The 72,089-nt window shown below is 42.5% G+C and overlaps 1 protein-coding gene and 3 non-coding genes across 4 annotated transcripts; all 4 read left to right on the forward strand.

The window, feature by feature from the left end:
* Positions 1-18,503: 18,503 nt before the first annotated feature.
* On the forward strand, positions 18,504-29,972 carry LOC123408067 (ABC transporter G family member 51). The gene is made up of 24 exons (XM_045101271.1): positions 18,504-18,802; positions 18,891-19,011; positions 20,075-20,163; positions 20,667-20,751; positions 20,896-21,058; positions 21,576-21,652; positions 21,730-21,874; positions 22,060-22,361; positions 22,443-22,721; positions 23,426-23,742; positions 23,829-23,989; positions 24,101-24,204; positions 24,306-24,462; positions 24,546-24,611; positions 25,003-25,097; positions 25,171-25,503; positions 25,588-25,878; positions 25,956-26,039; positions 27,594-27,727; positions 27,865-28,092; positions 28,594-28,765; positions 28,841-28,928; positions 29,066-29,232; positions 29,465-29,972. The coding sequence occupies exons 1-24, from the start codon at positions 18,504-18,506 to the stop codon at positions 29,729-29,731; spliced, it is 4,224 nt and encodes a 1,407-aa protein (XP_044957206.1). The 3' UTR covers positions 29,732-29,972.
* A 9,053-nt stretch (positions 29,973-39,025) lies between these two features.
* TRNAG-UCC lies at positions 39,026-39,097 on the forward strand. The gene has a single exon. It is a non-coding gene; the product is annotated as a tRNA-Gly (tRNA).
* Positions 39,098-46,719: 7,622 nt separating this feature from the next.
* Positions 46,720-46,791, forward strand: TRNAG-UCC. The gene has a single exon. It is a non-coding gene; the product is annotated as a tRNA-Gly (tRNA).
* A 616-nt stretch (positions 46,792-47,407) lies between these two features.
* Positions 47,408-47,479, forward strand: TRNAG-UCC. The gene has a single exon. It is a non-coding gene; the product is annotated as a tRNA-Gly (tRNA).
* The last annotated feature ends 24,610 nt before the right edge of the window (positions 47,480-72,089 follow it).

Below are 72,089 nucleotides of genomic sequence, written 5' to 3' on the forward strand. Positions count from 1 at the left end.
CTCATCCGGGACTCCGAACAACTTTCGGTAATCTCGTATAACAATTCCCTATAACTCTAGCGTCATCGAACCTTAAGTGTGTAGACCCTACGGGTTCGGGAGACAGGCAGACATGACCGAGAAACCTCTCTGGCCAATAACCATCAGCGGGGTCTGGATACCCATGGTGGCTCCCACTAGCGCCACGATGATCTCATCGGATGAACCACGATGTCAAGGATTCAATCAATCCCGTATATGATTCCCTTTGTCTGTCGGTATAAAACTTGCCCGAGATTCGATCGTCGGTATACCTATACCTTGTTCAATCTCGTTACCGGTCAGTCTCTTTACTCGTTCCGTAGCACGTCATCGTGTGACTAACTCCTTAGTCACATTGAGCTCATGATGATGTTCTACCGAGTGGGCCCAGAGATACCTCTCCGTCACACGGAGTGACAAATCCCGATCTCGATTCGTGCCAACCCAACAGACACTTTCGAAGGTACCCGTAGTGCACCTTTATAGTCACCCAGTTACGTTGTGACGTTTGATACACCCAAAGCACTCCTACGGTATCCGGGAGTTGCACAATCTCACGGTCGAAGGAAAAGATACTTGACATTAGAAAAGCATTAGCATACGAACAATACGATCTAGTGCTAGGCTTAGGATTGGGTCTTGTCCACCACATCATTCTCCCAATGATGTGATCCCGTTATCAATGACATCCAATGTCCATGATCAGGAAACCATGATCATCTATTGACTAACGAGCTAGCCAACTAGAGGCTTGTTAGGGACACATTGTGATCTATTCATTCACACATGTATTACTGTTTCCTGTTAATACAATTATAGCATGAACGATAGACGATTATCTTGAACAAGGAAATATGATAATAACCATTTTATTATTGCCTCTAGGGCATATTTCCAACACTTGCAAGGCTTGTGTGTGATGTTGTATTACCGAGTGGGCCCCGTGATACCTCTCCGTCACATTGAGTGACAAATCCCAGTCTTGATCCATACTAACTCAACTAACACCTTCGGAGATACCTGTAGAGCATCTTTATAGTCACCCAGTTATGTTGCGACGTTTGATACACACAAAGCATTCCTCCGGTGTCAGTGAGTTATATGATCTCATGGTCATAGGAATAAATACTTGACACGCAGAAAACAGTAGCAACAAAATGACACGATCAACATGCTACGTCTTTTAGTTTGGGTCTAGTCCATCACGTGATTCTCCTAATGACGTGATCCAGTTATCAAGCAACAACACCTTGTTCATAATCAGAAGACACTGACTATCTTTGATCAACTGGCTAGCCAACTAGAGGCTTGCTAGGGACGGTGTTTTGTCTATGTATCCACACATGTAAATGAGTCTTCATTCAATACAATTATAGCATGGATAATAAACGATTATCTCGATACAGGAATTATAATAATAACTATATTTATTATTGCCTCTAGGGCATAATTCCAACAGTCTCCCACTTGCACTAGAGTCAATAATCTAGCCCTCACATCATCATGCAAATTACATTGTAATAAATCTAACACCCATACAGTTCTGGTGTTGATCATGGTTTGGCCGTGGAAGAGGTTTAGTCAGCGGGTCTGCTACATTCAGATCCGTGTGCACTTTGCATATATTTACGTCCTCTCCCTCGACGTAGTCGCGGATGAGGTTGAAGCGTCGTTTGATGTGTCTGGTCTTCTTGTGAAACCATGGTTCCTTTGCTAAGGCAATGGCACCCGTGTTGTCACAGAACAAGGTTATTGGATTCAGTGCGCTTGGCACCACTCCAAGATCCGTCATGAACTGCTTCATCCAGACACCCTCCTTAGCCGCCTCCGAGGCAGCCATGTACTCCGCTTCACATGTAGAATCTGCTACGACGCTTTGCTTGGAACTGCACCAGCTTACCGCACCCCCATTTAGAATAAATACGTATCCGGTTTGCGACTTAGAGTCGTCTGGATGTGTGTCAAAGCTTGCATCGACGTAACCTTTTACGGCGAGCTCTTCGTCACCTCCATACACGAGAAACATCTCCTTAGTCCTTTTCAGGTACTTCAGGATATTCTTGACCGCTGTCCAGTGATCCACTCCTGGATTACTCTGGAATCTACCTGCCATACTTATGGCCAGGCTAACATCCGGTCTAGTGCACAGCATTGCATACATGATAGAACCTATGGCTGAAGCATAGGGGACGGAGCGCATATGCTCTCTATCTTCATCAGTTGCTGGGCACTGAGTCTTACTCAATCTCGTACCTTGTAAAACTGGCAAGAACCCTTTCTTGGACTGTTCCATTTTGAACCTCTTCAAAACTTTATCAAGGTATGTGCTTTGTGAAAGTCCTATCAGGCGTTTTGATCTATCCCTGTAGATCTTAATGCCTAGAATGTAAGCAGCTTCTCCTAGGTCCTTCATAGAGAAACTTTTATTCAAATAATCCTTTATGCTCTCCAAAAACTCTATGTTGTTTCCAATCAGCAATATATCATCCACATATAATATTAGAAACGCCACAGAGCTCCCACTCACTTTCTTGTAAATACAAGATTCTCCAACCACTTGTATAAACCCAAATGCTTTGATCACCTCATCAAAGCGCTTGTTCCAACTCCGAGATGCTTGCACCAGTCCATAAATGGATCGCTGGAGCTTGCACACCTTGTTAGCATTCTTAGGATCGACAAAACCTTCGGGTTGCATCATATACAATTCTTCCTTAAGGAAACCGTTAAGGAACGCCGTTTTGACATCCATCTGCCAGATTTCATAATCGAAAAATGCAGCTATTGCTAACATGATTCTGACGGACTTAAGCATCGCTACGGGTGAGAATGTCTCATCGTAGTCAACTCCTTGAACTTGCGAAAAACCCTTTGCCACAAGTCGAGCTTTATAAACGGTCACATTGCCTTCAACGTCCGTCTTCCTCTTAAAGATCCATTTGTTCTGAATAGCCTTGCGGCCCTCAGGTAGTACCTCCAAAGTCCACACTTTGTTCTCATACATGGATCCTATCTCGGACTTCATGGCTTCTAGCCATTTGTTGGAATCCGGGCCCACAATTGCTTCTTCATAATTTGCAGGTTCATTGTTGTCCAACAACATGATTGACAAGACGGGATTACCGTACCACTCTGGAGCAGCACGTGGTCTCGTCGACCTGCGTGGTTCGACAGAAACTTGAACTGGAGTTTCATGATCATCATCATTAACTTCCTCCTCAACCGGCGTTGCAACGACAGAGGTTTCCCCTTGTCCTGCGCCACCATCCAGAGGGATGAGAGGTTCGACAACCTCGTCAAGTTCTATCTTCCTCCCACTCAATTCTCTCGAGAGAAACTCCTTCTCGAGAAAAGCTCCGTTTTTAGCAACAAACACTTTGCCCTCGGTTTTGAGATAGAAGGTGTACCCAACTGTCTCTTTTGGGTAACCTATGAAGACGCACTTTTCCGCTTTGGGTTCCAGCTTTTCAGGCTGAAGCTTTTTGACATAAGCATCACATCCCCAAACTTTAAGAAACGACAACTTTGGCCTTTTGCCATACCACAGTTCGTATGGTGTCGTCTCAACGGATTTTGATGGTGCCCTATTTAAAGTGAATGCAGCTGTTTCTAATGCATAACCCCAAAACGATAACGACAAATCGGTAAGAGACATCATAGATCGCACCATCTCTAATAAAGTACGATTACGACGTTCGGACACACCATTACGCTGTGGTGTTCCAGGCGGTGTTAACTGTGAAACAATTCCACATTGTCTTAAGTGAGCACCAAACTCGAAACTCAGATATTCACCCCCACGATCCGACCGTAGGAATTTGATCTTCTTGTTACGATGATTTTCAACTTCACTCTGAAATTGCTTGAACTTTTCAAATGTTTCAGACTTGTGCTTCATCAAGTAGACATAACCATATCTACTCAAATTGTCAGTGAAGGTGAGAAAATAATGATATCCGCCGCGTGCCTCCATGCTCATCGGACCACACACATCGGTATGTATGATTTCCAACAAGTCACTTGCACGCTCCAATGTTCCGGAGAACGGAGTCTTAGTCATCTTGTCCATGAGGCATGGTTCACACGTGTCAAGTGAATCAAAGTCAAGTGACTCCAAAAGTCCATCAGCATGGAGTTTCTTCATGCGCTTTACACCAATATGACCTAAGCAGCAGTGCCACAAAAATATGGCGCTATCATTGTTATCAAGATTCATTGGTCTCAATGTTATGTATGTGTGTATTGCTATCAAGATTCAATATGAACAATCCTCTCACATTGGGTGCATGACCATAAAAGATGTTACTCATAGAAATAGAACAACCATTATTCTCTGACTTAAAAGAGTAACCGTCTCGCAATAAACAAGATCCAGATATAATGTTCATGCTCAACGCAGGCACTAAATAACAATGTTTTAAGTTCATCACTAATCCTGATGGTAACTGAAGTGAAACTGTGCCGACAGCGATTGCATCAACCTTGGAACCATTTCCTACGCGCATCGTCACTTCATCTTTCGCCAGCCTTCATCTATTCTGCAGTTCCTGTTTCGAGTTGCAAATATGAGCAACAGAACCGGTATCGAATACCCAGGCACTACTACGAGAGCCGGTTAAGTACACATCAGTAACTTGTATATCAAATATACCTGATTTTTCTTTGGCCGCCTTCTTATCTGCCAGATACTTGGGGCAATTGCGCTTCCAGTGACCCATACCCTTGCAATAGTAACACTCTGTTTCAGGCTTAGGTCCAGCTTTGGGTTTCTTCATCGGATTGGCAACAGGCTTGCCGCTCTTCTTTGAATTACCCTTCTTGCCTTTGCCGTTTCTCTTGAAACTAGTGGTCTTATTCACCATCAACACTTGATGCTCTTTACGGAGTTCAGACTCTGCGACTTTCAGCATCGCAAACAACTCGCCGGGAGACTTGTTCATCCCTTGCATGTTGTAGTTCAACACAAAGCCTTTATAGCTTGGCGGTAGTGATTGAAGGATTCTGTCAGTGATAGCCTCTTGCGGGAGTTCAATCCCCAGCTCAGCTAGACGGTTTGAGTACCCAGACATTTTGAGCACATGTTCACTGACAGACGAGTTTTCCTCCATCTTGCAAGCATAGAATTTATCGAAGGTCTCATACCTCTCGATCCGGGCGTTCTTCTGAAAGATAAACTTCAACTCCTGGAACATCTCAAATGCTCCATGACGCTCAAAGCGACGTTGAAGTCCTGGTTCTAAGCCATACAAGACTGCACATTGAACTACTGAGTAGTCCTCCTTACGTGCTAACCAAGCGTTCTTAACATCCTGATCAGCCGTAGCGGGTGGTTCATCTCCTAGCGCAGCATTAAGGACATAATCCTTCTTCCCAGCTTGTAAGATTAGCTTAAGATTACGAGCCCAGTCTACAAAGTTGCTTCCATCATCTTTCAACTTAGCTTTCTCTAGGAACGTATTAAAATTCACGGTGACTGTCGCGTGAGCCATGATCTACAACACAAATATATTCAAAGTGGACTTAGACTATGTTCAAGATAATTAGAGTTTAACTTTAATTAAAATTATACGCTAAACTCCCACTCAAAAAGTACATCTCTCTTAGTCATTTGAGTGGTTCATGATCCACTTACACTAGCTCAAGTCCGATCATCACGTGAGTTGAGTATAGTTTCAGTGGTAAGCATCCCTATGCTAATCATATCATCTATATGATTCATGATCGACCTTTCGGTCTCATGTGTTCTGAGGCCATGTCTGCACATACTAGGCTCGTCAAGCTTAACCCGAATGTTCCGCGTGCACAACTGTTTTGCACCCGTTGTATGTGAACGTTGAGTCTATCACACCCGATCATCACGTGGTGTCTCGAAACGACGAACTGTAGCAACGGTGCACAGTCGGGGAGAACACAATTTCGTCTTGAAATTTTAGTGAGAGATCACCTCATAATGCTACCGTCGTTCTAAGCAAAATAAGGTGCATAAAAGGATTAACATCACATGCAATTCATAAGTGACATGATATGGCCATCATCACGTGCTTCTTGATCTCCATCACCAAAGCACCGGCACGATCTTCTTGTCACCGGCGCCACGCCATGATCTCCATCAACGTGTTGCCATCGAGGTTGTCGTGCTACTCATGCTATTACTACTAAAGCTACATCCTAGCAAAATAGTAAACGCATCTGCAAGCACAAACATTAGTATAAAGACAACCCTATGGCTCCTGCCGGTTGCCGTACCATCGACGTGCAAGTCGATATTATCTATTACAACATGATCATCTCATACATCCAATATATCACATCACATCGTTGGCCATATCACATCACAAGCATACCCTGCAAAAACAAGTTAGACGTCCTCTAATTTTGTTGTTGCATGTTTTACGTGGTGACCACGGGTATCTAGTAGGATCGCATCTTACTTATGCAAACACCACAACGGAGATATATGAGTTGCTATTTAACCTCATCCAAGGACCTCCTCGGTCAAATCCGATTCAACTAAAGTTGGAGAAACTGAAACTTGCCAGTCATCTTTGAACAACGGGGTTACTCGTAGCGATGAAACCAGTCTCTCGTAAGCGTACGAGTAATGTCGGTCCAAGCCGCTTCAATCCAACAATACTGCGAAATCAAGAAAAGACTAAGGAGGGCAGCAAAACGAACATCACCGCCCACAAAAACTTTTTTGTTCTACTCGAGAAGACATCTACGCATGAACCTAGCTCATGATGCCACTGTAGGGGAACGTCGCATGGGAAACAAAAATTTTCCTACGCGCACGAAGACCTATCATGGTGATGTCCATCTACGAGAGGGGATGAGTGATCTACGTACCCTTGTAGATCGTACATCAGAAGTGTTAGTGAACGCGGTTGATGTAGTGGAACGTCCTCACGTCCCTCGATCCGCCCCGCGAACAATCCCGCGATCAGTCCCACGATCTAGTACCGAACGGACGGCACCTCCGCGTTCAGCACACGTACAACTCGACAATGATCTCGGCCTTCTTGATCCAGCAAGAGAGACGGAGAGGTAGAAGAGTTCTCCGGCAGCGTGACGGCGCTCCGGAGGTTGGTGATGACCTTGTCTCAGCAGGGCTCCGCCCGAGTTCCGCAGAAACGCGATCTAGAGGAAAAACCATGGAGGTATGTGGTCGGGCTGCCGTGGAAAAGTCGTCTCAAATTAGCCCTAAAACATCCGTATATATAGGTGGGAGGGAGGGGACCTTGCCTTGGGGCTCAAGGAGCCCCAAGGGGGTCGGCCGAGCCAAGGGGGGAAGGCTCCCCACCCCAAACCGAGTTGGACTTGGTTTGGTGGGTGGGAGTCCTTCCTTCCCTTCCCACCTCCTCTTTTTTTTCCTTTTCTCTTTGATTTTCTTTCCTAGGCGCATAGGGCCCTTTTGGGCTGTCCCACCAGCCCACTAAGGGCTGGTGCGCCACCCTCAAGGCCTATGGGCTTCCCCGGGGTGGGTTGCCCCCCGGTGAACTCCCGGAACCCATTCGTCATTCCCCGTACATTCCCGGTAACTCCGAAAACCTTCCGGTAATCAAATGAGATCATCCTATATATCAATCTTCGTTTACGGACCATTCCGGAAACCCTCGTGACGTCCATGATCTCATCCGGGACCCCGAACAACATTCGGTAACCAACCATATAACTCAAATATGCATAAAACAACGTCGAACCTTAAGTGTGCAGACCCTGCGGGTTCGAGAACTATGTAGACATGACCCGAGAGACTCCTCGGTCAATATCCAATAGCGGGACCTGGATGCCCATATTGGATCCTACATATTCTACGAAGATCTTATCGTTTGAACCTCAGTGCCAAGGATTCATATAATCTCGTATGTCATTCCCTTTGTCCTTCGGTATGTTACTTGCCCGAGATTCGATCGTTAGTATCCGCATACCTATTTCAATCTCGTTTACCGGCAAGTCTCTTTACTCGTTCCGTAATACAAGATCCCGTAACTTACACTAAGCTACATTGCTTGCAAGGCTTGTGTGTGATGTTGTATTACCGAGTGGGCCCCGAGATACCTCTCCGTCACATGGAGTGACAAATCCCAGTCTTGATCCATACTAACTCAACTAACACCTTCGGAGATACCTGTAGAGCATCTTTATAGTCACCCAGTTACGTTGCGACGTTTGATACACACAAAGCATTCCTCCGGTGTCAGTGAGTTATATGATCTCATGGTCACAGGAATAAATACTTGACACGCAGAAAACAGTAGCAACAAAATGACACGATCAACATGCTACGTCTTTTAGTTTGGGTCTAGTCCATCACGTGATTCTCCTAATGACGTGATTCAGTTATCAAGCAACAACACCTTGTTCATAATCAGAAGACACTGACTATCTTTGATCAACCGGCTAGCCAACTAGAGGCTTGCTAGGGACGGTGTTTTGTCTATGTATCCACACATGTAAATGAGTCTTCATTCAATACAATTATAGCATGGATAATAAACGAGTATCTCGATACAGGAATTATAATAATAACTATATTTATTATTGCCTCTAGGGCATAATTCCAACAGGAGAACCATCACTATCTCATCTGGAAGATTAACTCCCACTTGATTCAAGCGATTGTCGTACTCAGACAATCTGAGCACACGCTCAACAATTGAGCTTTTCTCCTTTACTTTGTGGACAAAGAATCTTGTCGGAGGTCTCGTACCTCTTAATAAGGGCATGAGCATGAAATCACAATTTCATCTCTTCAGAACATCACTTATGTTCCGTGACGTTTCAAAACGTCTTCGGCGCCTTGCTTCTAAGCCATTAAGTATTTTGCACTGAACTATCGTGTAGTCATCAGAAACGTGTATGTCGGATGTTCACAGCATCCACAGACGACGCTCGAGGTGCAGCACACCGAGTGGTGCATTAAGGACATAAGCCTTCTGCGCAGCAACGAGGACAATCCTCGGCAAAGTTTGCTACTATCAACTTTCAACTAAATTTTCTCTAGGAACATATAAAAACAGTAGAGCTATAGCGCAAGCTACATCGTAATTCGCAAAGACCATTAGACTATGTTTATGACAATTAGTTCAATTAATCATATTACTTAAGAACTCCCACTCAAAAAGTACATCTCTCTAGTCATTTGAGTGGTACATGTTCCAAATCCACTATCTCAAGTCCGATCATCACGTGAGTCGAGAATAGTTTCAGTGGTAAGCATCTCTATGCTAATCATATCAACTATACGATTCATGCTCGACCTTTCAGTCTCATGTGTTCCGAGGCCATGTCTGCACATGCTAGGATCGTCAAGCTTAACCCGAGTGTTCCGCGTGTGCAACTGTTTTGCACCCGTTGTATGTGAACGTTGAGTCTATCACACCCGATCATCATGTGGTGTCTCGAAACGAAGAACTGTCGCAACGGTGCACAGTTGGGGAGAACACAATTTCGTCTTGAAATTTTAGTGAGATATCACCTCATAATGCTACCGTCGCTCTAAGCAAGATAAGGTGCATAAAGGATTAACATCACATGCAATTCATAAGTGACATGATATGGCCATCATCACGTGCTTCTTGATCTCCATCACCAAAGCACCGGCACGATCTTCTTGTCACCGGCGTCACACCATGATCTCCATCAACGTGTCGCCATCGGGGTTGTCATGCTACTCATGCTATTACTACTAAAGCTACGTCCTAGCAATATAGTAAACGCATCTGCAAGCACAAACGTTAGTTTAAAGACAACCCTATGGCTCCTGCCGGTTGCCGTACCATCAACGTGCAAGTCGATATTATCTATTACAACATGATCATCTCATACATCCAATATGTCACATCACATCGTTGGCCATATCACATCACAAGCATACCCTGCAAAAACAAGTTAGACGTCCTCTAATTTTGTTGTTGCATGTTTTACGTGGTGACCATGGGTATCTAGTAGGATCGCATCTTACTTACGCAAACACCACAACAGAGATATATGAATTGCTATTTCACCTCATCCAAGGACCTCCTCGGTCAATTCCGATTCAACTAAAGTTGGAGAAACTGACACTCGCCAGTCATCTTTGAGCAACGGAGTTAGTCGTAGCGATGAAACCAGTCTCTCGTAAGCGTACGAGTAATGTCGGCCCGAGCCGCTTCGATCCAACAATATCGCGGAATCAAGAAAAGACTAAGGAGGGCAGCAAAACGCACATCACCGCCCACAAAAACTTTTGTGTTCTACTCGAGAAGACATCTACGCATGAACCTAGCTCATGATGCCACTGTTGGGGAACGTCGCATGGGAAACAAAAAATTTCCTACGCGCACGAAGACCTATCATGGTGATGTCCATCTACGAGAGGGGATGTGTGATCTACGTACCCTTGTAGACCGTACAGCAGAAGCGTTAATGAACGCGGTTGATGTAGTGGAACATCCTCACGTCCCTCGATCCGCCCCGCGAACCGTCCTGCGATCAGTCCCATGATCTAGTGCCGAACGGACGGCACCTCCGCGTTCAGCACACGTACAGCTCAACGATGATCTCGGCCTTCTTGATCCAGCAAGAGAGACGGAGAGGTAGAAGAGTTCTCCGGCAGCGTGATGGCGCTCTGGAGGTTGGTGATGATCTCATCTCAGCAGGGCTCCGCCCGAGCTCCGCAGAAACGCGATCTAGAGGTAAAACCGTGGAGATATGTGGTCGGGCTGCCGTGGCAAAGTTGTGTCAATCAGCCCAAAAACCTCCGTATATATAGGGGGAAGAGGGGGAGCCTTGCCTTGGGGTCCAAGGACCCCTAAGGTCTTCGGCCGAGCCAAGGGGGGGAGTTCTCCCCTTCCAAACCGAGTCCAACTAGGTTTGGAAGGAGGAGTCCTTCCCCCTTTTCCCACCTCCTCTTTTTTTTGTCTTTGATTTTTCTTCCTATGGCGCATAGGGCTCTTTTGGGCTGTCCCACCAGCCCACTAAGGGCTGGTGCGCCACCCCCAATGCCTATGGGCTTTCCCGGGGTGGGTTGCCCCCCCCCCCCCCCCGGTGAACTCCCGGAACCCATTCGTCATTCCCCGTACATTCCCGGTAACTCCGAAAACCTTCCGGTAATCAAATAAGGTCATCCTATATATCAATCTTCGTTTCCGGACCATTCCGGAAACCCTCATGACGTCTGTGATCTCATCCGGGACTCCGAACAACATTCGTTAACCAACCATATAACTCAAATACGCATAAAACAACGTCGAACCTTAAGTGTGCAGACCCTGTGGGTCCGAGAACTATGTAGACATGACCCGAGAGACTCCTCGGTCAATATCCAATAGCGGGACCTGGATGCCCATATTGGATCCTACATATTCTACGAAGATCTTATCGTTTGAACCTCAGTGCCAAGGATTCATATAATCCCGTATGTCATTCCCTTTGTCCTTCGGTATGTTACTTGCCCGAGATTCGATCGTTAGTATCCGCATACCTATTTCAATCTCGTTTACCGGCAAGTCTCTTTACTCGTTCCGTAATACAAGATCCCGTAACTTACACTAAGTCACATTGCTTGCAAGGCTTGTGTGTGATGTTGTATTACCGAGTGGGCCCCGAGATACCTCTCCGTCACACGGAGTGACAAATCCCAGTCTCGATCCATACTAACTCAACGAACACCTTCGGAGATACCTGTAGATCATCTTTATAGTCACCCAGTTACGTTGCGACGTTTGATACACAGAAAGCATTCCTCCAGTGTCCGTGAGTTATATGATCTCATGGTCATAGGAACAAATACTTGACACGCAGAAAACAGTAGCAACAAAATGACACGATCAACATGCTACGTCTATTAGTTTTGGTCTAGTCCATCACATGATTCTCCTAATGATGTGATCCCGTTATCAAGTGACAACACTTGCCTATGGCCAGGAAACCTTGACCATCTTTGATCAACGAGCTAGTCAACTAGAGGCTTACTAGGGACAGTGTTTTGTCTATGTATCCACACAAGTATTGTGTTTCCAATCAATACAATTATAGCATGGATAATAAACGATTATCATGAACAAAGAAATATAATAATAACTAATTATTATTGCCTCTAGGGCATATGTCCAACACCGCCGCCAACCGGAGCGTCCGAAGCTGCGCCATCGAGCCCCGCTCCGTGAGCAACTCTGCAACTGAATCTCATTATCGTAGACACGTCGGTGCTCACTCGTCGGAATTTATACCATCGTTCACAATCGAGACCAATACATGTTCCACAAGCATGGGCCTTATGTTGATACAGTGAGATCACAAACCGGCCTATCTTAAACAACCGTCGGAACGCACAACAGTATGCAGAAACGTACGTATCTTTCTTTAAACATTGTACACACGCAAGCGCTCATATACATGCGCATACACACACCCTCGGTGCGTTAGAGACTGCCATGGCAGAATTCGGGTGCAACTCGTCATTTTCATTTTTTTTTAAATACGGCCCAAAGGCAATTTATTTAATCAAAGACCGTACATAATCTGAATGCACAGCCCCATTCAGAAAGTGAGGGATAACATCAAAAGTTACAAAATGCATTCCACTGGAGAGACCTTTTCGTGCAAGCACATGAGCTACTTCATTTGCTTCTCTTCCACTAAACTTTAATTCGAATCCGTGGAAAAACGAGAGATATGAGGACATCTCTCTAAAGATTGGACCACAACTTGATCGGTCCCTGCCTCCATTCCAGTCATCTACCACTGTTTTGCAATCTGAGAAGACCTCAATAATCGGCCATCCTCTCTCCTTTGCTAGCAACATAGCATCTCTATATCCCAAGGCTTCACTTACATATGGGTCAGTAAGACCAACATATGGGCTATACCTTCCCCCAATGAACTCTCCTCTATGATCCCTGGCAACAACATCCGTACCTGATCGTCCACTCACTGCATCAATTGCTACATCAGAATTAAGCTTTATAACACCCACTAATGGGGTCATCCAAGTATCTCTCCTCTTTTGGATAGCTTGCTGCTTGGCAGGAATGGATAGTGATCTTATATGCTCCTGGATGATCTCCATCGATCTGAGAGGCTGAAAAATTGTCTCTCCATGTGTATATTTGTTGCGGTTACCCCAAATAGTCCACATAACAAAGATGATAATCATTGCCTCCTCCTTAGCAATGAACTTTGGGTCCAACAGGTCCCTTGTCCATGTCGATTGGTATAGCCTTGGGAGTTTTACCCCAAAAAACCTGAGTGTTTCCACCCAGAATTGTGTTGCCTGATTGCATGTAACCAGTGTATGGAACAAGGTTTCATCAGCATTGCCACACATTGCGCATGTAGCGACGTCTCCTACATGTCTCCTGACGAGTTCCTCCCTCGCAGGTAGAAAACCCTTGATGACCCTCCACCAGAAAACTCGTATTTTTGGTTGAACATTCAGCTTCCACAACCGCTTCCATGTTTCCTCATCCCCTGACAAACTACTCGGCCCATCTTGGGCCTCACTTTGTTGCTCTTTTAGCTCCCTATATGCCGACCTGACCGAGAAGGAACCCGATCGATCCCATGCCCATGCCTAGTAATCAGCTTAGACAGTCCTTGGCCTTGGCATATTTAGAATTGCATTGACATCCGACCGAAGGAACATTTGTTGGAGTATATCTATGTTCCACTCACCACTGTCTACATGCAGCAGGTCCGAAACAAGCTGCACTGGTTCTTCAGACAAACCTGCAGATTGGCCTCATTGACGGTGATCCATCGATCCATTGATCGTGCCAAATCTCAGTAGTTCGACCATCTCCTATTCTGCGGATCAGCCCTTTCTTAAGCACCTCACGCCCCTGTATGATTGCGCGCCAAGTACGAGATGAATTGGCTGGGCATCCGGCCTGCAAGAAGTTACCTTCCGCATAATATCTCCCTCTCAAAACCCTTGAACACAATGTCTCTGGGTAATCCAACAGTCTCCATGCTTGCTTTGCCAACATGGCATCATTGAACAGCTCAAGATCGCGAAAACCGATTCCTCCTTTCGACTTTGGAATGGCCATGTTCGACCATGCTTGCCAGTGCATTCCTTTCTTATCTAGAGATCCCGCCCACCAATATTTGGACATTACTGTCATCAGTTTATGGCACAAGCCTTTAGTGAGTTTAAAGCAACTCATAGAGAAGGCCGGCAAAGCTTGGATCACTGATTTGAGATGCACTTCTGTCCCTGCACATGACGCTTTCCTAAAGCTCCATTCCTGGACACTTGATCTTCCTGACTCGACTATATGTTCGAAATTCTGCTCTGTAATCTTCCCTGCTGCAGTCGGCAAGCCAAGATACTTCTCTGTTAGGGCTTCCTTGTGTATTTGCAACACGTTATGTACCCCGCGCTTTGTTGAAGCCCCACACTTTGGGCTAAAGAAAACGGAGCTCTTATGCTTATTAGCACTTTGGCCTGAACCAATACTGTATGCCCTTAGGATTTCATTCAGGCGTGTTGCACTACTACTATCTGCTTTCATAAACACCAAACAATCATCTGCGAAGAGCAGATGTGATACCCATGGAGATCTATGGCCTGCCCAGATTCCTCTATCAATCCATCCTCCATCATAGTTCTTCAGCATGCATGACAGGCCTTCTCCACACAGTAAAAACAAATAAGGAGAGATTGGGTCCCCTTGCCGCAACCCTCGCGTTGGATGGAAGCTTGGTAATAGCTCTCCATTCACTTTCACCTGAAAGGAGACTGAATTGACACATTTCATCACTATAGATATCCATTCTTCACAGAAACCCAACTGGCACATAATCCCTTGTAGATAGTTCCACTCCACACGGTCATATGCTTTCATCATATCTATTTTAACAGCACACCACCCCTGCTTTCCTTTCTTCCTCTTCATCGCATGGACACACTCATATGCTGTAAGAATATTATCCGTAATGAGCTATCCTGGTACAAAGGCACTCTGTTCTTCGGAGATGATCTCATCTAGAATCTCACGAAGACGATTAGCCAAAACCTTTGAGCAAAGTTTATAAATAACATTACACAAGGATATAGGTCTGTATTGAGTTATGTTTTGAGGATTTTTAACCTTTGGAATAAGGACAATCACTGTCCTATTCACCGCCTCAGGCATGTGGCCCCCATTTAAAAAATTGAGCACATCATTTGTAACATCATCATCGATCAACCCCCAATGCATTTGATAGAAACCAGCATTAAAACCATCCTCACCCGATGCTTTCGATGGAGCCATGCCAAACAAAGCAGTGCAGACCTCCTCGGCTTGAAACACCCTAGTAAGCCTCTCATTCATCTGTGGTGTTACCTTAGCCGGAACGTGGTGCAACACCTCCTCCGTCACCAGCTCTTCATGTGCAGTATAGAGGTTAGTATAGAACTATTGTATCTCCTCGTGTATTGCCTCCTTACTTTCACATAGTTGGCCCTGCGAATCCACCAAGGCTGTGATCCTGTTCCACACCCATCTTGTTGTAGACTGTGCATAGAAAAACTCGGTATTCCGATCGCCAGCACGCAACCAATTCACTCTTGATCTTTGGCGTGCCATGATTTCCTCCCTCAACAGTAGCTCATTTAGCTACTTAGCCAGCTCCTTCTCATGCTGTGAGGATCCACGTTATAAGGAGTTACTCTTTTCCTGTTCAAAGTCCTTCCTCACCTTCTTCAGTTTTCTTCTCACATCACCAAACTTCTTTTCTTTCCAGTCGGTTAGATGGCTTTGCATATGATTTAATCTGGTTCGGAGGCCCATGAGGGAGACAGTCCCTTCCCCATGCACCCAGCCACTCTCCACAACGGATATATACGACTCTTCCCGATGCCATGCATCTTCATAGACAAAACTGCGCAATCCCCTTCTCTCATCAGCATGCCCATGTTTGATTTTGGCCGACACTATACAGTGATCGGACCTTGGGGAAGGGATATGGCGCACTCTAGTTACTTCATACATTGTCAAAAAAGCTGGATTGGCAGGATACCTGTCCAGTCTAACTTTCACATTAGCTGCTCCATCTCTCCGATTGTCCCACGTGAATGGGGTCCCATTAAACCCTAGATCATGGAGATCACAATCATCGATTGCTTCACGAAAGCCTGCCATTTGACACTCAGTTCTGTCATGTGTACCAAAGTAGTCGGAGTTGTTGACTATCTCATTAAAATCTCCACCACAAAGCCACGACAAGGATCTTTGTGTGTTTAATAGCCTGAGATGATCCCAACTCTGGGATCTCTCGCTTCGGCGAGCTTTAGCATAGAAGCAAGTAAACCTCCATGTGTTTCGGTCAGAGCCCACATTCTGCACATCTACGTCGATATGTTGATCAGAGTAGCTATTAAGTTTCACGTCCACCTCATGTGACCAGAACAAGGCCAATCCGCCACTTAAGCCGACACTGCTTACAGGCACACATCCAGCAAAACCCAACCACTTTGTTAAGTCTGCGACTTTCGAGCCCTCGATCTTAGTTTCAGCAACAAAGACCAAGGTGGGCACTTCCACTCGCACCAAGTGGTGGAGTTCTCGAACTATCTCCGGGTTCCCAAGCCCGCAACAGTTCCAGACGAAGCAATTCATTGGTCCTGGCGGGGCTGATCAGTAGCCTCCGCCAAAACCGTCGAGTCATTTTCCCCTTCCGCTCTCTTCTTCTTCGAATCTCTGCTATCTGTTCGTGACTCACTCGATGGCTCTTCTTCGTTTGCTCTTTTTTTGTTCAACGTCTCCTGATCAACTAGCATGAGCTGTGACTGTTCCCCCCCCCCCAACCGCATCTTCCTGTTGGACGTCCATATTCACCTTTATGTAGACTTGGTTCTTCCCATTAGTGTGGTTTCGCCCTCTCTGATAAGGAGCAACTCTCCCTGAACCACCACCTCTAGCATTAAACTGATATACCGCTGCTTGCACTCGGCCATTGGTAGCCTTGTTTGGAGAGGTCACTTCTTCTCCTTTCTCCACTTCTTCTTCTTCTTCTCCCTTTTCTTCCTCCCGGCCAGCTGTCGGGTTCCTTCCGCCCCTCATGGGCATATTGCCCCAGCTCTTCTTACGAGTAGGCATTCTCAAATTTTCTCCATATGGGAGCCGGCCATTAGCATCTCTCCCTGTCGGAGTAGGGCAGTAAAGATCTGCATGCCCAAGACGACCACACGAGAAGCAGAAATAGGGCAAAGCTTCATATTGGATATCATAGAACACAACTTATTTTGTCTTTGCCGATTCTAGCTGAACCCACCTCATCAGGGGTTCATTCACATTAATCCAAACCCTTGCTCTCAGAGCTTCCCCAAAAGCAAATCCTTTCGCATCCACATCCACCCTTATAACCTTCCCCACTAGTTTAGCAATTCTCTCCGGCCATGGGGGACATCTTAGGTTGAAGGGTAGATTGATTACCCTAGCCCATATTTGCATCATCTCAAACTTCAGATCAGAAGGCCTTGCCCTGGCATCAAAGATTTCCAGCACCACTGCATGTTTTTCAACCATCCACGGCTCCCCCTCGAAGATCATGTCTCTCTCCCTCTTGCCTTCAAAGCTCGCAAGGAAGAGGTTATTCCCTGCAGGGCTAAAAGATAGTCCACGCACATTACCCCAGGCCGGCCGTAGCGCCTCCTCAATGGTGTTCACATGAAGAACCCTCCTGTTCAGCACCTTCCCAACCACTCCCATGATCGGTCCTCCTTGCATCTCCTCCTCATCGTCAATCACAAGTTTTACACTTTCCCTATCCGTCAGATTCATCTTCTCCATCATCTTCTCCATCCCCTCCTTCTCTTTCACAGTATTCGTTGACGAGCTAGCCATCACCGTTGATCCCCTCCGCGAAATCACAAGGCCTGGCGAAGGAGGTCGCGGTCGAGATCTTCAGATCGCGCCTCGGAGGAGAAAACCGCCCGAGCGCCGCTGTTCCACTCGAAACCCTAGGAAAACGTTTCGGGGAAAAAGGTATAACGAATCAGACCTACTCGTCCTTTTCATTCACCTCCGTAGAAGCAACAACCGCAAAAGAGTGCTAGAGCGCGGGAGGCGCGGGCCCACCTGACAGGGGCAAGGTACGTATGGACCCGGACTACGGCAGGGCGCGCGCGGCAGCCCGGTTGCGCCATGAACCTAGGCGTTTGTGTTGCGTTGCGTGCGTGAGGCGTAGGCGTATGCGCGCGTGGGTTTTAAGAGGCCTCACGCTGCATGCATGCATGGACGCATGATGCATGATGGGCACGAAACCTCGAACTCTCGCCGGGCTTCCCCTCCCGATCTGGACAATGGGTTTTAAGATTCATCTCCCCACACCACACGCCGCGTTCGTTCAACTGTGAGATCCCAACTCCCTGGCGATATCGGGGGGGCCTCATCACGCCCGCGTGACCCGCCTGTACCGTGTATAAACTCCACTCCCCCGCGCCAGACGTCCATCGCCTCCCCGCACGACTTCCTCCGCTCCAAAACCCCGATCGACCCAAGCGCGCGGCCATGGCGAGCGGCGTCGGCCACCTGGCCCTGGACGTGGAGGACGCGGGGGAGACGGCGCCGAGCACGGCGGCGCGGGACGAGGAGGACCTGCTCTGGGCCGCCATCGAGCGCCTCCCCTCCGCCAAGCGGCGCAACCACGCCATCGTCCTCCCCGACCCCGACGGCGGCGCCCAAGGCGAGGTGGTGGACGTGCGCAGGCTCGACCGCCCCGGGCTCCAGCGCGTGCTCCGCCGCGCGCTCGCCACCGCCGACCTCGACAACGCCAACCTCCTCCGCGGCATCAAGGCCCGCTTCGACGCGTACGTAATATATACTCCTCCTCCAGCTCCTCCATGGAAATCCTACGTGCCTGCCTGCTGGGTCGTTGTTGATCCGCTGTCTCTGCAGGGTGGGGCTGGAGGTGCCGCGGGTGGAGGTAAGGTTCCGCGACCTGAGGGTCTCGACGGAGGTCAACGTCGGCCGGAGGGCGCTGCCGACACTCCCCAACTACGTCCGCGACATCGCCGAGGTACGTACGTGTACATGTTCACAGATCGGTTTGTTCAACTTGTTACACCCTAAAAACGCTCTTATATTATCGGACGGAGAGGGTAGGATCTTGACCAGTTTAATCGAATGGTTGTGAGACGGTAACACCCCAAGAGATCCTGCGCTTGCGTGTCTAGTAGTACTACAAAAAGTAAAGTAAAACAGAGGTGACAATATTTTTGAGTCCGTGCAGTTCGTGACACTTTTGATGTGATCGATCATGGGACGAAAGTGAAAACCTAACGTTAACGTAATTAGCGTCAAGAGAGGCCGGGCGGAAAGGAGATCCATGCGACAAAAGTTCACGTGAATATATAGATGTTTCTTCCCTGTCACGCGAGCTTTCCTGCCCGCCTCACATGATGCGTCCTACTTAAGCTGTTTCACGTGTAGGAACCGCTGTGAGTCACAACTGCATGTGTGAAAGTGTCTGGTTTGCTCGTGCGGATCTACTCTTTGTTTCACTTTCACGCGGAGATGGGTAGCCCGCCCTCCATTAGTCCCCTCGTTCCTCACCACCTTGTATCGATCGACCATGTACTAGGTTGTTGCTTTGTATGTAAAGCGGACGAAAGCCAGTTTTGAGATAGGGATTCTCTCAATGACATTGTGGCCTATGTCAACTTAGAGTGATGGTGTCGCGAAAACCATGCCACGTCAAGTCAAAACCCGGGTTTGGCCTCAAGGCTAAATCTACTTGGTGTTAAGGTTGCATAAAAAACAGTGAAGGGAGCCACACTTCGCCATAAACTGATAGACTAAACTGCACTTTACTCTGTGGAAAGCAGGTGCCCAATGAATAAGATACAATCATAGACTGGTAAATTATCATCATGTTGTTATACGTTACCATACTTGGTTGTATTCTGTAAACTTTGGGAAGAAATGTATCTATATTTCTTTCGACAACAGACATTGAGATGTACCAAATTGTGTGGATGCTTATTTACCTTATATTTGGTTGAATATTCATTAATTTGTTACTCTTCCTATTAAATGATTCAATATGATGTATTATTTTTGTGCCATGTATTTGCAATCAGAGAATTCTTATTGCATTCCGGCTCCTACGCCCTAATAAGCATAAGCTCACTATTCTGGATGATGTCAGTGGCATTGTGAAACCTGGGAGGTGAGCGGCAAATCTTCTTACTGCATAATTCTCTGTATTAGGTGGAAACATGCTATATTGAAACTCTAACATGAAGTTTAATGCACATACATAAGTTTACATAAAAAAACAACAACTCATAATCATATGCCAATATGCTGACACATTTTCCCTTGTAATGTACTCCCTCTACTCCAGAATATAAGGTGTATCGATTTTCATGCAAGTCCAACATTTGTATGTTCGATCAAGATTATAGAATAAAATACCAACATGTGCAATACCTAGTAGATAAAATATGAAAATACTTTTCAAGATGGATCAAATGATATAAATTTTGTATTGTAGATATCCACATATTTTTGTAGAAATTTGGTCAAACATGCACATATTTATATTTTGAAAAAACTAATAAACCATATATTTTGGAATGGAGGGACTATACACTATCATTCATGTAAACATGCTGCTTGTATTAGGAGGGTGTATATTTTTTGACACTGCTCCATTTGTTGTCATGTAAGAATGACGTTATTGTTGGGACCTCCTGCATCTGGGAAATCAACGCTATTGCTGGCCCTAGCTGGCAAACTGGATCCTAAGCTAAAGGTGAGGTCATGCATCTTCCCGTGTGCTCCTACGCTTGTTTTTCTTTCCTTCATGTAACCACCATAAATTGTTTTTTTTTCGGTTGTGAGAGCAGGTTAGTTTTCCTTTTTGTTGCTAAAAACATTTCTCCTGATCCTTGAACAGAAAACTGGAGGAATTAGCTACAATGGAATTGCTTTGGATGAATTTTGTGTGCAAAGAACTTCTGCATATATTAGTCAAACAGATAACCATCTTGGGGAGCTGACAGTAAGGGAAACTTTAGATTTTGCTGCAAAATGCCAAGGTGCAAGCGAAAATTGGGGAGGTTCGGCTTTGCCTTTTTACATTCCCTACCGTAGCTTAGTTTTGTAGACTATATGTATAGCTTTTGTAGAAAAAATTATGTTAATGCACTACACGGTTCAAATTTACAATTATAGTTTTTTACTTGCTAAAACTAGGGTGTTTGGTTGGGCTTCCAGTCAGCTTCCGCCTTCCGTCTTCGAAGCCAAAAGCTCCCATTTAGGGGCTTCCGGCTGCAGCTGTGGCTTTAGGCTGCGGCTGTGACAAGGCGGGAAGCTACAAGTGCAGCCGGAAGCCCCTAAATAGGAGCTTTTGGCTACAAAGCCGGAAGCCGGAAAGTATGCCAATATATAATGGAAGGCTAAATTCTTAGTAAAGCCTTACTAATAATCAATTTGTACTAGTTGAACTTCAATCTTTAGATACGAAAGGTGTAATCCATTTGTTTCCAGATTGGTGACTTACATGTATTAGTTGCATCATTATATTGCCTTTCCTTCTATAGTACTTGTGTTTCTTAAAATTTATTACTTGTGTAGAATGCTTGAAAGAATTGGTCAATCTTGAAAAGGAAAGAGGCATGCGTCCTAGTCCCGAGATAGATGCTTTTATGAAGGTTCTTACTTAACTACTTGACTAAACTTCTAATATGATTTATCTTGTTCCGCAAAGTGATCTATTTTGTGTGGCCAGACAGCATCAGTCGGAGGAGATAAGCACAATCTTGTTACGGACTATGTACTGAGAGTACTTGGGCTGGATATATGTGATGATACCCTTGTAGGTAGCGACATGGAAAGAGGTGTCTCTGGTGGCCAGAGGAAGAGAGTGACAACAGGTTCATAGCATTGTTACAACTTAAATATTCTCTGATGCCTTCCATCATCTTCGTTTTTCCATGTGGCTTTTTCTCTTTGTACTTATTGCCTTATGGAATAATCTGATCAACACACCATGCATTTTCCTAGATGTGAGTCTTGTGTTGTACAAGACGGTTCTTGTGACACTGATCTGTTTTTGCAGGTGAAATGATTGTTGGACCTAGAAAAACACTTCTCATGGATGAAATATCAACAGGTCTTGACAGTTCAACAACTTTTCAAATAGTGAATTGCCTGAGGAACTTCGTCCATGAGATGGAGGCAACTGTGCTCATGTCACTTCTTCAGCCTGCACCAGAGACGTTTGAACTATTTGATGATCTAATTCTATTGTCAGAAGGGAAGATCATCTACCAAGGCCAGATTGACCATGTTGTGGAGTACTTTAAATCATTAGGATTTTCATTGCCACCACGCAAGGGTATTGCTGATTTTCTCCAGGAGGTAAGTATTGATTTAAAGCTGATAACTCCATATGATTTTTAATGGTTGATAAGATTAACTTGGAAGTAATTTCCGTCCCAGGTAACTTCAAAGAAAGATCAAGCTCAGTACTGGTCTGACCTGTCGAAACCATATTCGTTTATTCCTGTGTCGGCAATGGCTGTTGCATTTACAGAATCCCAGTATGGTAGAAATCTTGAGTCCCATCTACATAATTCGGACGGTCATACAGATTCTGCTCAGGCTCTTGCCCGGTCCAAGTTTGCCATATCAAAATATAGCCTCGTTAAAGCATGTTTTGCCAGGGAGCTTATCCTAATAAGCCGTCACCGTTTCCTCTACACCTTTAGGACATGCCAAGTACGTTTATGTAATTACATTACATATTCCTTTTATTATTTCTCATAAATGAAATGGTAGTGGATTTCTGTAACTTCCAAATCATCACTACAGTATATGAGCTTTGTAGCAATGTATGCATCACCTACAAGCTGGATAAAAATTATGCAATGTGCAAGATGGATCAAAATTATTGACAGCGTATTAAACACTACAGATTCTTTTGAACTCGTGAACATTGATAGCTGTAAAAAGAGTTTTCTTCAAAACAATGGCGGCTATGTTTGGTGATGTAACTATTTTTATTGAACAGAGGGTACATACATAGAATTTTGGTGCAGATGCGCTATGATTTTAACATCTGTACTTGCGATGTAACTTGAGATTCACATGCTTGTTTGTTCTAATTTTTAGGAACATGAATGTGTTTTAGTTTGAATTGGTGTTCATTATAAATGACCATCGACGACCAGAAGTACACAAACATGAACAATTTTATTTCAGAAAATTTCAAAGGTTGACTTATGTTACCAACCTTGATAATATTTGTGCAAAAAGTCTCTGATATTGGCTTAAATCCCTGCAGCTTTATGTTGATCCATCTTTTTTCATATACAGCATATTTCGTTGCATTATAATTAGAATATGTAAACTGCGAGGTTTTTCAGTTTGTCTCTTTATTTATCAAATATGACTATGTGTAACGATGGCATAATTTCATGCAGGTCGCTTTTATTGGGCTCATTACATGCACACTTTTTTTACGGACAAGATTACAAACAACCGATGAGCAAAATGCAGAGCTCTATCTCTCTTGTCTTTTTTTCGGGATTGTGCATATAATGTTTAATGGCTTTTCGGAACTTTCTATAACTATTTTTCGACTTCCGGTGTTCTATAAGCAAAGAGATAATTTCTTTCATCCTGCATGGGCTTTCTCACTTCCCAATTGGATACTAAGAATTCCGTACTCTATTATTGAAGCGACAGTGTGGACTTGTGTTGTCTATTACACAGTAGGCTTTGCACCGACAGTTGATAGGTACCTAAATTTGTACCCTTATCATCTATAATCCTATCTATAATTACATTTCTATTTGAGCATCATAATTATCAAATCATCTGCAGATTTTTTCGCTTTATGTTGCTATTGTTCTCTATACATCAAATGGCTTTGGGCCTTTTCCGCATGATGGGAGCTGTTGCACGGGACATGACCATTGCTAACACTTTTGGATCAGCTGCATTGATGGTTATTTTTCTTTTGGGGGGATTTATTATTCCTAAAGGTTAGTGTCCTTCGATTATTGCTTGTTATCTTTTAATCGTGACAGAAAAGCATTTCTTTCAATCTTTGATAGGTTCAACTAATTATATGTTGTTAAATCTACCTATTTTAGAGGCCATAAAACCATGGTGGCAGTGGGCGTATTGGGTTTCCCCATTAATGTATGGCCAACGTGCAATTTCAGTTAATGAATTCTCAGATTCTAGGTGGTCAAAGGTCTGTTTACTAGCATGGCTCTTTTGTCGTAAATCCACCCCCCCCCCCCCCACCCGCGTTGCTTGATATATTAACTTCCCCTTAATCATATTTGTATACAGGTTTCAGGTTCTATGAACAATACAATTGGAAACAATGTACTTCTGGCACACAATCTGGGTACACAGAATTACTGGTACTGGATTGGGGTTGGTGCTTTATTGGCATACTCCCTCTTGTTCAATGTTTTGTTTACTCTTGCAATGACATACCTTCACCGTAAGTACTGAAATGAAGTAATTCATAAAATCACATTTTGAGGCAGTTATTTTATTTTTCTAATGTAAGAATAAAACTTATAGCCCTTCAAAAGGCACAGGCAATAATCCTGGAGAATCCCAAGGAATCCAAAGATGTGAAATTGTTTGGTGCCACCTCAGACAGAAACACAACTACAGGTATTTTCATGATTTATTAGCTCGATTTGATTTTTATTGTTCAAGATATTCCTAGTGATTGTTCTGGAGTCAATTTAGATCGTTTTTTTGTTTATATTCTTTCGTGAGAGTATGTGTTCTATTTTCATTTTATCTCACTGAACAAACTAATCACTCATATATATGATATCATATCTAATTTGGTTAACTATTAATATTCTAGCCTTGTGCGACTTGAGATGGTTTACACTAGTACATCATCATAATCATCATCATTATGATTATTATTATTATTTGAACTTCAAAACTTAAATAGTAACAACTAAAATCTTTCTTTGGAACGAATTTGCAGAAAAATGTGACAGGACAAATGTGCTTGAAGTGAGCGCTGAAGGCACCAGAAGGAAGGGGATGTTGCCATTTCAACCCCTAACCATGACATTCCACAATGTTAACTATTACGTTGACATGCCAAAGGTTGCATTCAAAATCTCTATATTGTGAATACATTTACTGTTTTGCTTCAGCTAAACCATCATTTCATACGTAGGAAATGCAAGCAAGAGGGATACCTGAAAAAAGACTGCAGTTGTTGTTTGAAGTAAGCGGAGTATTTAGGCCACGTGTCCTGACTGCACTTGTTGGCTCAAGTGGTGCTGGAAAGACAACACTTATGGATGTTTTAGCTGGCAGAAAAACTAGTGGGTGTATAGAAGGTGATATCAAGATTTCCGGCCATCCAAAAGAACAACAAACCTTTGCTAGGATAGCGGGATATGTTGAACAAAATGACATACATTCACCACAAGTGACAGTTGAAGAGTCATTGTGGTTTTCATCAGCCTTACGGCTTCCGAATGACATAAGTAGAGAAACAAAAAAGGTGTGTTTTTTTGTTTTGACATAATCATAATGCACTGGAATGTTTAGTTATCTTTGTTGATACATACTTGTAATTACCCTGCAGGCATTTGTTGAAGAAATCATGTCATTGGTGGAGCTTGATGAATTGCGTCATGCATTAGTAGGGAAACAAGGTTCTAGTGGACTTTCAACGGAGCAAAGGAAACGTCTTACAATAGCTGTTGAACTAGTTGCAAATCCTTCCATTATTTTTATGGATGAACCTACATCTGGTTTGGATGCACGAGCAGCTGCCATTGTGATGCGTACTGTTCGAAATGCTGTTGATACCGGACGAACTGTTGTCTGCACGATACACCAGCCAAGCATCGATATTTTTGAATCCTTTGATGAGGTTGCCACACTTTCCATTTTTCTACCGACCAATGATTATTGTTTTTGTGTGCTGACGTTCTCAGTCTTTTCTTGCAGCTGCTTCTTTTGAAACGAGGAGGTCGAGTAATATATGGAGGTTCACTTGGTGTTAACTCAGTTGATATGATTCATTATTTTCAGGTACCCACAACAATTGTATTGTTTCTTTATTAACAGCGGGTCGAAGATTAAGTCTTGGTATTGTGTGTGTGTGTGGGGGGGGGGGGGGGGTACATACTTTTAAATTACAGAATTTAACTGGCAAATTTTAACCTTCTATTTCTAGTCACCTAGAACAACCAAACAAGCAAGTGAAGTTCAGAGTGCAGAAGCAAAAAATTTGCAAGAAAGTAGGCTGTGCGAAAAAGCAATAGAAAACACGATTATGTTCTCTCAAGGTTTCGAATGTTGGCTGCAACCCTACCCCTTGGTGAAGATTTAGATACATAGTCCAAAAAGCCAAAAATACAAGACTTCAGCTGGCTTGGCCGCAAAGGCCTAGACTACCTAGCTCTTGTCTACAGGAAACTTACTATCCCACCATTGCAACAACTAAGGAGGCCTTACTTGGGGTCATTCTTCATGTAGGAGTTCACCAGGTCATGTACAAACTCTTAACTCCATCACTCCTTTAAGGCTCTCAAGTGACTCATAACCATCTAGGAGAATGTGCATGCACACCCTTCCAGTAGTAATAAGCAAAATAGTGTGTGGTCTTCACAACTAGTTCTAACTCACACACTTAGCTCTTCGACGAAAAGTGGTACGTGGTCCATTTATTTAAAAATTGGAAACCTAACCATTGAAATAAGAGTGATGGACTAGCTCTTGGAAGTTCTGGATGGAAAATCCCGCTGGTACAAGACACGTTCAATATTTTGAATTGGGCAGGTGGGAAGCAGATCCCTAATAAGTGTAAGTACACAGAGGTACCAGGCTATCCAGTAGCACTATCCGATATCCAAATTTTCAGAGATACCAGATTCAAGAAGCTCGGAGCTACCACACTAGGGTATTGCCAATCTTGGTGGCAAAGGAATAACTTGTTCTTAAGTACATGAGAAAATAAAACTCGGAGGCACCAAGTCTAGAACAAGTATTGGAGTGGAGTTCTTGCAGCAATGGCAAAGTTCCAGCTTAGAGGTGTCAGATATAGTTGAACTCAGCAGTACTGGAGCTAACAGAGATTGTATGAAATGGCTCAAAATCTCGGAGTTACCAGGGTAAATAACTCAGCAGTAATGGGATACACTAAGGAAAATTGGTCCGCTCAGCTGGGTCAGTCAATTCGGTAGTAGAGGAAAGAAAATGTTTGAAGGCGCTGGGAAAAAAAATGGAAGCATGGTGTGATATAATGGAAACTTTGAGAAATGGCATATCCTCTCGGAATGAATTTCATCCGTAGATAATTTTCACATGCCTACCTTGTTCAACACTTGTTTTCACAAAAAAAATTCTTGATCAGTAATATTTTAAGTAGAAGCATGCAAGTTTTGTTTATGAATAAAAATGGCCACGTGCCAGATTAGTGTCCATGTACATAGGAGAAACTTCTTTTCTTCTCAAGAACCAGCTATCTTATCTTACTAAAGAAACCAAGTTTCTATTTATGTTTGATACACAAGATTGTCTTAATTTGTTGGTAATTTTTATCTTCGACTTGCAATATTTCATATATTTTTCTGGGCAACACAGGGAATTCCAGGAGTCCCACCCATAAGGGAAGGCTACAATCCAGCAACATGGATGCTCGAAGTGAGCACACAAGCGTGTGAAGAAAGGCTCGGTTTAGATTTTGCAACGGTGTACAAGAACTCAGATCAGTTCAGGTGACTCCTGCTATATTTAATAAGTTCCACCAGCTGCAAATCTTATGTTCCACATAATGTTGTGCAATCGTTCAGAAGAGGATTTATTCGCAAAAAGAAAAAGAACAGGACTTACAGATCTATCTGTTATACTGTAGGAATGTGGAAGATTTAATAGAAGAACTAAGTGTTCCGGATTCAGGCACAAAACCTTTAAAGTTCACAACCGAGTTTTCACACGGTTCTCTTACTCAATTTGGAATATGCCTGCGTAAGCAAGGCCTTATTTACTGGAGGAGCCCTGAGTACAATGCCGTGAGATTGTTTTACACAGCAATAGCTTCTCTTATATTTGGATCAATATTTTGGAACGTTGGGATGAAGAGGTAAATATATAGCAGATAGTTTTCTATTAGGTTTGCTTATCTATGTTTCCTCCAGATAAATGTGATCCACATGAATACTTATAGATTCCATGTCATTCGTTTGTGTCTCCAACAATTCTGTGTTTTCCCCTTTAAACTGTGTATAATAAAATTAGTAACAGAAATAATTTGAAAATTGTTAATTCTGCATTTCGAAGTAAAATAGGTAATATTTTTTTGTTTGAAACAACTGTATATTATAAAATTATTAACATGAGTTAAGGTGGGTGGAGCTCTTCCAAATACCTCCTATATTGTTCAGGTGAACATGTTATCATTAGATTTTCCATGACAAACATGTTTTTGTAATATGTCTTTTTATTTTTACGAGAAGAGTAACATCAAAGTTGCTTGTTGGAACACTAGTGTCCAAAACCTTATCTGGTCCTGTATTCCAAATATCTGATACAAGCTTGAAAATGCATATTTAGTTAGTGCCACTAACATAAAATAATTTTGCAGAGAAACAACAGGGGATTTGTATCTTGTCATGGGAGCTTTATATGCGGCATGCCTATTTCTTGGAATAAATAATGCCTCATCGGTACAGCCTATAATTTCCGTTGAGAGAACAGTCTACTACAGAGAACGGGCTGCTAAGATGTACTCATCATTCCCATATGCAGCAGCTCAGGTTTGCTAACCTTTTGCTAGCATACATTTTGGTTGCTGGAAAATCTTGTGTCTAACAATTGCATGAAATCTACAGGGCCTTATAGAGATACCTTATATTGCGACACAGACAGTAATATTCGGTCTCATCACTTACTTCATGATTAACTACGAGAGGAACCTAGGCAAGTTGTTTGTCACCCTGGGAAAACCATTGTCCATTTAAGTGCAGGGCAAAATGCATGCTTGCTGGGTTATTGATATTGTACTGTAATTTTCCTCATTTGTATCCTGATAAAAGAAACGTGTCTTTTAACTGCAGGGAAATTGCTCCTTTACCTCCTTTACATGTTCCTTACTTTTACCTACTTCACATTCTATGGGATGGTGGCGGTAGGCTTGACGCCAACACAATCAGTGGCAGCAGTGGTAGCTTCAGCATTTTACTCCTCGTGGAATCTTTTCTCCGGATTCCTAATTCCCCAATCTGTAAGTTGCTACAAGCATCACAACATTGTTCCTTCAGTTATTCTTCTGAGATAGTTTGTAACCATCTCTAGCTAGTTAAAAAATGCTCCTCATTTTCCACGAAATGGTGAAATGGCGAGAAAATCTTCATGTTAGGCAATTTGTTTCGATAAGCATAAGACTTGCAGAAGATACATTAGCTTTTGAGCTATGAGATATTTCTCTTCTGATGATTATTTTCTCCTCCCTCCAGAGAATCCCAGGTTGGTGGATCTGGTTCTACTACATCTGCCCAGTGGCCTGGACCCTGAAAGGCATCATTACATCGCAATTGGGAGATGTCGACACGAGGATCGTGGGTCCTGGTTTTGACGGGACAGTCCAAGAGTTCCTCCAGCAAAACCTGGGATTTGAACAGGGGATGACGGGTGTCACTATTGCAGTGCTCATTGCCTTCTGCGTCTTGTTCTTTTCAGTTTACGCGCTTTCGATCAAGATGCTTAATTTCCAGAGAAGATAACTGCCCTCTATGTAGGAGAGATTATAGAACGAAGGCTGGTGTGGACGCCATAGTTTCTTTCTTGGTGGTTTGAAAATACTATAGGTGGATGAAGCACCAATGAAGTTGGTACTACGTGCTGTCTCAAGAAAGGAAAGGAGAAAAACAGTGGGTAAACGTGAGAATATATAGGTTACTACAAGTATACAGCGAGTTGCAAATTAGAAATTGCATGGATTGTACGTATATGCTGTGTGTTTTGGAAGGATGGTAACTTTTGATTTTTCTCATCATCTAATCCCCGAACATATTATGTAAAAATGCATGGCCATGGTACGGAGGGAGTATATGTTGGACATGTTTAGTTCCTTTTTTTTTGTATTAAAGTTAGTGAATGTCTGTTAGTGAATGTGTGTTCGTGCTGTATGTAGGAGTATGTGTCTACTCCCTCCGTCACGGTTTAGAAAGCACAGTTAAACTTACGTGTGTTTTTAAAATAGACAAGGTTTAAGGCGCGAAAGCAATTACTCTTATTAATTAGTACTAGTATTAGTCATGCATGCGCCCTTCCAATTTACTGCTCAGACATTAGTACTAGTATTTTCTCACTTGATTAGGCGTATTAGTACATCTGCTACATCTCACAACCAATCGATGACTACCTTGGTCCCACAGATTTTCAAACGTGCCTTTTAAACCATGACGGAGGAAGTACTTTCTACCAATATCGTGCCATTGCCTCCATTTGGGATGCGGGTCGCATGTGGTATTCCCGGCGTACAGGATCTTAAATCCTCAGTGTTTCGATTAAATGTGAGACGTTTGGCGCCTTGGTTCCGTACCCATCTGTGCCACAGGTACACCATGTAGGGGGTAAATGGATCGTAAGCCCCCGAGCCCCCCACACGCACGGTAAAACTGATCCACCTGACGACACCCAACTTTCACATGAGTATGCTCCCTCCGACCGGAAATAAGTGTAGATCTAGCTTTTGTTGTAAGTTAAAAATTTAAAATTTTGGAAAAAATAGCAGCATTTATGGCACTAAATTAGTATCACTAGATTCGTTTTGAAATGTAGTTGCATAATGTACCAATTTGATAATTTAGTGTAATAATTGCAAAAATATTGAAATACACTGATATCTAGCAGAACAAAAATGTTGCCTCAACTGAACAACTGAAATTGGGAGTCACACACGATGTATTTATCCCATTCTGTTTGATGGTGGGTCCCACTATAGAGAAACTGGTAACCACACACGTTGTGGAGACGATGCCAAATTTGACGTCGATTCCAAATTCCGGGCAAATTTGGCAGCAACACACTATGGATGCTCTAATACGACAATACAGACATAGCAACTTCATCGGCTGGATTGCAAGTCATGAAGCATTTCTACACAGCCTCAACCGCTCAAATGGGAAGCACCATGTGGCGGCAGTGGTGTCTTCTTTCATCCTTAGCTCATCTGAATTAGTAAAGTTGTTATGAATTAATAAGGTTGGCAAAACGAAAAAGGAAACGCAGCACTGAAGAAGAGAATTCAGACAATTTGATAATTCAGTGACAGACTAGCAATATGTAAACAACAAGGATAAATTGCCAAGATTAAACTGGAAAGAAGCATGAGCTTCTTCATGACTTCTTCAGGTTCAAGAATATGTAGAGCTAATAATGAGTAGATCAGGTTGTCATAATTATGTTGAGCTAAGAATATGTTGGCTCAGTGAGCCTGAATGTTCAGTCAACGTTCAGTCTCCTGCATACAGACTATCTCCTTTAAATCTAGGATAATTGGATGATCAACACAGAAGTGCAGCTCGTCGTAATCGAACCCTTACCTTTAAATCCTTGAAATCTATACCCTGTGCTCAAGAATCCCGGGCTATCTCAACCCTTCACCCGTTTGGCCCACAGGGAAAAAGATGCTCCCGATCAGGATCAAGCTCTACAACTGATATGCTCCCGATCAGGATCAAGCTCTACAACTGATATGTGCAGTCTCCCATCACGCTAGAGCCAGACAACTCGCCATACGTGAACGGCGGCAACATGTTGATGGTGGAACACACGTTGCAGTTGCCGATCGTGGTGGAGAGCCTGACTACGATTGCATCGGAGGTAGCCACGCGCGTTTTGTCGATGGCGACGCCGTTGCTGGCGGTCCGGTCAAAAAGTAGCCGGGGTTCCCAACGAAGGGCTGCCAGAGCGGGACGCCGAGCATCGTGATGGATAGTCGGTCCGCCAGGGGCACGAGGAAGAACGCGCAGCCGACGAAAATGGTCGCGCCCACGCCGTTGATGTTGAACCCGGTCCTGCCGTTGCTCGGGAGGCAGAGCATGATCAAATTCGCCACATTTTGTGTCTGGCCACCGGGATCGAGAACGAGGCCCTGGAGCGCGTGACCCCGGCGAAGCCGTGCCGCTTGCCGTTGATGGTCGGGCACAGCGTTGCGATGGCCGGACGTCCTCCCTCAGGCGGCTCTCAGTGTCCGGCCGTGCTCTAGGCTAGCCGCAGCCGCGAGCCGCTAGAGCAGTCGCCGCCTACCTCCAGATGTGTGCGTTCAGCGGCCACCTCCCTCCGACCGCCGGCCGGGCGTGTGCATGCTGGTTGCTTTGCTGCCGCTGCTTCGCTGCGGTTGCTTGCTTGCGCCGTTGGTAGTCGGGCTGCAAATGATCCACACCATGAGAGAGGATGCCTCGTGCATAGGCGCGGCCCATGGCGGCGGCTGGCAGGCTTTGATGGTTGGAATCGGTGATGTGAAGGAAGGCACGTACGAGATTGATCATGCAAGCGTGCTTTGATGGTTAGCTATACATTGCATGCGTGTATGCATTCTATTGTTTCTGTGTTTGCACATTCGTACTCAGATGTAGCATTGCGAACAAGCCGCTTTGCATATAGTAATATTCAAGAGCTAGATCGATGCGGAGAACTGGAGATCAGATGGACATCACCTCCTCTCGAGCACTCCTGCATGTGACCGATATACTCGCCCAGTCCGCGCACAAGAACCAACTATGCTGCATTGCTGCCCGGTTTGCATGGGCGCACGCCAAGGGAGAAAGAGAAGAGGAGAGATAGATGAAGAAGATGGAGATGACACATAGGCCCATGTTGGCATTCAGAGAAATGGTCGATCCGGATTGTGCTTACAAACATGTCTAGGATTAGATGAGGGTTGAAAACAACCGGGATTAAAGAGAACAGGGTACAAACTTCAGGGATTTAGAGGTGAGGGTTCATTTTTGACAAGCTCTACAATCTAAAGGTTTAAAATAGACTTCACTCCTATCGGTATGCACCATCAGATGCGTCCTGTAGCAATGAACGTATGCAATGTGTACCGACAATAAAAAAGCTGCGTCCTGTACCAATGAAACGTACCGACGATAAAAAAGCTATAACTAGCGACAAAAAAAGCTTCAACCGGCTACGAAAAAAGCTTCAACCAGTATACGATGAAGCTATGGGTGACCAACAAAAGTTACAACCGGTGACAAAAAAAGCTTCATCTAGCGATGAAAAAAGCTTCATCTGACTATGAAAAAGTTTCAACCGTGAAATCAACGGAAAATAAAAAGTTGCAACTCGCAGTTACAAAATTACAACCGCACTGAAAAAAGTTTTAAACTTCTTATCTCAGCTGCGACCCGTGATGACGATGATGCCTTTTTGCTGCAACCGTACGCAGTAAATATTTGCTACCACCGGTGATTGAATTTGCTACAACCAATATTCCACAGCTTATACTGCTGCTCCACCAAGCTCCTAGGCCATTGTTGTAGAAAAACATGACGCTTGTTGTAACAGAGCACGATGTTGGTTGCAGGTTTAGCTTGGTCTCGCGGAAAACCCTACAGCATGCCGGAGCTCCGGCACCCCGACGGCACTACGCGAGAGGAGTAGGACCTGTGCGAACAGCCATGAATGCCTTAACAGAGGAAGTGAAGGTCAATGGGAAAGAGTCATCACTAGTAGAAAAAGGGGATTCCGTCCCAGCTCAATTTACACATTAGTCCCGCTTCCATTACGAACCGGGACTAATGTTAGCATTAGTCCCGGTTCGAACGGCAAGGGCGCCGATCGGTCATTAGTCCTAGTTCAAAAGGGACCTTTAGTCCCGGTTCGTGTCTCGAACCGGGACTAAAGGGTTTGGAGGCTTTAGTCCTGGTTCGTGTCTTGAACCGGGACTAAAGGGTAGACCATTAGTCCCGGTTCGAGACACGAACCGGGACTAAAGGGGTTTTGTATTTTTATTTTTTCCTGTTTTTAAATTTTATTTCTGTTTGTAGTTTCTGTTTTAAATTGCTTATATCTTTTAGGATATTTTTTTTGAGTGATTCTTTTTGCATTAGATTCAAAATTTTGTCTAGTTTCTGTTTGTGCAATTAGTTTTTAAATTTGAATGGTTTAAATTTGAATTTGTTTAAATTTGCTTCAAACCCAAATTGTGAATAACTTGAGTTTACAAATAGTTTTTAATTTAATTCTTTTTTCTCCTAGTCATCTGTTAGATTGTTATCACAGTAAGATTTATTTGGTTATTTTTTGAATAATTTAAATTTGGATTTTCATTAAAACAATATTGTTTTGCTTATATAGTTGTTTTAGTCATTTAATTGTTATTTTTTATTATTTTTAGTTAGTACTTTCTGTAGATTTTAACATGTTATAGTATGGTGCATATTGAATGCATAAAAAGTCTGGAATTAAAATCATTTTAATAAAATGCCTTTGTAACAGATGGGTTTTCGTCTGAAACCTTGATACATCAAAGGATGATCCAGTTTGTACACGAAGTGCATCCAGTGTTTATCGTAACTCTCTCAACTTTTTAGCACATGCCATGTGGGTGAAACTATGATACCATGCCAACTTGGGAATCGATTTCACCGGGGCTTGCCCGGTGAAGTTTTCTCAGATGCTCAAAATTCCAAATGTAAAAAAGTTATGGCAAAAAGAAGTTTTTTTCACAAAAATAAGAAAAAATAATTTTATTTAAAATCTTTAGGTTGTTTTCATTGAAATTCACTATTATTATTACTTATTTTGTTTATTTTAATAATTGTTTGCATTCAAAAAATTAAATCATGTGACATGACATCAAACTCTAGGTTGTTTATGATTGATAACTTACTATTGTCAGGAGAACAGCAAGTGCAGACTTGGCAACTAGGGGCGATAGAACCAGGAAGTTAAGCGTGCTCAGTCCCGGTCCGTGTTAAGACGCGGGACTATAGGGCCTGCCCCTGAGGGCGCTCCGAGGCGCCCACGTGGAGGACCTTTGGTCCCGGCTTGGAACAGGGCCGGGACTAAAGGTTAGGCCTTTATTCTCGTCTCTTTGGTCCCGGTTGGTGAACCGAGACTAAAGCCCCTTACGGGCCGGGACTATAGGCCCTGTCCCCACTAGTGCATGGAGGAAGGGAGCAACTGGGAAGGAATGAGAAAAAGAATGAGAGGAGGAGGACCAAGGGAGAGAGGCAGAGGATAAGGTTCATAAAGAGGACAAGGGAGACTTAGAAAAAGAATGCATGAGAGTCATCAGATTTGTTTTCATCCAACGACGCGGGCGCGTCCGGCGTATAGCGTTCGGTCGGGCTGGTCGTAAACGTTTACCTTCCCATAACCCTAGGCAATGTCTTATTTGTTTCATATAAAATATTCAACCGAATATTGAACTTAAAACTATTTTGCGTTAATATATCTCCCCTAATAATAAAGCACCGATGGTTTCTGTCGTCCGTCGTGGCGTTTTTGTAGAAAGGCCCCTGTAGTTTCCTTTAATTAACCCGCAATCCGTTTATAAGTGAGGCGAACCGTTTTTTCACATTTTACAAAAGACCCCCTTACTTTCATGCTAAATAACCCGCGGTCCAAACTGTAGCCAGTGAATCGATTTTTAAATTTTGTACGTAAACCCCTCACATATGCGTTAATAACCTCGAAGTGCATTCAGAATAAATATAAATTTTCAAATAACAATATCTTTTAAACCGTAAATTCAATTCAGACATGTTATATATGAAACTTGATTAGAAAAATGTGTAGAGTTTGAATATGTTGTTATTTTACATGTTAAATATTTTTAAAAATACTATATAGGATATATTGCTAATCAATATTTGTCTTTATTTTGTATCGACTATTTGTATTGTAACATGTTAACTTAAGCATCAATATTTGATAAATGTTATAATCATTGGACATGTTAAGCATCAATATTTCATAAATGTTATAATCTTTGGACATGATGTACTTGCACTAGGTTCTTTCTTTATACATATTTTATAATTGACCTTACGTACGTGCCTTTTTTTTACAGTATCCACGTGCGTTTTTACCAATGGACTACACTTTTCTAATTGTTCATTTTTGTTCCATTGCAACGCACGGGCATTTGTGCTAAAACTACCCCGAAGTTGATCTAAATTACCCACTATGTCATCCATAAGTGAAGAAAATGATTGGTTTTTTCTGTCAAATTCGCTGTCCCATACCATTCTTAAAGCTTGAGACCCTGGTTTGCATTGACCTTGCGTGAGGCATAGTGGCTGGAGCGCCTCTCCTGCACCTGGGAGAACTAGGTTCAATCCCGGCTACCAACACTTTTTCATCTCCCTTTTCTCTCTTTATTAGCAGCAGCCCTGCACCTCCTTTGTCCGGGTTCATGGTCAGCCCATGTATTATTTCAATTTCATTTTTCTTTATAAATTAAATCGGGATTTTCCATAAATCCAAATTTTAAAAGTTGCGAAATTTGAAAAAAAATCATAAAATGTCCTAGAATTACAAAAGGCTTTGAGAAATCATAAAATGTTCATGGATTCAAAAAATGTTGATGATTTTAAAAAATTGTTCGCATATTATAAAACATTCATAATTTGGAAAATTACCATGTATTAAAAACATATTCGTGAGTTCAACGAAAATATCTATGGAATTTTAAAAAAATGTTCACATAAACTAAAAAATTCATGAATTTCGAATTTTATTCTCGAATTTCAAAAAAGTACATCGATACAAAAAATGTTCGCTAAGTAAAATACTGTCCATGCATTTCACACAAAAGATAAGTGGACATCAAACAACAAAATATGATCACATGGACACCGCGGTCATCACTAACTAGGGTGAGAAAAAAGATAGATCACCATACTAAAATATGATCACATGATGGATCACCATACTAAAATATAAAAATAGAGGGCTCTCATATGTTGGGGTATTGAGCCATATTTATTTTGGTAGAGTGTAATATTTATATATAATACAGAGTGCTTCTTCCTTCCTTGAGATCATCGCGCTTGGATCACGGGATGGATCATAGCATATTTCAAAATGTCTAAAGGTGTGGTGTTTCATATAATTGTATGTTGTGATACCTATGACTTTCCCCGTAGCCTTAGTATGGCCATCGTTTTCTCTTTCATATCCTTCATCTTAAATTTAAAAAATATGAACCATTGCACTGTGCTAAAATTTCTCATTAGTATTTGATTTACCTATATGAAATACTTCTTCAAGAAAAAAATGTAAATTTTGTGTAACAAGTTAAAATAGAATCTTCTCTGTTATAGTTGGGAACAGGTCACGTGACTACTGAGCTGACATTATTTGCAAATTCTATAGTTGACAATGTTAATGTGTATTTTTGAAAACATTCATTTGAACCACCGAAGAACAAAACCTATTTGATTGATAAAATATTTTTCAGTTTTCTAAGAACACACTTATTTATTTTGTATTCGCTGTAACACATGGTCTTTTGTGCTTTGACGAAATGTCAAACAACTAAAAAACAACTAAAATTTATATGTCGCGTTGCAACGCACGGGGTCTTTGTGCTAGTAAAATTCTTAAACTTTCGATGTCATATATGCTCCTGTGTTCCATTGGTCGGCTCACCGATCCACTGTTGTCTGGTCAGATGCGTGTGATCGGGCTGCATGGGTACAAACCAACTGCAACTAAGTTTTGGGATGGGGGTTGTCGGAAGAATTGCATGCCCACCCCTCGACACACAAACACACACATACCACACAATTGCAGGGGCACAACATGGTGGACATATTTTCAAATAGATAGTGAACGTTTTTTAGACGCACGTTGAACATTTTTTAACTTTTAAAATCATTTTCCAAAAATGTCATTTTAAACATTTTCTAAACAAATTCACAATATTTATAATATATGATATATAATTTTAGAAATGTGTAAACATCTCATTGTGAAATATCACGACAAAGATAAAAAATAGATTTTTTTTCAAGGAACATGATAAAACATTTGGAAAGGCGGCTATTTGGCGAATGTTTTGGTTTGGTGACTCTTAACACTATACAATCTACATTAATATGGAATCGGGCTTTCGAGGCAGTTTTTGTACATGGGACCGCATCGGTTCCCCATTCCACCTCAAAACTTATGTCACTAATATTTGGTAGAGCCGAGGAGGTTTCCTCATGGCCTACTGTGATACACCAGCGCGAACAGTTTACGTAGATAAACAATTTCCAATGTAAGAAGAGGCGGGTGTTTCTTTGGAACCGCCTCCTACACTCTATTATTTCAAACATTTTCTAAACCAGAACCACTGCTACCTTGTTTTTCGTTTTTTTACATTGTGAACAACACTCAACATACATAATGACAATGTTTCCAGAATGCACATACTCATTCAACATACATAATGACAATGTTTCCAGAATGCACATACTCAATCGTGTAATAATTGCATCGGATTTGACAAATAAATACATATATGTTCAAATGTCTCAGGGCAACATATGCAACAAAGTGCAAATCCACAATGTGTATAGGGACAACTTATGCAACAAAATTGTAAAGGTACAAAAATTTAGAATATGCAATGTGTGGCCACCAACAGGGAGAGTAATCTCGACTCGGTCTACTCTAGGCAGATGACATCCATTCTCCGTTAGCGGCCCTCATCTTCTTGGATTCATGGGGGAGGTGGAGAATTTATATGGAACATGCAATACAAATTTATTTTTATAAGGATGTAGTATGTCTGGAATTTATTGCAACTAACAAATTGACAACTTCAGGATGGTGCATCATGAATAAGAGTATGGTCGGATCCCCAATTAGCATCTTTTTTTGCAGATAAAAACTTTGCGTCGACGTAATGTCCATCTTGTAAAAAGGGGCATTGTCTAGTATGTTTAACACCTGTCCTTTTTTTCTGGACTATGTATGAAAGGACACGACGTAATGTCCATCACTTGCTTCCTGATTTTACAAATTCTTTTAGAAATCACATGCATTATGAGAATTAGCAAGTCAAAGCGTCTGTAGTCCAACGGTTAGGATAATTGCCTTCCAAGCAATAGACCCGGGTTCGACTCCCGGCAGACGCATTTTTTTTGGTCTTCTCTTTTGGCCTTCCAAGCAAATGACCCGTGGACGTATTTATGCATGAGCGCTCACACCTGGACACAAACTGTGCGTCGGCTACGTAGCCACCTGAAAGATCACTAGCCGATGTACTGATGGCAGTTTCAAATAGAGATGAGGGTTACTGTGGCTGGGCAACTAGGGCATAAATTTCTCCCATACTTACCAGATATTCTACCGGCCGACGACGCGTCAGTCACGAGACACTAATCTACTCTAGTTTTTCCTCTTGCTCACGATCAGTTTCCAAGTTGATTGATGCAGACGTAGTGATGGAACTTTGAAACATAAATGACGGTTTGGTCTGGGAACTACGCTAGAAATTTCTCCAGTACATCCTCTCAGGCTCCTTTAAAAAAACACAGCAAAAGATTTATCATTTTTATTAACTAGCTGAATGCCCGTGCATTGTCACGGGATAGCAAATAAATGCTTGGTTTTTTTCCTCGGCATCTTCAAAGGAAAAACGAAAGATAACTAAACCTAATTTTGAGCTAGCTCCGTATCTCAATATAATGGGAGGTGGGGAGCAGAAAAGAGACCTATTTTTCTATGCAGTGACAATACCAGCTACAAAATCAGCTAACAATATTGTTTACATTCCGAGATAAAAGTTGTGGTGAAACCTACATTCGTTGTTCCGATGCATCATGCATTCAACTATTATTTCACTGTTGTTGTTCTCAATTTGCGCTCTTCCACCTAATGCCATATCTACAAGCATGTCTTCTGAAGGTTGCAGCCGCTAGCCAGACCGTGACTGATATTGACCATTTTTACCTCATGCCTAAAAGATATCCACCAGCATCCGTCGAATCACAAGTTAGCTATAGACACTATGGGTTGCGTGAGCCTCGCCTTGCCTAGATTGTACTCCCCTAGTACATTGGTGTGTGCCGTTGTGTGTCCCTATGTTTTCTGTACCTCAATATAATCGTTCAGGTGGGCGATTGCCCCTCGTAGTTGTCTCATCACCTACCAGAAGTAAACAAGAAATTTAAGGTTTGGTTATCCCCACCTACTTAGATAAAGTTGTAGTAGAATTCTAGAAATAAGACCAGCAGAAAAAAGAATTTGTTGCACTTCATAACACTTACTATGCCAAGTAATTAAGAATTTGTTGCACTTCAATTCTTACTATGCCAAGTAATTAAGCACCAATTCAACATAATGCACTCATTGCAGGCAAGGCACAACCTGAGAACTGGAAATAGTTTCTTCTTGTAAGAAGAAAATAATGCCTTATAGTTCACGGGCATATATATTCATAGTTAGCTGGGAAGCAAGAACCATTTTCTTCATAAGACAAGACAAAAATCAAATAAAAGACATACAGAGTGCAGCATACAATATATATGAAAATGTTAATCGAATAAAAGCTAAAATACATCGTGCGGAAATCCAGATAAAACAATTGACACATTTGAGTTCAAAAAGTAGATGTCAGATATCACACAATTGCCTTATCAAAAAAATCCTAATAGTTGGTCGGCGATCCACATCTTCCATGTGTTCAGGGGTAATCCGCGGGCTAATTATGAGCACGTGAGTCAGTCCCCCCAGATCAAACAGGATTAGGAAGTTGCACCTTAATGAATATACAAGCTAGATTAATAACTAGCGATGCTGCAATAAATTATTCATAGTTCCATTTGCAAACAAAGGATTGTTTTGTATGTCAACTACTAAAGACATCAAACTACAGACATGTTGTATGCTCAAAATGGAGTCGATTACTGTGGATTATGCCACAACTCGTGTTTTCAGAGTGGAAGTACATGACGGATGTTGGCATTCAAGATGAAGCAACTTGGTTAATGGTGGGCCTTGCCATACAAAACTATGAGTTCTGCATCCTGAATTCTAGATGCCAAGATTGGTGATCTTTAGTTGAATTAGAGAGAGAGAGAGAGAGAGAGAGAGGGAGGGAGGGAGGATGGAGGGAGAGAGAGAGAAAGAGAGAGGTGGTCAATCACGTGTCATATTTCAAATAGAACCCTAAACCGGACCTCATGTGTGGACTTGGTGAGAGGGATCATGAAGGCATGGCTGAGCCTGTGATCGTTGACCTTGAGAGCATGGTCTTGCGGCCCATGAGTTAAGCATAGAGAAGAAAAATAAATTACTATTAGTTGTCTTCGAAAGTTCAAGACCATCTTCATTTATTTGCAAGAGTAATTGAGTATATATTAAAAACAAATCATAAATGAACATTCAGGTTCACATATTCAACATAAGTTAACACAAAACTGGCAAGGCTCATTGTTATAAGTCGTGGAAACTGAAAACTGTACTGTACTAAGAAAAAAAGATATTATGCTTTCCACCCAACACCCATCCTACTACCAGGGTTTCAGTTCAACTTATTGATACATATGGAGACTTGTGGTGACGTATAATATATAGTACCAAAGAAACATGTGGGTCTTACCTGAATCTGAATGTTAGGTGGAAATTCTTGAAAGCAGACCTTCATGCCCACATTTGTGGCTTCTTGACCATACTCTCTTGATTATGCTCTGCATATAAATAGATCATAAATTACATTTTATCGGTATGACATGAAGATTACATTTTCCTGGCTTTGAATATAAATGTATCTACAGTTTTGCTAAAACTCAGTTAGCTGAGATTTAATTTGGTATCAATCACATCCTCATCTGTTGGATCTTTCTAGTATCACGATTTGTTTTTTCAGTCAACAGCTTTGTACACGGCCTATTTTTTGTTTCGCTTGCGTTGTTGATTGTGGCCCTGGTAGCCCGTTCGTGGCCTGTACTGGACTGGAGCAGAGGCGATGCTTGTCTTCCTTGTCCATTTTGTCTCTTCAGAATTTTACTTTACCATAAGGCTTACCCTGAAAAACAGTAGCACAATACATCATGAGCTATTGGAGTTTAAGCGAGCCCGCACGGGTTGATGACTAGTGTGTCTAAACCAACATAATTTTTAGGGAATCTGTATAGAGTAGTATTATGTCTATAATGTGAATCGTAAAATACAGTAGCAGGTTATACATTGTAATATCAAGACAACTGTATTTCCTAGCGCTAAAGCATCATAAACATGACCAACAATAGTTCTTGTGAGGCAATAAAAGTGAATTATATAAGAACCGCATGCTCCCTCATAGAGGCAATAAATTATGTGTACATATTCTTTATTAGACCATTATTATAGTGCCGAAATGATAAAATAAATTATAAAGAGCCTACATGTGCAGCTAGCCAAACCATGTTATAAAAGGTAGGTACATTAGCATAGAACAAACATGATAGCAGCCCCTAGAGATGTCGCAAAGTTGAAGAGAGGAGAAGAGATGATTACCATGTTTCCTGGTGTTTGGATGGGAGCCTAATAGCATCCTGTGGGATTGAGAAACACGGGGAACTTGTTGTGTACTTTGTGGTCGAACCATTCTTCTCCTGAGACGTTTTTGTTCCATGCTAGGCTGAATGTAGCCTCTAGTTCGGGGGGTCCAACTATGTGTTTGGACTTGGCTAGGATATTGCACATCTTTGTTCAAAATATTTGCCACCACACTACACCCTGCTTAATGTGGTTAAACTATTGTAGATGCCAATGCAGAATGCTAGGTTGTGCTTCAACTTTTCTCCAGCAATGTAAATGCCATGAATTTCTCGTGTATGATTTCGGGTGAGTTGCAGCGTGAGATTCCTCACTATGCTTTCAAAAAATATGTCTAACAGGGTTGCAATATTGCATTTTCAACAGAGTTATCCATGCATCTCAAGAATTTCTTGCTGGGCAAGATCACACCACTCCATGTGAGACATTTACCCTCACGATGTGGAACGCCATAGTACGATACAATTTTGTTTCCAAATGGGCGGAATGCCCCCGTGGCGTCATCCTCTGCTGCATGTAAACCTATTAGTGTGAAGTATTTTTCTGGTACAAAGTCAAGCAGGAAAATAAGATATGACAATACGAATCTTGGGTTCTGTGTAGACTTTCTTCCTGACCTTAAGTCGATTGGTGTTCCTGAACCGTGGCATGAGGGGAGACTTGATGGAAAAGGCATGCTAGGAAAGAAAGCAATGATATTTAGGGACGAGCATTCTTTCACTCAAACACACTACACAGGTCTAAAAAGTTCCACCTTCGTGGCTTCGTATATCGAGGAACACAAGAATTTTGTACGCTCCGAGTTCTCGGGGAAGGCTATCTCCTGGATTGAAGAAAAACACATGAATACTTTCGGCAGTTGGTTGCGAGCTCGCCTCATGAATGACAACACGGTTGGAGATCAATTCTACTTGTTGGCCGCATCACCTTCTTCAACTGTATTACATTTCCAAGGATACAAGATAAACGGGAATACATTTTACACGACCGCTCAAGATAAAAAGAGCACCAACCAAAACAGTGGTGTCCGCTATGATGCGACAGACGAGAATGGGAAAAAGGACACATACTATGGTTACATAGAGGAGATAGGGGAACTTGACTATGGACCTACTTTTAAGGTCCCTTTTGTTTCGGTGTAGTTGGGTGAACATGAATGGAGAAGGGGTAAAGGTAGACCAGTTGTACGGAATGACAATAGTTAATCTCAATAATCTTGGTTACAGAGACGAGCCATTCATCCTAACCAATGATGTGGCTCAAGTTTTCTACGTGAAGACATGTCCTCCAGACCAAAAAAAATAAAAAAAATAAGCAAATAAATAAATCGGACGATGAGCCAAAGCGTCACATAGTTCTTTCAGGGAAAAAACATCGTGGGGATCGGGGACAAAACAGACATGTCAACAGATTAGAATAAGTTTGATGAAATTCCGTCCTTCAATTCATAGCAAGAATTGACCCAAGCATCCCGTTAAATAATGAAGATGCTTCATGGTTACGGCCAAAGCGATCATAGGAAAGGGATCGAAATATAAATCTATGTAATGTATTAAACTTTATGTGATGTGTACTAATGTATTAAACTTCGAAAGAGATTGTCCGTTTTTTACACGAAGTGAATCCAGTTTTTGTCATAACACTCTCAACTTTTTAGCACATGCTATGTGGGTGAAATGATGATACCATGCCAACTTTCAACATTTTCTGAGTTCATTTGTAGTACTTTTTAAAAAAAAGGAAATGCACAAAAAATATCAAATGAAGTCAGATTTTTCATAAAGTTTTCTTGTTAAAATCTTTAATAGAAAAAAAGAGTCAACTAAAACATTAACTAAAAAGAATGAATTAAGAATAATCAACTAAAATTATCGAAGTGCTTATTTGTTAAAAAGAATCAAGTAAAACATTAACTAAAAAGAAACAAAAAAATATCAACTCAAAAGAATTTTCATAAAGTTTTTTTGTTATAATCTTTACTAGAAAACTAAAATAAAAGAGAAAAAAATCTTTAATAGCAAAGACTGAAAGTAAAGTTATTCACAAATTTCAAAGAATTCAAATTTAAACTATTCAAATTTGAAAACTAAATATTTAGCTGTAAGTAGAAAAATACAAAATAAATAAAGCAAACATTTTTTTGGAAAGAAATTGAAAATAGATGCGAATTTATAGAGAAAATTCAACCTAAATTCAAAGTGAGTTAGCACTTTGAATTTAGGTTGAATTTGTCTTTAAATTCACATCTATTTTAAATTTTGGGGAGAGAGTGCGTTTAGGCCCATAAGTCTGCTTTAGAGAGGAGCTCGAAAGAGTTGGCGCAGCGGTGCTTATAAAGCACTGCGAGCACCGCTCGCATGGCGAGGAGGGACTAAACATTGCCATGTCCTGCGCCGGTGCCAGCCTGAGGCCTTTAGTCCCGGGTTTGGGCTAGAACCGGGACTAAGGGTATTTAGTCCCGGTTCTAGCCCCAACACGGGACTAAAGACCCTCGCTTCCCGCCTCTCGGCCTGTCAAAAAGGGCCTTTAGTCCCGGTTCTAGCCCAATAAAAGTTCTTGTCAGCCAATAAAAGTGAATTATATAAGAACCGCATGCTCCCTCATAGAGGCAATAAATCATGTGTACATATTCTTTATTAGACCATTATTATAGTAGTGCCAAAATGATAAAATAAATTATAAAGAGCCTAGATGTGCATCTAGACAAACCATGTTATCAAAGGTAGACGCATTAGCATAGAATAAACATGACAATAGCCCCTAGAGATGTTGCAAAGTTGAAGAGAGGAGAAAATAGAGACAAAGCAGTTTCCTGGTGTTTGGATGGGAGCCTAATAGCATCCTGTGGGATTGAGCGACACGGGAAACTTGTTGTGTACTTTCTGGTCTGATCATGCTTCTCCTTAGACGTTTTTGTTCCATGCTAGGCTGAATGTAGCCCCTAGTTCGGGGGCATGGTGTGTGTGAGATCATTGTTTTGGGTCGAACTACGTGTTTGGACTTGGCTAGGACATTGCCCATCTTTGTTCAAAATATTTGCCACCACACTACACCCTGCTCATAATGTGGTTAAACTATTGTAGAGGCCAATGCAGAATGCTGGGTTGTGCTTCAACTTTTCTCCAGCAATGTAGATGCCATGATTTTCTAGTATATGATTTCGGGTGAGTTGCAGTGTGAGATTCCTCACCATGCTTTCAAAAAATATGTCTAAGAGGGTTGCAATATTGCATTCTGAATAGAGTTATCCATGCATCTCAAGAATTTCTTGCTGGGAAAGATCACACCACTCCATGTGAGACATTTACACTCACGATGCGGAATGCTATAGTACGGTACAATTTTGTTTCTAAATGGACGGAATACCCCCGTGGCGTCATCCTCTGCTGCATGTAAACCTATTACTGTGAAGTATTTTATCTGGTACAAAGTCAAGTAGGAAAACAAGAATCTTATTTCATCTTCAAGGAGTAGCCGCCACCTCGCCTATCTAATCAAGACACAAACCCTAAAAATACTTAAAAACACCTAAAAATGAAGCATGGGTCCTCTCACCGGCAAGTCTCGGGATCCACCACGGCTCCATGGCCCTAAGACCACATGAGACAAGGTAGATTGGCGGCGACGGGATATGGAGAAAACGTAATGTCCGGAGCCTTTATTTCTTTTTGGCCAGTTAGCACTTTGATGTGGCCAATGGTTTTGCGTTCTGACTACTTGCAAAAGAGACTACTTCCTCCGTTCCGGTGTATAAGTCATACATGTAGTTTTAGGTCATCAATTTAAAGAATTAAATATGTATTATATGTCATGAAAAATATATCATTAGATTTCTATGCAGATGTAGTTTCTAAATATATTTTTATCATATATAATATATATTTAGATAGTTAAATTATCGATCTAGAATTACGTGAATGACTTACACACTCGGATGGAGGTAGTAGCTCTAACATGCTCATGATAGTACTTTAATGAAGTCCACCACTAGAAGACTAAGGATTTCTCTTTTGAGCTGCGTAGAAGACTAAGTATTTCTTTTTTAAGTTGCATAGAAGAATAAGTATTTCTTTTTGAGTTGCCTAGAAGACTAAGTTGATGGGAGAGGCGGTACATTCATCCATAATTTTTTTAACAAATTTTCTGGAGCAACGCGTAATATGAAAGTGCACGACGTAATGTCCATCAGATGCATTATTGAAATTAGCAAGTCAAAGCGTCTGTAGTCCAACGGTTAGGATAATTGCCTTCCAAGCAATAGACCCGGGTTTGACTCTCGGCAGACGCATTTTTTTGTCTTCTTTGCCTTCCAAGCAAATGACACTATTTAAGACTTGACTAGTAGGCTTCTAAGCAAAATATTTTTGGTTGGGCTTCTAGAATAAGCTGGGTAAGGGACAACTTATTTCAAAAGCTAAAAAAAGCCACCAAAAAAACTGGTCCTAAGTATTTCTTTTTGAGTTGGCTAGAAGACTGAGGTGATGGAAGAGACGGTGCCATCTTTTATTCTTAAATAGCTAGAACCACTACCTAATTTTCCTCTCCATGCAACAATGTCATATCATCAACTCATGTATGTACTCATAAGTTACTTTTTTCATTAATCTTTTCATGCAAAACATACCCTCATGCATGAATTTTTTTCTAGATAATTAAGGAAGATATTTTTATAACGGTTTTTGCATTAACATTAGTTTTCTAACATTCATTCATAAAAAAAATTAACAAGTTTTCTGCGGCAACGCGCGGGGCATTGTCTAGTATGTTTAACACTTGTCCTTTGTTAACAAATTTTCTGCAGCAACGCGTAATATGAAAGGGCACTGAATAATGTCCATCACTTGCTTTCTGATTTTACAAATTCTTTTAGAAATAACACGCGTTACGAAAATTAGCAAGTCAAAGCGTCTGTAGTCCAACGGTTAGGATAATTGCCTTCCAAGCAATAGACCCGGGTTCGACTCCCGGCAGACGCATTTTTTTGTCTTCTTTTTGGCCTTCCAAGCAAATCAGTTTCCAAGTTGATTGATGCAGAGGAGTAACCGGCCGACGTAGTGATGGTACTTTGAAAGATAAATGACGGTTTGGTCTGGGACTCCTTTTAAAGAAACACGGCAAAAGATTTGTCATTTTTATTAACTAGCTGAATGCCCGTGCATTGCCACGGAATAGCAAATAAATGCTTGTTTTTTTTCCTCAGTATCTTCAAAGGAAAAAACGAAAGATAAATAAACCTAATTTTGAGCTAGCTCTGTATCTCAATATAATGGGAGGTGGGGAGCAGAAAAGAGGCCTATTTTTCTATGCGGTGATAGTACCAGCTACAAAATCATCTAACAATATTGTTTACATCCCGAGATAAAAGTTGTGGTGAAACCTACATTCGTTGTTCTGATGCATCATGCATTCAACTATTATTTCACTGTTGTTATTCTCAATTTGCGCTCATCCACCTAACGCCATACCTGCAAGCATGTCTTCTGGAGGTTGCAGCCGCTAGCCAGACCGTGACTGATATTGACCATTTTTACCTCATGCCTAAAAGATATCCACCAGCATCCATCGAATCACAAGTTATCTCGGGCCTTGTCTTCTTTTTGGCCTTCCAAGCAAATCAGTTTCCAAGTTGATTGATGCAGAGGAGTAACCGGCCGACGTAGTGATGGTACTTTGAAAAGATAAATGACGGTTTGGTCTGGGACTCCTTTTAAAGAAACACGGCAAAAGATTTGTCATTTTTATTAACTAGCTGAATGCCCGTGCATTGCCACGGAATAGCAAATAAATGCTTGTTTTTTTTCCTCAGTATCTTCAAAGGAAAAAACGAAAGATAAATAAACCTAATTTTGAGCTAGCTCTGTATCTCAATATAATGGGAGGTGGGGAGCAGAAAAGAGGCCTATTTTTCTATGCGGTGATAGTACCAGCTACAAAATCATCTAACAATATTGTTTACATCCCGAGATAAAAGTTGTGGTGAAACCTACATTCGTTGTTCTGATGCATCATGCATTCAACTATTATTTCACTGTTGTTATTCTCAATTTGCGCTCATCCACCTAACGCCATACCTGCAAGCATGTCTTCTGGAGGTTGCAGCCGCTAGCCAGACCGTGACTGATATTGACCATTTTTACCTCATGCCTAAAAGATATCCACCAGCATCCATCGAATCACAAGTTAGCTATTTCACACTATGGGTTGCGTGAGCCTCGCCTTGCCTAGCTTGTATTCCCCTTGTACATTGGTGTGTGTCGTTGTGTGTCCCTATGTTTTCTGTACCTCTATATGGCCTACTATGACCGAGCATGTAATGTCCAAAATTTTGATCAATATAATCGTTCAGGTGGGCGATTGCCCCTCGTAGTTGTCCCATCACCTACCAGAAGTAAACAAGAAATTTAAGGTTTGGTTATCCCCACCTACTTAGATAAAGCTGTAGTAGAATTCTAGAAATAAGACCAGCAGCAAAAAGAATTTGTTGCACTTCATAACACTTTCAATTCTTACTATGCCAATTAAGCACCAATTCAACATAATGCACTCATTGCAGGCAAGGCATAACCTGAAAAATGGAAATAGTTTCTTCTTGTAAGAAGAAAATAATGCCTCATAGTTCACAGGCATTTATACTCATAGTTAGCTGGGAAGCAAGAACCATTTTCTTCATAAGAGAAGACAAAAATCAAATAAAATACATATAGAGTGCAGCATACAATATATATGAAAATGTTAATCGAATAAAAGCTAAAATACATTGTGCGGAAATCCAGATAAAATAGTTGACACATTTGAGTTCAAAAAGTAGATGTCAGATATCACACAATTGCCTTATAAAAAAAATCCTAATAGTTGGTCGGCGATCCACATCTTCCATTTGATCAGGGGTAATCTGTGGGCTAAGTATGAGCATGTGAGTTAGTCCCCCAGATCAAATAGGATTAGGAAGTTGCACCTTAATGAATATACAAGCTAGATTAATAACTAGCGATGCTGCAATAAATTATTCATAGTTCCATTTGCAAACAAAGAATTCTTTCGTATGTAAACTACTAAAGACATCAAACTACAAACATGTTGTATGCTCAAAATGGAGTCGATTACTGTGGATTATGCCGCAGCTACGGTTTTCAGAGTGCAAGTACATGACGGATGTGGGCATTCAAGATGAAGCAACTTGGTTAATGGTGGGCCTTACAAAATTATGAGTTCTGTATCCTGAATTCTAGATGCCAAGACTGGTGATCTTTAGTTGAATTAGAGAGAGAGAGAGAGAGGGAGAGAGAGGGAGGGAGGGAGGCAGGGAGGAAGAGAGAGAGAGAGAGAGGTGGTCAATCACATGTCATATTTCAAATAAAACCCAAAACCGGACCTCATGTGTGCACTTGGTGAGAGTGATCATGAAGGCATGGCTGAGCCTGTGATTGTTGACCTTGAGAGCATAGTCTTGCAGCCCATGAGTTAAGCAAAGAGAATAAAAATAAATTACTATTAGTTGTCTTCGAAAGTTCAAGATCATCTTCATTTATTTGTAAGAGTAATTGAGTATATATTAAAAACAAATCATAAATTAACATTCGGGTTCACATATTCAACATAAGTTAACACAAAACTGGCAAGGCTCATTGTTATAAGTTGTGGAAACTGAAAACTGTACTGTACTGAGAAAAAAAAGATATTCTGCTTTCCAACCAACACCCATCCTACTACCAGGGTTCAGTACAACTTATTGATACATATGGAGACTTGTGGTGACGTATAATATATAGTACAAAAGAAACATGTGGGTCTTACCTGAATTTGAATATTAGGTGGAAATTCTTGAAAGCAGACCTTCATGCCCACATTTGTGGCTTCTTGACCATACTCTCTTGATTATGCTTTGCATAGAAATAGATCAGAAATTACATTTTTATCGGTATGACATGAAGATTACATTTTCCTGGCTTTGAATATAAATGTATCTACAGGTTTGCTAAAACTAAGCTAGCTGAGATTTAATTTAGTCTCATTCACGTCCTCATCCAATGGATCTTTCTAGCATCACGTCAACAGCTTTGTACATGGCCTATTTTTTGTTTCGCTTGCGTTGTTGATTGTGGCCCATGGCAGCCTGTTCGTGGCCTGTACTAGACTGGAGCAGAGGCGATGCTTGTCTTCCTTGTCCATTTTGTCTCTTCAAAATTTTACTTTACCATAAGGCTAACCCTGAAAAACAGTAGCACAATACATCATGAGCTATTGGAGTTTAAGCTAGCCCGCACGGGTTGATGACTAGTGTGTCTAAACCAACATAATTTTTAGGGAATCTCTATAGAGTAGTATTATGTCTATAATGTGAATCGTAAAATACACTAGCAGGTTAAACATTGTAATATCAAGACAACTGTATTTTCTAGCGCTAAAGCATCATAAACATGACCAACAATAGTTCTTGTGAGGCAATAAAAGTGAATTATATAAGAACCGCATGCTCCCTCATAGAGGCAATAAATCATGTGTACATATTCTTTATTATACCATTATTATAGTGCCAATATGATAAAATAAATTATAAAGAGCCTACATGTGCAGCTAGCCAAACCATGTTATAAAAGGTAGATGCATTAGCATAGAACAAACATGATAGTAGCACCTACAAATGTTGCAAAGTGGAAGAGAGGAGAAAATAGAGACAAAGCAGGTTGATTACCATGTTTCCTCGTGATTGGACGGGAGCTTAATAGCATCATGTGGGATTGAGAGACACGGGGAACTTGTTGTGTACTTTCTGGTCGAAGCATTCTTCTCGTTAGACGTTTTTGTTCCATGCTAGGCTGAATGTAGCCTCTAGTTCGGGGGCATGATGTGTATGAGATCATTGTTTTGGGTCGAACTATGTGTTTGGACTTGGCTAGGACATTGCCCTTCTTTGTTCAAAATATTTTCCACCACACTACACCCTGCTCATAATGTCGTTAAACTATTGTAGAGGCCAATGCAGAATGCTAGGTTGTGCTTCAACTTTTGTCCAGCAATGTAGATGCCATGATTTTCTAGTATATGATTTCGGGTGAGTTGCAGTGTGAGATTCCTCATTATGCTTTCAAAAAATATGTCTAAGAGGGTTGCAATATTGCATTGTCAACAGAGTTATCCACGCATCTCAAGAATTTCTTGCTGGGAAAGATCACACTACTCCATGTGAGACATTTACACTCACGATGCGGAACGCCATAGTACGATACAATTTTGTTTCTAAATGGACGGAATGCCCCCATGGCATCATCCTCTGCTGCATGTAAACTTATTAATGTGAAGTATTTTATCTGGTACAAAGTTAATCAGGAAAACAAGATATGACAATATGAATCTTGGATGTTGTTACAAAAGAAGTAGAGCAAGGTGCATATGAAACTTGGTGGCAGCGGATGAAATAGATTATGAGATATATTATGTCATAATTAGGTTGGCATGCTAGTGATAGACTTCTTAGTTTGCAGAGGAGTCTTTCTTGTCAAGCCAATATTTTTTGGTTGTGTACATTCTCAAGGTTCATGATTATGCACCTAGGATGCAGAACAATTGGTAATAAAAGCTTCAGTACTACTAGGTATTTGCCCGTGCTTTGCTACATGATACTCCCTCCATCCCAAAATAAATGTCTTGAGCTTAGTACAAATTTGTACTAGAGCTAGTATAAAGTTCAGACACTTACTTTGGGATGAAGGGAGTATACTATTGTACTCCCTCTATCCCATAATATAGGATCTCATAACATCAGCAATGCGGATATAATAAGGTCTTCTATTACGAGACGAAGGGAGTAGTGCATTAGCCCATAATTTATATGTTTATATTTTATGATTGTGTAAATAATTATTCATCAAATCTTGTCGGTGATTTTATATCGTAATCATTTTTTGACATACCAAAGAAAATATAGTTTATTTTATAAGTCAATAAAAGATGGGACAATTAATATAGTTTTCAAGAAATAATCATAAAAAAAATATGGAATCTTTGATTAAGCAGTCAGTCTGGTAGGAACAGGAAGGCTATCATTTTTTTTAAATAGTAGAGATAGGGATTAGAAGTTAATGCACTTGTGTATTACTCATCCTATAGATAGACTGCCATCCAAATTATTTCACGAAGAGTCTAAAAGCTCCTACGCTTGCACACACTGAAGAAAGTCCCCTACAGGTCTTGTCTGTAGCCATGTGGATCACCTGCACAATGTAATCATGACAGTTCCAAATTATCCAAAATAATAAAGATACTCCTAGTTGGAATTGAGACTTAAGTTGCCTCCACCAAATCAATTTTCAAACACATTGGCAATAGTAGTTGGTGGAGCCGTAGAGGATTAAGAGCCACATGAGTTGTTCAACATAATGGACCCACGAAAGGCATCACCAAAACAAATGCCGGATTACGTGGTCTTTGCCGTAGAAACAACATTTATACTACCATTCGAGTTGCTACTGGTCAGATTGTGATTGGCTAGGGAAACTCCTCTACATAGGTGCCAAAAGAATATTTACCATGTCCACATACATCTTTCGATAAGGGACGTTTTATTACTTAAAAGGTTTAAACATTACAACCGGCCTCTACATATCTGAGATGCATGCTACTGTGACAACAGACCTTCCCTGGTACGGCGCCAGGAATCCTGCTGCTACGGCTACGTCTTTAGGGACTTCCTTGGCAAATATGCAAAGGATTTCCCCGCGGCCTTGGAGCCTTGCATTGGTGTTCCCTTGAAGAGGAAAGGGTGATGGAGCACAACGGCGGTAAGTATTTCCATCAGTTTGGAGAACCAAGGTATCGAACCAATGGAAATCTCGTCAAGACTCAAGTACCTGCACAAACACAAAGAGCTTGCACCCAACGCTATGAAGGGGTTGTCAATCCCTTATAGATTGTTTGCAAAGTGAGAACTGAAAGCAACAAACACTAGTCGAAAACGGGCCTTTGGCCTGGACCCTTTAGTCCTAGCCTCCATCTGGGCCGGGACTAAAGGCCCGGCCACGTCGCCCCAAAATCGCAATGCCGCCCACGAGGCTTTGGTCCCGGCCCATAAGGAGCCTTTAGTCCCGGTTTGGACACAAACCAGGACTAAAGGGCTATGCGGTGTGCAGCCCGCATGTGCGCCACCTTTAGTCCCGGTTTGTGTCTCAAACCGGGACTAAAGTCCTCTGCCTACATATATTGGCCACAGCCCCCCTCTCCCCTCTTCCTTGCATTTTTCTTGGATGGAAGAGTGTGGGTGTGTGCTAGTCCTCCATTTTTCTTGGATGCACTAGAGGTGTTTGTTGAAATGTGTGTTAGAGCGATGCCGCTTCAGTTCACCGAACACAACTACGATATGAGAAGCCCGAGCCACGCTTAAACCTCTTCCTCTTTATTTCTACTTATTCTAAAAGGTTAGCAACTATATTTCCTCATTTAGACCGTGCGATACTAATTTTTAGGATCATGATTGTATTTGATATACTGTCGTATAACGCAGATGAGCCATCCATGGATGTACGGTCATCGACGCACAGCCGCTTACAGAGAAGGCGTGCATTCTTTTCGAGATGCAGCCGATGCGAACAAGCATGGTGGTGGCTATTTATTTTGTCCATGTGTTGAATGTCGGAATGAGAAGGATTACACTTCCTCAAGAGTCATTCACAGCCACCTGCTTCGGTCCGGTTTTATGTCGGGCTATAATGTTTGGACCAAGCACGAAGAAAGAGGGGTTATGATGGAAGACGACGATGAAGAAGAAGAGAACGATGATGACAACTACCGATCTATGTTCCCTGAGTATGCTGATACCGCAATGGAAGAGAATGAAGAATAAGATCAGGATGAAGAACGAGAACCAGATGAGCCCGCTGATGATCTTGGCCGGGTCATTTCTGATGCACGGCGAGGAGAGGTTGCAGTTCGAGCAGATGTTATAGGACCACAACATATTGTTGTACCCAACTTGTGAAGATGGCCAGAAGAAGATGGGTAGCACACTGGAATTGCTGAAGTGGAAGGCAGAGACCGGTGTGACTGACTCGTCATTCGAAAAGTTGCTGGTACTGATGAAGAAGATGCTTCCAAGAAAGAACGAATTGCCCGCCAGCATGTACGAAGCAAAGAAGCTTGTCTGCCCTCTAGGATTAGACATGCAGAAGATACATGCATGCCCTAATGACTGCATCCTCTACCGCGGTGAGAAGTACGAGAATATGGATAAATGCCCGCTATGCACTGCATTGCGGTATAAGATCAGAAAAATGACCCTGGTGATATTGAGGGCGAGCTACCCAGGAAGAGGGTTCCTGCCAAGGTGATGTGGTATGCTCCTATAATACCACGGTTGAAACGTCCGTTCAGAAATGAATATCATGCGAAGTTGTTGCGATGGCACATGGAAGATCGTATGAAAGACGATAAGTTGAGGCACCCCGCTGATGGTCGACAGTGGAGAAAAATCGAGAGAGAGTTCCCGAGATTTGCAGGTGACGCAAGGAACTTATGGTTTGGTCTGAGTACAGATGGCATGAATCCTTTTGGGGAGCAGAGTTGCAGTCACAACACCTGGCCCGTTACTCTATGTATCTACAACCTTCCTCCTTGGTTGTGCATGAAGCGGAAGTTCATTATGATGCCAGTGCTTATCCAAGGTCCAAAGCAACCCGGCAACGATATTGATGTGTACCTAAGGCCATTAGTTGATGAACTTTTATAGCTATGGGCCGAACCAGGTGTACGTGTGTGGGACGAGCACAAACAAGAGATATTTGACCTTCGAGCATTACTTTTCGTAACCATCAATGATTGGCCTGCTCTTAGTAACATTTCAGGATAGTCAAACAAGGGATACAATGCATGCACGCAATGTTTGGATCAGACAGAAAGTATATATCTGGACAAATGTAGGAAGAATATGTACCCGTACAATCGTCGTTTTCTTCCGCCCAAGCATCCCTTAAAGAAAAAAGGCAAGCATTTCAATGGCAAGGCAGAACCCCAGGGGAAGCCTGTCATCCGTACTGGTGCTGAAGTATTTGATATGGTCAAAGATTTAAAAGTAATCTTTGGAAAGGGTCCTGGCAGCCAACCTGTTCCTAACGGCCTTGATAAGCGCGTACCCATGTGGAAGAAGAAATCTATATTTTGGGAGCTACCCTACTGGGAAGTCCATGAGGTCCGCTCGGCAATCGACGTGATGCACCTGACGAAGAATCTCTGCGTGAATATTCTAGGCTTCCTGGGCTTGTATGGGAAGTCAAAAGATACACCGGAAGCACGGGAGGACCAGGAACGTCATAAAGGAAGAGATGGCATGCATCCAGGGCAGTTTCAAGGGCGTGCCAGCTACGCTCTTACTAAGGAAGAGAAGGAAATCTTCTTTGAAGTCCTTTTCAGTATCAAGGTCCCGACTGGCTTCTCGTCGAATATAAAGGGAATCGTAAATATGAAAGACAAAAAATTCCAAAACCTAAAGTCTCATGACTACCACGTGCTTATGACGCAATTGCTTCCGGTTGCATTGAGGGGAATTCTATCGAAAAATGTTCGCCTGGCAATTGTGAAGGTATGTGCATTCCTCAATGCAATTTCTCAGAAGGTAATCGATCGAGAAAGTCTATCAGGGTTACAGATTGATGTGGTCCAATGTCTGGTCAGCTTTGAGTTGTTGTTCCCGCCATCCTTCTTCAATATAATGACACACCTCCTAGTTCACCTAGTCGAAGAGATTAGAATTCTCGGTCATGTGTTTCTACACAATATGTTCCCCTTCGAGAGGTTCATGGGAGTCTTAAAGAAATATGTTCGTAACCGTGCTAGGCCAGAAGGAAGCTTCTCCAAGGGCTATGGAACACAGGAGGTCATTGAGTTTTATGTGGACTTTCTTCCTGACCTTAAGCCGATTGGTGTTCCCGAATCTCGGTATGAGGGTAGGCTGACAGGAAAAGGCACACTAGGAAGGAAAGCAAAAGTATGTATGGACGGGCATTCTTTCTCTCAAGCACACTACACAGTTCTACACAATTCCCACCGTGGTGGCTCCGTATATCGTGAGACACAAGAATATTCTACGCTCCGAAAACCCGGGGAAGGCTGACTCTTGGATTAAAGGGAAACACGAAAAGACTTTCGGCAATTGGTTGTAGACACATCTCATGAATGCGACACCGTTGGAGATCAGCTGTACTGTTTGGCCAGGCCACCATCTTCGACTATATGTACTTTCCAAGGGTATTAGATAAATGGGAATACATTTTACACGGTTGCCCAAGATAAAAAGAGCACCAACCAAAATAGTGGTGTCCGCTTTGATCCAACAGACGAGAATGGGCACTGTTTGGAAACATATTACGTGTACATAGAGGAGATATGGGAACTTGACTATGGACCTACTTTTAAGATCACTTTGTTTCGGTGCAAATGGGTGAAGCTGACAGGAGGCGGGGTAGTTGTAGACCAAAAGTACGGCATGACAACAGTGGATCTCAACAATCTTGCGTACATGGACGAACCATTTGTCCTAGCCAATGATGTCAGGTTTTCTATGTGAAGGACATGTCTACAAAAACGGGAAAAAGAAATCAGCAAAAGAAGATATCGTCCAATGAGCCAAAACGGCACATAGTTCTTTCAGGAAAAAGAAACATCGTGGGAGTAGATGACAAGACAGACATGTCAGTAGATTATAATAAGTTTCATGAAATTCCGCCCTTCAAAGTGAAACCTGACGCAAGCATCCTACTGAATGATGAAGATTCTCCATGGCTACGACCCAGAATAAAACAGAAATAATAGATAGGAATATTGGTGCAATAATGTAATAATGTATTAAACCTCTTATGTAATGCATGTATGGAATGTACTAAACCTTTTAGTTTTGAATTATTTATTCAATTTCATACACTTTTCATTATCATAGTTCTGTCAAATTCTCAAATATGCAAAAAGAATTTTAATAAACATAGTTTTTAATTGAAAATAACAAAATACTTAATAGTTTGGATAGTTAAAATAATTAATTTTGAAAATAGAAAATAGTTTTGAATTTTTCATTCAATTTCAAACACTTTTCATTTTCATAGTTTTGTCAAATTCTCAAATATGCAAACAGATAAGTATTTATATTCTCAAATATGCGAAAACAAATAAAATAAGAAAACAGAAAATAGGCCTTTAGTCCCGGCCCGTACCACAGACCGGTACTAAAGGACCTGGGGCTGGAAACCCCCCGCCGAGGCCTTTAGTCCCGGGCGGTGCTTCAGGCCGGGACTAAAGCACCCCCCCTTTAGTCCCGGCCTGAACTACCGCCCGGGACTAAAGGTCCGGGGGTATAAAAGGTGCCATTTCTTCCCCGCCGCTTCACACTTAGCAGTTTCGTACGCGAGGAGTCTCCGAGGACGCCGTCAGGCTGCCACGCCGCCAGCCCATCACGCCGCCGTCAGCCCACCGCGCCACCGCGCCGCCAGCCCACCGCGCCGCCGCATTGCCCGCGCCCATAGCCCACCGCGCCGTCGCCCAGCCGCCGCGCGGGCCACCAGCCCACCGCGCCGCCGCCCGCCCGCCATATCTGCAAGGTTTTTGTTAATTAGTTAGTTTGTTCATTAGTTAGTGTTAGGGTTAGGGTTAAATATTAGGGTTAGAATTTAGTTAGATATAGATTTAGGGTTAGATATAGAAGTTAGGTTAGATATAGAATTATTTTAGAGTTAGAATTTAGTTAGATATAGTTATAGTTAGATATAGAAATATTTTAGTTAGTATTTATTTTGTTAGAATTATTTAGTTAGAATTATTTTAGTTAGAATTATTTAGTTAGAATTTATTTGCAAATAGAAATAGAGTTATTTTAGTTAGAATTATTTAGTTAGAATTTATTTGCAAATAGAAATAGAATTATTTAGTTAGAATTATTTTGCAAATAGAAATAGAATTATTTAGTTATAATTTATTTGCAAATAGAAATAGAATTATTTAGTTAGAATTTATTTGCAAATAGAAATAGAATTATTTAGTTAGAATTATTTAGTTAGAATTTATTTGCAAATCGAAATAGAATTATTTTAGTTAGAATTATTTAGTTAGAATTTATTTGCAAATAGAGATAGAATTATTTTAGTTAGAATTATTTAGTTAGAATTTATTTGCAAATAGAAATAGAATTATTTTGCATCATATATAGTTTGTTAGTTTATTAGTTAATCAAATGTCCGTTTTTTGCAGAATTATGGATCCACATAGCAGGAACCTCGAAGAGGAAGAACTTCTCGAAGATATAATCAAAGACGTCCCCGACGTTGAACCAGCTGAATCTCTGTCGTCATATCTAAACCCCTCCGGAGATGGAATGGAGGTCGACCGACACGAAGATGAAGCCGATGGGGTAGGAGATAGCTCCAGTGACGGAGAAGGTGATAGCTCCACTGATGGAGAAGCCGGTGGAGAAATAATAAAGTCCGGCGAGGTATACATATGAAGTTCGACAATCACTTGTAATATGTGAAAAATATTGGAGATAGCTCTATATTGTATACATACACATTCATTTGACGAATGTTTCTCCCTCTTAGGCCTCCACATCGAGCAAAGTATGAAACAAGGCCCGACTAAAAAGTTGGATGCACGGACGCATTACACCTTTGAGGTGATATTGCCTACAGGCGAACCCAAGCTTCCTAAGAATGCTGCTGACACATTCAAGAAGCAATGCGGAGTTCTCGTTAGGGATCACGTCCTGATCAGCGTTCGGGAGTGGAACAAGCGCAAAGGGGCAGCCGATAGTGACTATGTCGCCGAAACGTACAAAGATAATCTTTGGAATGATCTCGTGTCACATTTCAACCTGCCAGAATGTGAGAATGAAGACGCCGCAAAAATACTGAGGGCCAAAGTCAAGCAGTGGACTCTAAAGAAGATGGCCGAACTGTTCGGTAGTTGGAAGAAGAAGCTATGGAAAAACTATCGGAAGACAAAGAAAGTGCCAGTATTCGAGGGGTATCTAGCCAAGCAGGCGAATCACTGGAAGGCATTTCAAGAGTACAAGGAGTCAGAAGATGCCAAGGCATTATCAGAAAAGAACAAGAAAAATGCCGACAAGAAGAAATATCACCACACGCTGGGGCCAGGGGGCTATGAGACTGCCATCCCAAAGTGGGATAAGAAAGAGCAAGATCTGCTAGCTAAAGGCATCATACCTGAACCCATCCGTGATGAGTGGGAATTGAGAGCAAGAAATTGGTTCCTTGCGCATGGTGGTTCGTACGACGAAGAAACAGGGGACCTCATCTGCAATGACGGTCTTAGGATACCCAGGGAGAATTGGAAAAAGATAGTGAAAGAAATTAAGGAGGGAAAAAGACAGTTCACTGGAGATAGAGAGAAAGATTTGCTCAGACTGGTCCTCGGCAATGACGAACATGGAAGACGAATGGGAGGCTTCGGTCCTTCTTACAAGTGGTGGCTTGGGTTTGCCAGAGACCAAGACACTTACAGAAGCCGAGCGAGAGCAAAGAAGCGACAGCAGGATGAGGAGAATGACAAGTTCAACCAGTTGCTTGCCAGGCTTAACGAGCAACAGAAGCAGATTGATGAGCTTAGAGGAGTAGCGCGCCAGGAAGATCCTGCACTCGATATTACCGGCTCCCCATCTAAGCGGAAAGCAGCGTGGCTGAATCTAAGGCCCCGCCCGACGATGCACGAAGAATGCTAGAGGGCGGTCCCGGCTACCCCGTGGATGGAATCAAAGAGTCAACATCATGTGAACTCCATCAGAAATTCAAGAACATATCCATGAAGGTGGCCGTCGGACAAGCTTTACCTTCTGGCCCTGATGCACGCTCGCATGGACGTGAGATTCTAGCTGGCTTTCATGATATGTGGAAGAAATCATGGCAGGGTTTCATGATATGGAGCTCAGCATAGCTGGACCCGAAGATGAGAGGATACTCGGAGAAGTACTGGGTGGAGTCATCCTATGGGACAAGAACTACATCAAGCTTCCAGGATCGGCCCCAAGGACAACACCGCCTCCGAGTCGTTGCAGGTCACCTACACCTCCATCACCTCCAAGCCCTCCACATGACGACGGCCAGCACAACACGAGTCCATCTCGATCACCGCCACCGGACTTGGGTCGTCCGTCTCCTCCGCCGCCCGCTAAGGATACTAAGCGGAAGCGTGCCAGGAAGAACGCTCCGCCGATGAGTTCTAAGCGACGGAGCTCCCCAAAGCGCAAACTGTCGCCCCTCCCAAAGGTACCTCATGCTAATCTTCCTATCAGGCCTTATGATCGTACCGACGAGGTAAACGCGAGGATAGCAAAGGAACATTATGATGCGAAGATGAAAAAGAAGGAACCCGAGCCCCGCCCGGAATACACCGAGAAGCAAATAGCATATGCAAAATACTTCACGACCCTTTCATCACAGTATGACTTACACCATAAGCCTGACGAGTATACACGCACATTGCAGAAGGAAGGGAAAAAGAGCAGATCACGTGCAAGTGCAAGTGGGAGCAAATCAAGTTCAAGTACAAGCAAAAAAAGATCAGACGTTCCTCAGCTTGGACAACAGGCCAAACAGTCGATCCCACCCCTCAGGGTGTTACCCGAGAATGTTCCCTCTCTGGTGCAGGGGCAAGATTTGGAATTAGCAAAGAAGTGGGCGGATGAATGGGGTATCCCGGTTGAAGACGTTCTGGCTTCCCAAGACGACAGGTTACCCAAGGCCGTGGTAGCCCCTAAGCCACAGTTTGTCATGTGAGCGCCTTTGGTCAGCAAAGATAAGTTTGATGATCTCCCAACAAATATGCGTTACTTGCATACATGGTACTTAAGTGAATCAAAGAATGGGATAACGATGACCGTGGCGTGTGTCCCACGGGAGTACTACGGGCGCCCCGAAGACATCCATATCGACTTTGATGAACTCTTCCAGATGTATAATGCCGACGCCCTCGACAAATCGCTTATGAGTTGCTATTGTTTGTAAGTTTTTCAATTCGTTGTCTACATATAACTTGTTTAGTTATTTCAATTCATTGTCTACATATAACTTGTACTCTATTATGCAGAATGAAGATTCTGGAATGTAAAAGTAGGAACATCCTAAATATTGGGTTTATTGACCTAGATAAAATACATATAGCAATGCTAACTGATAAACCCAAGGAGACGGAGGAAAACCTTCTAAGGTTTCTAACAGATTAAAATTTGTGTGACCACATACTGTTTCCATACAACTTCAAGTGAGGGTCTTTACTCTGTTGTGTCCATTCACTTATAAGTGTAATTTATATATATATATATATATATATATATATATATATATATATATATATATATACATGTGCATCTACCACTGGATTCTGTTGGACATTCAAATTGATAAGGAAAGAGTTGATGCCTTCGACCCATTATCGAGACCCTTGGAACAGTTCCAAAGCCTGCAGGACATGCTCCAAGGGTAATTTCAATCATTCTTGCGCTCTATCGGTCTCTTTCGATGATTTTCTGATATATCAATTAATGAAAAACTTAGCAAATCATTTCCCTTGTCGGGCAGGGTTTGGAAGCGGTTCAAGTGCGTGACTGACGGTATCGAGCATGAGAAGCTGACCTTTAGAGCGGCTCAGGTAAGTAGTAATATGATATACTTCTATTTTCAATACATTTATGATGCTAGATTATTATTTTGATTATATATATTCTATTCTCGTAAAGTGTGACTAACAGTCACGGGGGATGCGGATACTATGTCTGCGAGACCATTGACACGTTTACCTCTGAGCCCAAGGATTACATATACGACGTAAGCAATGAACATTCACACCTCTATTTTTACCCGTCATTCTTTGTTATCATGATTGATATTCATATTCATCTCCTCTTCTTATATAGTACATGGCCATGAGGGAGAAGTACCTACCAGAGCAACGCGTGATTGCTGTTGCAGAGGAGCTTGCGACCTTTCTGAGGACGGAAGCTATAGATGACAAAGGACGATTTAGTCTAGCCACGGGCCATTACTGATGTTGGTCCATGTAATCGAATAGACGGGCTCTAGTCCCGATAATTCAGATCTCCATATAATTGTATATATATGCTCGCTTGTATGATAAGTTAATTATATATATATATATGCATAAACATGTATATTTAGAATTATATGAAAACTAATTCCCGAACACCAAACGAGGCATCACGTTAATCTCCTGAACACCTAAACCCTAAAACCCTAAAACCCTAAAATAAACAAAATCTGCATAAACTCTTTAGTCCCGGTCCGTGTTAATACCCGGGACTAAAGGGCCTGCCCGTGAGGGCGCTCCGAGGCGCCCACGTGGAGCACCTTTGGTCTCGGCTTGGAACAGGGCCGGGACTAAAGGTTAGGCCTTTAGTCCCGCCTCTTTGGTCCCGGTAGGTGAACCGGGACTAAAGCCCCTTACGGCCGGGACTATAGGCCCTGTCCCCACTAGTGTTAAAGTAAACAAGCAAAGTAAAAGTGAAAGTGGAAACGATAGGTATGAATAGACCCGGGGGCCGTAGTGTTCACTAGTGGCTTCTCTCATGAAAGCAAGTAGACGGTGGGTGAACGAATTACTGTCGAGCAATTTATAAAACCGCGCAAAGTCGTGACGTTATCTAAGGCAATGGTTATATCTATAGGCATCACGTCCAAAACAAGTAGACCGATACTTTGTGCATCTACTACTATTACTCCACACGTTGACCGCTATCCAGCAAGCATCTAGTGTATTAAGTACAAAAGAACAGAGTAACGCCTTAAGCAAGATGACGTGATGTAGATGGACAATCTCATATCTACGATAAAAGCCCATCTCGTTATCCTTGATGGCAACAACACGATGGGTGCCTTGCTGCCCCTTCTGCCACTGGGAAAGGTCACCACACGGTATGAACCCAAAACCAAGCACTTCTCCCATTGCAAGAATCATATATCTAGTTGGCCAAACAAAACCCAAGAGTCGGAGAGACTTACAAGGATATCAAATCATGCATATAAGAAATCAGCAAAGACTCAAATATATATCATAGATAATATGATCACAAATCCACAATTCATCGGATCTCGACGAACACACCGCCAAAGAGGATTACATCAGATAGATCTTCATGAAGATCATGGAGAACTTTGTATTGAAGATCCAAGAGAGAGAAGAAGCCATCTAGCTAATAACTACGGCAGGGCACCGGGAAGCCCTCCAACTCCAAAGTCCCCTCCGGAAGGGCACCGGGAAGGGTCTCCGGATGAGATCTCGTGGAAACGGAAGCTTGCGGCGGCGGAAAAGTGTTTTCGTGGATGCCCTGATTTTTTCTGGATTTTTAGGGAATTTGTAGGCCAAAGACCTAGGGCAGGGGAGTGCCAGGGGGGCCACAAGCTTGGTTGCCGCGACCTCCCCCCTGGTCGCGGCAACAGGGCTTGTGGGCCCCCTGAGAGCCAGCTGCCTTGGCCCTCAAGCCTCCCGATCTTCTTCCGTTCTAGAAAAAATTATTTCTGGGATTTTATTCCGTTTGGACTCCGTTCCAAAATCAGATCTGAAAAGAGTCAAAAACACAGAAAAAACAGAACTGGCGTTTGGTACTGAGTTAATAAGTTAGTCCCAAAAAAGATATAAAAGGTAAACAAAACATCCAAAGTTGACAAGATAACAACGTGAAACCATCAAAAATTATAGATATGTTTGAGACGTATCAAGCATCCCCAAGCTTAACTCCTGATCGTCCTCGAGTAGGGAAGTGATAAAGAATGAATTTTTGATGCTTTCATACTGCCTAAAATAGATGTCCTTTGTAACTCCTCTTATGTGATGTGAATGTTCAGATCCATTAGATTCAAAACAATAGTTTTCTATTGATGTGGAGACAATGATAATTCAAGCAAACTAGCAAGGTAATCATGAACTTTCAAAATAACAAGGCCAAAAGAAAGTTATTCCTACAAAATCATATAGTCTGGCTATGCTCTATCATCATTGCACAACGAATTTAAATCATGCACAACCCCGGTATTGGCCAAGTAATTGTTTTCACACCTTTACTATCTCAAACTTTTTCAACTCTCGCGCAATACATGAGCGTGAGCCATGGTTTTAGCACTATAAGTGGTGTGGAGTGTGGTGGAGGTTGCAAGACAAACAAGGAGAAGATGGTCACATTGACTAGGCATATCAATGAGCTATGGAGATGCTCATCAATAGATATCAACGTGAATGAGTAGCGATTGCCATACAAATGATGCACTAGAGCTAAGAGTATGTGAAAGCTCTTAAAGAAAACTAGTGGGTGTGCATCCAACTTGCTTGCTCATGAAGACCTAAGGCAATTTTGAGGAAGCCTATAATTGGAATATACAAGCCAAGTTACATAATGCAAATTTCCCACTAGCTATATGGTGGTGACAAAACGAGAGACTCTCAATCATGAAGATCATGGTGCTTAATATGCACAAGTGTGGAAAGGTGGTAGCATTGTCCCTTCTCTCTTTTTCTCTCATTTTTTTGGTGAGCTCTTTGGCCTCTTTTTTTTGGATGGGCATCTTTGTCCTCTTTTATTTCCTCACATGGGACAATGCTCCATCAATGATGATCATCACACTTACAACTCAAAACTTAGAGCAATGATGACTCTATATAGAATGCCTTCGGTAGTGTACCGTGACAATGATCTAGCATGGCATAGACATAAATGGAAACATCATGCTAGCTATCTTACGATCATGCAATGGCAATGTAGAAGTTGTGGCACATGTCATGGTGGTAGTTGCATGGCAATATATCTCGGAGTGGCTTTGAAAAAGCCATAGTAGGTAGGTATGGTGGCTGTTTTGAGGGAGGCTAATGGTGGGTTTTGTGCACCGGCGAAAATTGCACGACACTAAAGAAGATAGTGATGGTGGAAGGCGAAAGTGCATCTAAACCATGGACTCAACATTAGTCATGAAGAACTCATATACTTTTTGCAAAAAAAGTAGTAGTAATCGAAACAAAGCATTCAACGCATACTCCTAGGGGAAGGGTTGGTAGGTATAAACCATCGCGCGATCCCAACCGCCACACAAAGGATGACAATCAATAGACTAATCATGCTCAGACTTCATCACATAGCGGTTCACCATATGTGCATGCTACGGGAATCACTAACTTCAACACAAGTATTTCTAGATCCACAACACCTTACTAATATAACTTCAATATTACCATAACCACAACTCAAAACTAATTAAGATGAATCAAACTTCTCTAACTATTCAATGCACATGAAGGTGGAAGTTTTCATATCCCTTTGGATAACTACCCCTTTTGAGACTACTTTCATAGCATAGATCAACTACCAAGCCACGCACCGCCGTGCTCTAAAAGATATAAGTGAAGCACATAGAGCAAAATCAACTAGCTCAAAGGATATAAGTGAAGCACATGTGAGTTGAATTGTCTAACCAAAAGATATAAGTGAACCTCGACAAAATCACGGTGAGTGCATGTCTCTCTCTCTGGGTGTGCAGCAAGGATGATTGTGACACAACAAAAATAAAAGACTCCTACGATACAAGACGCTCCAAGCAAAACACATAACATGTGGTGAATAAAAATATAGCCCCAAGTAACGTTACCGATGGATTGAAGACGAAAGAAGGGATGCCTTCCCGGGGCATCCCCAAGCTTAGGCTTTTACGGCATACTTGAATCAACTTGGGGTGCCTTGGGCATCCCCAAGCTTGAACTCTTGCCACTCTTTAACTTTTTGTCCATAAGAACTTCACCCAAAACTTGAAAACTTCACAACACGAAACTTAAACAGGAACTCATGATAACATTAGTATAAGAAAGCAAACCACCACTTTATTAGGTACTGTAGAAAACTTAAATTCTACTTATGTTGATGTTGGGTTACTGTATTTTCAATCTTCCATGGCTAATACCCCCCGATACTATCCATAGTTTCATCAAAATAAGCAACCAACTCAACAAAAACAGAATCTGTTAACAACAGACCAGTCTGTAGCAATCTATATACTTCTGGTACATCAAAAATTCTGAAAAATTACGACAGTCTGAAGAATTTGCGTAGAAATCAGCAGAAAAAAGAATCAACTCAAAAGCTCTTACAGAAAAAAATGAAAATTATTTTCGTGAGCAGAAAGTTTCTGTCTTTTCCTGCATGACCAAACGATCATCCCCAAGACTAATCATAATGGTTTTGCTTGGCACAAACGCAAAAAGAAACACAAAAAACACAATCATAACAGAATTATGAAAGTGTGGAAAACACAAAACAGAAAGGAAAAAGATAGATTCGTTGGGTTGCCTCCCAACAAGCGCTATTGTTTAACGCCCTTAGATAGGCATAAGGTGATGGAATCACGTATAGTCATCCTTGGTGTTCAAACCATAAGTAGTGTGATCATTTATCATCTTAAGATCTTCATTTTTATTGGATGACTCACCACTAGCTTTAGGAACGAAAACGGACTTGACGGTCTTTTTGAGAGTGAGATTTGGAGTATTTTGCACAACGGCAAAAGCGAAACCCAAGTTGGTTATGACATCTTCTAGTTTGCCTATTATAGAGGAATCATTAACTATAGGTTCCTTATCCCTTAAATTTTTCAAAACATTTCCCACTTTGGATCCATACTGAGTAATTTGATTGTAGATCTTTCTATCCAAACCCTCAATAAGTTCAATTGTGGCAATTTTGTTTTCAATAGCGTCAAGCCTTTGCATCACGTGTTCCAAGGTTAGGGTAGTTTCATTAACCATGAGCGGGGGTGAGCCTACCAAATTCATGATAGCTCCATAGGAGTCAACAGTATGGCTCCCCAAAAAATTCCCGCCTACGATGGTATCAAGAATATACCTATTCCAAGGAGAGATTCCAACATAAAAACTGCGAAGAAGAACGGTAGTGGATTGCTTACGAGTGGATCTACTTTGAGCATTGCAAATCTTGTACCAAGCGTCCTTTAAATTTTCTTCCTCATTCTGCCTCAAATTGAGAACTTCGTTCTCAGGGGTATCGTTTGGAGTAGTGGGTCTAGCCATTGATGGACTATCCCACACAAGAACGAGCAGGAAGAAAGCGAGTGAAGCTGTGACACCTCGATGTCGACGCCCAGAAGATTCCCCCTTCTTTCCGTTTTCGTCGTGTGGCTTATTTTATTTGTCGTGTCATCATCGCATCATGCGCATCATCAGCATTGCATCGACATCTCCGTTGCCGCCAGTTTTCAAAACTTGCATTCGTTGTTAGTTGTCGGGTCGCGTCGTCGTCCGTTCTGAGCCCGACCGCACTCGCACGCGCCCGCGGCACCGTCGAAACCCTGTTTTTAAAGTGTACGTAAAACTTTCTCTGATCGAGGTGAAACTTGGCACGCGGTCGCGATTAGTTATAGCTAGGCCGCCTGTCGAATTTCGTCGTGATTGGAAACCGTCTGGTACCCGAGCGGTCGACCGTAGCGGCACCGTATTCGGTCTACCGTCGGACGTCTGTCGGTGTTTTAAAATTCGTGCCACGTCGCTCGTTCTCCCTCTCGTCTCCGGATATCCCCTCTACACGGCCGCGTGCCCATACCCGCATTCGTAATCGTCCGAATCCGACCCCACGGTTGGATCCGGAACGCGATTCCGGTTAACCTAGCCCCCTTTCCTATTTAAACACACCTCCCCTTCCATTTTAGGTCTCCCCTAACCCTGCCTCGAAAAGCGTGCAATTCCCGAAACCCTAACCGAGCCATTTTCTCCTCCCACCACTATCTCCTCCTCCAGATCCGATCTGGACGATCTGGACCGTCAGATCCAAGATCCGACGAACCGGATCTTCCCATGCCCGTGGCTCTCCTCCTCCCGAGATCCTCCCATGTCAGCCTCCCCGTGCTGCCTCGCCGGAGTCCAGCCGGCCGTAACGCCGCCTTCCTCCGCCGCCCGCGCCATCCCCGGCCGCCTCCTGCCTTGCCCGTGCCCCGTTGCCAGTCTTCCTCCGCCGCCGGTCCCGTGGGAACGCAGCGCCGCCGCCGGTTCCTCCCTGTCGGCCGCCCCAGAAGCTTCCTCCGCCGCGAGCTCGCTACCGTCCCGGATCCGGCGGGAACCGGTCGGAGTAGGGCCCCACCGCCTAGATCCGCTCGTCCCTACCGTCGTGGGTCGCTGCCTCGCCGGCGTGGCACCCCTGCTCGCCGGAGCCGCCGCCACGGCTCGCGCAGTTCGGCCAGGAGCACGACGAGCTGCCAGCGCCCGATCTGGTCGAGCAGAGACCGGTTGGGCCGATTCCTCCACCGCCTGGGCCGCACTAGCTGCTCGCGAGCTGGGCCCCGCGCCGGCCGAGGCCAGCTCGGCCCACCCCCGCGCCAGCACCCGAGCCAGGCCAGAGCGCCCCAGCGGCCCAGCTCGGCCTCCTCGCAGCCGGCCCGCACCAGCGTCCCTCCACCGCCTGGGCCCCGAGCCCCCTCCTCTCAGATCCGACCCAAGAGCCGTGGTGAGCCGGCCCCGTTAACCCCCGCCAGTGCGTTTTTATTTATTTAAGCGCTTGCTCTGTTAGGCCCATGAACGAATTAGGCCCGTTAGCATATTTTAGGATTTTCCAAAGATTTATTGGTTTCAGAAAAATTGCTAGATTTTAAAATGACTGTATTTTCTAAACCGTAATTCGGATCGAGGCGTATTTTATATGGATTTCGCGTAGTTTTGCGCGTAGAAGACGATTATCCAACTTGCATATTTATTTGACGTCGTTTGGCGTGCCGTATGCATAGATTAACTTGCTGTCCTAATTTGTTAGAGCTCGTATTTATTTTCCGCGCGAGTCCGGATTGCTCAAATGCCATGATAGAAATGTCCATGTTTTAGGAATCATTTTTGCATGCATTTTAGAGCGGTCATTGATATTTATGCGTGTAGGGATTTGCCGGTAGTTTATTTTCCCGTATATAGGTTATATCTCGCATTAATGTGTGGCATTATTTTGTGTTGCAAATCCCACATATTTTATATGTTTCCGGGGTAGAAAAATCCCATGGATTTTTCTGTGCAATTAGTTTTAGCTTTTGAGTAAGTTAGTTCGCGCGATATTTTGCCGTGATGCCCTTTTGTTTAATTCGTAGGATTTATTCCGGGCCTCGTTTGAATTAGTTGTCAACTAGGGAATTCTTCTTAGATGTTTTGTTTAGTTCCTGGTATTTTTTAGTTGCAATAGAAATGCATGTTTAGGTGTTATTTTCTTGCTCTCAAGTTGCTAGAAATAGTGCTGTTTTAGAGGAGCTGAAATATTTCTAAGTCTGGAATCTGTTATATTTTGTTGCTGTCTTGTCTTGCTTGCATCTTTAGATCTGTAGATCTTTTGAGGTTGGTCCAATGGAGTTAGTTGTACCCCTTGTGTTTCTCTAGCATTCTGTTAAGTTTCATGCCATTTGGAGACCTGTAGATATAGATTTTTCTGCTGTCAATATAGCTTCAGGCTGAAAACTGCACTTTCAGGAGGTGTTATTTTCACCAAGTCTGAAATAGTGCGTGAGATGCCATTTTTTGTCATCTTTTCCAAGTGCTCCTTGCTGCCATGCTATTTGTTGTTAGATGTTTGTAGTAGTGCTTCTTGCCCTCTTCCGTGCCATGCCTTGCTTGAGCTTATCGGAGTTGTGTAGCCGAAGTTGTGGGGCGAAGACAGTGCTATGTGGATGATTTTGGCAGATTGTAGTGATTTCTTGTTTTGCTCGTAGTTTTTGAACCGTAGCTCCGTTTTGATCGTGTCCTACATGAAACTTGCTTAGAGTCTCGTGTAGTTTCATTTTCTCTTGCTGTTTGTATGTGCTGAAGTGCTCGTAGCCGCCGTTGCACACATTTTGCATTCATGCCATCATATCTTGCGGTGCCTGTATCTTTTGAACCGTAGCTCCGTTGGAGATGTTCTTTATGTGTAGATTGTTTGCCTTGACGCGTAGAATCACATGAACCTATTTGTTTTTCTGTTTAACCACTAATTAAAGGTGTTAATTCAGATCTGGACAAAATTGTAAATTAACATGTGAGATCGTTTCGGAGGTGCTATATGTCATTTCCGACCTCACTTAAAATGCCTAGATAGGTAGTTTAATTTCCGCTTCACCTCTTGCATGTTTGACAACATTAATATTTCCGTGTAGATAACCGAGAGTGAACTAAATAATTAACGTGGAGTTTCGTCAATATGCAACTCGTGCATATTGAACTTCACTTAATGTGTAGTGTTTGATTGTGTGATTTGTCATGCCGTGACTTGCATGTATTCATTAGCTCATGCATCATTTGTGTTGTGCATCGTGTGGTGAATTCCGGGTGTTGATTGTGTTTCCGGTTTGCTTCGTCTCGATAGAGTTCCGCAAGCGTGTCGGATGTGAGGACCCGTTCGACTACGTCGGTTCGTCTGCTTCACGGAGGCATTCTTCTTCCAAGCGGGATCTCAGGCAAGATGATCATTTCCCCAGATACCATTACTATCATTGCCATGCTAGTTTTATCGCTTCTATCGATTATGTCTCGTTGCCCACCACCTGTTAAATGTCAGCCTCTCAACAATGCCATGTTAACCTTCAACCTGTTCAACCTAGCAAACCACTAATTGGCTATGTTACTGCTTGCTTAACCCTGTTGATAGCGTTGCTAGTTGCAGGTGCAGATGCTTCCATGCGAAGCATGAGTTCCTTGTTATATCACCATATTTAATGCTATTTAATTTAATGCACCTATATACTTGGTAAAAGGTGGAAGGCTCGGCCTTTCTAGCCTGGTGTTTTGTTCCACCTTTGCCCCCTTAGATTCGGCTACCGGTGTTATGTTCCATAAATGAGCGCTCCTAACACGATCGGGGTTGTTATGGGGACCCCCTTGATAATTCGTTTTAGATTAAAGCTGGTCTGGCAAGGCCCAACTTTGGTACTACATTTGCCTAAACACCTAATAAAATTGCATTAGAGTTGAGGTTTTCCACTAGGGAATCCGACGAGATCGCGAGCTTCGTGATTGAGGATTTCTATGCGGCTTGTGGTAATTTGTGATGGACTAGTTGGAGCACCCCTGCAGGGTTAAATCTTTCGGAAAGCCGTGTCCGTGGTTATGTGGCAACGTGGATACTTTGTTTAACACTGGTTCTAGATAACTTGAAGTTAACTTAACTAAAATATGCCAACGGTGTGCGTAACCGTGACTGTCTCTTTCGTGAGTTCCTTCTCCGATCGAGGACACGGTGGGGTTATGACTGACGTAGGTAGGTGTTCAGGATCATTCATTTGATCATCAGTAGTTCACGTCCGTAATGGGTAGATCTTCCCCCCTTACTTCTTGTACTCGTGAGTTAGCCACCAAATATATGCTTAGGCGCTGCTGTGACCGCACCACTTAACCATGCCTTACCCATTAATCTTTGCTAGTCTTGATACCTTTGGAAATGAGATTGCTGAGTCCCCTGTGGCTCACAGATTACTACAACACCAGTTGCAGGTACAGGTTAAGATTACTTGACGCGAGCGCGTTGATTGTTCATTCGGAGTTGCTTCTTCTTCTTCTTCTTCATCGATCTAGGATGGGTTCCAGGCCGGTAGCCTG

This window comes from Hordeum vulgare, chromosome 7H (assembly GCF_904849725.1).
Source record: "Hordeum vulgare subsp. vulgare chromosome 7H, MorexV3_pseudomolecules_assembly, whole genome shotgun sequence".
Classification (NCBI taxonomy): domain Eukaryota; kingdom Viridiplantae; phylum Streptophyta; class Magnoliopsida; order Poales; family Poaceae; genus Hordeum; species Hordeum vulgare.

What these genes read in the sequence shown, in the direction of transcription:
- LOC123408067 (XM_045101271.1), top strand. Translation starts at nt 18,504, where the DNA reads ATGGCGAGCGGCGTCGGCCACCTGGCCCTGGACGTGGAGGACGCGGGG. An exon ending in ACGTCCGCGACATCGCCGAG is followed by an intron (nt 19,012 to 20,074) that starts GTACGTACGTGT and finishes ATTTGCAATCAG; the next exon opens with AGAATTCTTATTGCATTCCG. An exon ending in TGGAACGTTGGGATGAAGAG is followed by an intron (nt 28,093 to 28,593) that starts GTAAATATATAG and finishes ATAATTTTGCAG; the next exon opens with AGAAACAACAGGGGATTTGT.